The sequence below is a fragment of the Dromiciops gliroides genome, chromosome 3, assembly GCF_019393635.1.
Source record: "Dromiciops gliroides isolate mDroGli1 chromosome 3, mDroGli1.pri, whole genome shotgun sequence".
Classification (NCBI taxonomy): domain Eukaryota; kingdom Metazoa; phylum Chordata; class Mammalia; order Microbiotheria; family Microbiotheriidae; genus Dromiciops; species Dromiciops gliroides.
This window is the reverse complement of record NC_057863.1, coordinates 642,515,305-642,587,393: the sequence shown is the minus strand read 5'-3', so window position 1 is coordinate 642,587,393 and position 72,089 is coordinate 642,515,305. Positions and strand designations below refer to the sequence as shown.

General features: G+C 41.8%; 2 protein-coding genes across 2 annotated transcripts; one reads left to right on the top strand and one right to left on the bottom strand.

Moving 5' to 3' along the window:
• Positions 1-26,297: 26,297 nt before the first annotated feature.
• On the top strand, positions 26,298-31,223 carry PSMC4 (proteasome 26S subunit, ATPase 4). Its single transcript, XM_043993884.1, is given in 16 exon segments — positions 26,298-26,419; positions 26,770-26,977; positions 27,149-27,226; positions 27,228-27,248; positions 27,364-27,387; positions 27,389-27,469; positions 27,472-27,548; positions 27,681-27,739; positions 27,742-27,837; positions 28,155-28,264; positions 28,353-28,446; positions 29,203-29,370; positions 29,489-29,565; positions 29,696-29,864; positions 30,120-30,175; positions 30,981-31,223. Coding segments are annotated over 16 exon segments (1,554 nt in total). The 3' UTR covers positions 31,095-31,223.
• A 1-nt stretch (position 31,224) lies between these two features.
• Positions 31,225-60,919, bottom strand: LOC122748205 (histone-lysine N-methyltransferase PRDM9-like). The gene is made up of 13 exons (XM_043993883.1): positions 60,891-60,919; positions 60,469-60,618; positions 60,230-60,382; positions 60,054-60,135; positions 58,786-58,909; positions 58,337-58,444; positions 46,782-46,798; positions 36,868-37,042; positions 36,373-36,474; positions 35,850-36,121; positions 35,194-35,261; positions 34,352-34,558; positions 31,225-32,770 (listed from the first exon to the last, which is right to left on the bottom strand). Exons 1-13 carry the CDS (start codon positions 60,917-60,919, stop codon positions 31,690-31,692), a joined length of 2,568 nt encoding a protein of 855 aa, XP_043849818.1. The 3' UTR covers positions 31,225-31,689.
• Between the last annotated feature and the right edge of the window lie 11,170 nt (positions 60,920-72,089).

Sequence of the window (72,089 nt, the reverse complement as noted above, 5' to 3'; positions counted from 1 at the left end):
GGGATCCAAATCCTCTGGCTTTGGCTAGCCTGGACTCCTGGTAAACTAGCAACTTGGGGTCTGATTTGACACAGAGTTGTCAACAACCAAACCTGAGGCCCTCTTAGTAACACCTCTTACTTTCCTATTCAGGAACTATGTGCTTCATACCTCTACAGATTGAAAGCCTTCCTCTCCTACTGCAAAACCTGCCAATGGAACTCTTTGTCTGGTGTTAACCAGTTCTCTGCATATAAGCCATTGATAGTATAGCATGAAACACTTTCTCTTGTATATCCTAGGTCCCTTTTTAAAGGTTCAGTTCCACCTCCCTCCATACTGAGAGAAATGATTATTTCTCTCATTTTAATAAGTAATTATTAATCGAGATTAAGATTTTCCCTTTTCTATTTCCTCATTCAGAAATGAAGGACATTGCTAATAGATGAGATTACCCCAATCCTCTTGGTCCATACTTCTTACCCCATCCAACTAGATGACCTGGAGTAGTCTGGCTTGAGATGGGTCTCTTTGTCCATGAGTGATATGACCAGGATCACATACCCAGCCCCTCATTAGAATAGGCCCAGCTTTCATTACAATATTCATTCAATCATCAATTCTTTTTTAAAAGTATTTTATTATTTTCTAGTTCCATGTCAAGATAGTTTTCTACATTTGTTTTCATAGGATTTTTAGTTCCAAATTTTTCTCCCACCCTCCCTTCCTTCCCCATTCTCCAAGATGAAAAACAATCTGATATAGGTTATATATGTACAATCACATTAAACATATTTCTGCATTAGTCATATTGTGAAAGAAGAATCAGAACACAAGGGGAAAACCTCAAAAAAGAAAAAAAACAGCCCCAAAAGTAGAAACAGTATGGTTCAATCTGCATTTATAATCCACAGTTCTTTTTTCTGGATGTGAAGAACATTTTCTATCATGAGTACTTTGAAATTGTTTTGGATCATTGCACTGCTGAGAAGAGCCAAGTCTACCATAGTTGATCATCACACAATGTTGCTGTTACTGTGTACAATGTTCTCTCGATCATTAATTCTTTTTTTATTTTTGCAGGGCAATGGGGGTTAAGTGACTTGCCCAGGGTCACACAGCTAGTAAGTGTTAAGTGTCTGAGGCCAGATTTGAACTCAGGTACTCCTGAATCCAGGGCTGGTGCTTTATCCACTGTGCCACCTAGCCACCCCTGATCATTAATTCTTAACAAATCAAAGTTGATTCCCACCTGTATAGAACACCCACTCTTCTAAGAGTATACAAGTGTCAAGAGGCATCCATGAGGGGTCTTTGGTTTATGAGAGAAAGCCAAATGACCAATCTTTTATTAATTATTCACCAGCCATAATTAATAAAAATGATTAGTTACCCAGAAATGATGTTTCCTGGACTTTTCATGTGTCATAATACCCAGTGTAACAGGGTCACCATAGCACTCAAACAAGTTTAATTTTTCTGCATTTGTTTATAAGTTTTTTATGATGAATAAGGTATCATGAACAGCCAAGAAATATGTATAATCTTTTCTGTTCATATTCAGTAATCACTAGAGCTCTAGAATAATGCATTATTTTGGAAATTCTATTCAGATTCTTAACTTATTTATTATTTATCTTTTTTTTTAGATTTGTATAGGTCCAAAAAGGGAAATTTGAAGTCTTCGACTGTTAGAGTTATGCTGGTCATTTCTTCCCATAACTCGATTAATTTTTCCTTCAAGTACTTATATGTCATATCCTAGATGTGTGTATAAAGTATTGATGTGTCTTCTTCCTGATATTACCTCCCATCTATAGGGGTCTAAATTTTTGTATGTACATGGTTGTCTGCATGCAGTCTCCCCCATCAGAATGTGACCTCCTTGAGGGCAAAAGCAGTGTTTTTGGCTTTCCTTATAGTACCAGCCCTTAGGACAGTCTCTGGCACAAAGTAAGTGCTTAATAAATGTTCAGAGACATAAACTATGCTCCATTCCCTCATTTTAAGTCTATGAGAATATTTTTGTTTCAAATGTATTTCTTGTAAACAGTATATTCTTGTATTTTGCTTTCAAATTTGTCTGGTTACCCTTCTCCATTCTATGGGTAAGTTCATTCCATCTGAATTCACTATTCACAAAGTGAGAGTTAACCATGTGTTTTCCTCCATCATAACTATAAATGATAATTAAGTGTGTTATAATTATACATGATTATATAATCCAACATAACCTCTTATAATTTCTTCTTTCAATAATAATGATCTATAACTAAAGTTGTTTGTTCCTAATCTTTCACTCCCTTCTCTTCACCAAACCCGGACCTGGATCTTTAGTGCTTGAACTTTCTTTCTCTTTAATTTTTAATTTTCCTTTCAACCCTCAAGATTTGAAATTTGTTTTGTTCATATCTATTCCCTCCCCAACTTTCCTCTTCCTCTTACATGGACCTTCATCTGCTTTCCCTGTTGAACTTAATGTATTTCTAAACCAAATTCTCTCTCTATGTGTGTGTTCAACCCTCCTTAGTCTAGTTCACTTAAGGGTTCTAGTTCTTGAGATTATTTCTGTATATCTCCGTGGGTCATAAAGTGTGCATAGTTTGTAATCTTTGAGGCATTATGCTACATTGCTTAGATAAGGGTCATCCCAATTCACAGTTTCACTAATAGTGCATTAATGTGCCTATTTTCCCACAGACCTTCCCATACCTGTCATTCCACCCTCCCTTTTTTTTTTTTTGTTAACTTTGCCTCAGAGTTGACAGAAAAAGAAAAGCAAAAAATGGGCTTTGTATTGACTTTGTTATAGGAAGAGATTTGGCTTTCAGCTGACTGGACAAAGCAATTGTTGTTTAGTTATTTTCAAGAATGTCTGACTCTTTGCGACCCCATTTGGAGTTTTCTTGGCAAAGGATACTGAAGTGGCTTGTCATTTCCTTCTCTAGCTCATTTTATAGATGAGGAAACTGAGGCAAACAAGGTGAAGTGACTTGCCCAGGGTCATACAGTAAGTGTCTGAAGTTGGATTTGAACTTTGGTCTTCCTGTTTTCAGGCTCAGGTGCCAACTACCTGTCCCACATAGCCAAATCTCCTGCTATTTGCAGATCTGAGGAACTTTGTAATTCTCTAGTTTAAGGGAACTGCTTGTCACTGAACAAATAAAATGTTAATTTTTTTGGACAAAATATTAACACCCTGTTAAAGGTGGCTGGGAGCTAAAAGAGTATTTCATTGCTTCAAAGCAGAAGAGGAGCAAGTCCAGTGAGATTGCAATGAGGACAAGGATGGTAGCAACTAGTACGGCAGCTACTTTGTGTGTTGTGGATTATTCCTGAAAGAACGATGACATCAAGGCTTACAGTCCAGAGTTATGAGTTGCCCCAGGGATATGGGTTTCCCCATGGCTTGTGTACCTGCTTGGTAAGTGTCTTTTTTATCATTTAGAATTTTATTTTTTCCAAATTACATGTAAAAACAAATTTTAACATCGGTTATTAAAACTTTGTGTTCCAAATTCTCTTCCTCCGTCCCTCCCTCCACACACCCCCCCCCTTAAGAACTCAGGCAATTCAATATAAGTTATACATGTGTAGTCATGCAAAACATTTCCATATTAGTTAGGTTGTGAAAGAAAACACAAATAAAACTTTAGAAAAAGGAACTAACAAAAATTTTTGCTTCAATCTGCATTCAGATACCATCAGTTTTTTCTCTGTAGATGGACTGCATTTTTCATAAGTCCTTCAGAATTGTCTTGGATCATTGCATCACTGAAAATAACCAATTCATTCAAAGCAGAACATCTGTTATTTTGTATATAGTACATTTCACTTCATATCAGCTCATGTAAGTCTTTCCAGGTTTTTCTGATAGCATCCTGCTCATCATTTCTTACAGCACAATAGTGTCCCATCATAATCTCATCCCACAATTTGTTCAGCCATTCCCCAATTGATGGGCATCTCCCCAATTTAGAATTCAACTTTTTGAGTTAAAAAAAAAATCTCTTTTTGGATACCAACCTGGTAGTGATATTACTAGGACAAAGAGTATTTATTCATGGTTTTATAGCCCTTTGGCTATGGTTCCAAATTGCTCTACAGAATATTTGAATCAGTTTGCAACTTTACCAAGAGTGTATTAATGACTCATTTTCCCCATATCCATTACAACATTTGTCATTTTCCTCTGCTGTCCTATTATTTAATCCAATAGGTATGAGGTAGTAGCCAGAATTGTTTTGACCTGAATCTTGCTAATCAACAGTGAAGTAGAGCATTTTTTTTTCCATATGGCTATAGGTAGCTTTGATTATTTCATCTGAAAACTTCAAGAATTTTGATCATCTATCAATTGGGGAATGGCTCTTATTTTAACAGATTTGACTCAGTTCTCTATGTGTTTGAGAACTGAGGTCTATCAAACAAACTTGCTTCAAATTTATTTTCACAGTTACTATTGCTAACTGTATTTCTCTCTATCCTATTCCCTCCCCATGACATTTACTCTATTTTCTACCTTCTTTCACCCTATCTCTCCTCAAAAATGTTTTGCTTCTGACTTCCCCCTCCCCCAATCTGCCTTCCCTTCTTGCACTCCATTCCTCACCCCATCCCCTTCCCTTCCTACTTTCCTGCAAGGTAAGAGCTAAGTGTCTTAAATATGTGCCAACTCACTTCTGTGTAATGGGTATATTAGAGAGTGGACTGTAATGTTTTGATTATTCCTGCTTTTACTTTCTGTTGAATAACTGTGATGTGTGAAAATTCCTGATTTTGCCTTCTAATGAGTAAAATTTGTGATTATTTTTGCTTTTACCTAAACATTTTATGTTTAGGAGTTAATGGTGTCATAGTGAAGATTTTATGTAAATTGGAAATACACTGGTAGGGGCTCTGGAGTGGCAAACAGTAAGAACACACACACACACACACATACATATACCCCACCACCACCACCGCCATCACCAAGGTTACCCCTAGGATACAGTGAGACAAAATGAGGGTGCAGATGTCATGTCAGACACTATGCCCATAGACTATGCTGCCTTCATGGGTGGTTTCTCCTTTCTTTTTTTTCCCCTCCAGAATTCTAATTACATTTTTAAAAACCCATTTCATTTCTTCCAAACATTATTGGCATCTTTATTGACCATTTTTGTTCTACAGCTCTGCTTGTATTTGTTGGCAAGGAACTCTCTTCTTCTGGATTTAATCTTAATCTATAGTATTTTTTTTTTCATTGCATTGGGTTATTTTCTTCTGTTTACTCACATTTCCAGCCATAGTTCTTGGATTGGGATTTTATACTCGGGGCAGTCCGCTGTTGCATTTCTTTTTTTAATTTAAAATTTATTTATTTACTAATTTTTTTTTTTTTGGTGAGGCAATTGGGGTTAAGTGACTTGCCCAGGGTCACACAGCTAGTAATTGTTAAGTGTCTGAGGCCGGATTTGAATTCAGGTCCTCCTGAATCCAGGGCCGGTGCTCTATCCACTACGCCACCTAGCTGCCCCATTACCCTGTTGCATTTCTTAAATGGCTTGGTTAAATCCCATTTGGTCTTGTCTCTCCTGTAGTTTAGATGCCACAACTGCTGGCATTCTGGATAGGGTGGCTTGGTACTAGGATTTACTTTCTACTTCCATCCCTGGTTTCTATATCAATCCCTTGGTAGTTCACGGTGGGTTTTGACCTTGGCTAGTCTCTGCCTTTTTCTCTTTGCAATAAAAGAGACAGCTAAGTGGTATAGTGGAAAGGGGGCAGCTAGGTGACCCAGTGGATAGAGCATTGGCCCTGAAGTTGGAAGGACCTGAGCTCAAATCTCACCTCAGACACTTACTAGCTTTAGGATTTTCAGCAAGTCACTTAACCCTAATCATCTTAAAACATCTGAGGCCATCTCCAGTCATCCTGATGTATATCTTGTCACTGAACCCAGATGGTCTGGAGGAGAGAGTGAGGTTGGTGACCTTGCACAGCCCTCTCTCACTTAAATCCAATTCACTGCAAGTCAGGACATAACCGTGACATCATGGTCCTCTTTGGAAGGAAGGACAAACAAAAGCAGACAGAGCATGGAACATGGAATCAGATAGACCTGAGTTCAAATCCTGCTTCAGACACTTACTATCTGTGGGACCTTGCGCACATCACTTGGCCCCTCTTTGTCTCTGTTTCCTCATTTGTAAAATGGGGGTAATAACAGTACCTACCTTGCAGGGTTATTGTGAGGATCAAGTGAAATAATATTTGCAAAGTTCTTTGCAAGTCTTAATGTGATATATAAATGTATCATCACCACCACCATCATTGTCCCCAATCAGGAGTTAGTTTTCTCCCCTGCCTTGACACTGACAGGTTCAATTCTGATGTTAGAGGTCACATTGTTCTCAGGTCTCCTACAAGGCTCTCCAGAAACTGAGATGGTCTGGTCTCTTCTGCAGCTCCCAGTCACTCTGTGTAGCACCCCCTGTTGGGTTAGGGTTAGGGTTAGGGATCCCTAACCCTAACCCCCCACTTCTCTTCTGTCAGACAAGGATCATAATCTGGCTTCAGCTCCTCAATTGTAATGCTTGTAATGGGCTGAGATCCCCTGCTCACAGCCCTGGCTCGCCTCTGGCCAACTCTCTCTAGCTGATGCTGGCCTCCCTTCTTGGGGGCCTTCTTCCAGCCTCCACCAGCATCTTTTTGGGTAGTTCTCTTCTTGTTCCCCATCTGTCTTCTTTATCATTTTGTAACATCTCCTTTAGGAGATGTTTTGCTTCTCTCCTGAGACAAGGAAATATCATACGGTTTGGGACTGGGGTGGGTGTAAAAAAATCCCCTCCCCCCCAAAGGAGAATACATATGAAAAGGGGGCAGCAGCACTTCTCCCCAGCTATTGCTGTTGTGGCAACATCATCCGTACCCCTCCCCCCTCAAGCTCACACTTCTAGGAAGACAAAACCTAATAGGAGAAGCAGCAAAGAATAAGATAGTTTTCATTGTAGCTGTTTACTCGAGTGTCTACTGACAGAAAAAAAACAACAAACCACCAGCTACATTTCGGGAGTTAGGTAGAAATTCATGATTCTTATCCCATTTCCCTGCCTTACCTCAGCTGTGTTTGATGGATACTTGTATCTAATCTATTCTTCTGTTCTGTTAAAGGTTACATCTGGGACCTGGGGATGATGGCACATACCTGAAATCCTTGCTGTTGGGCGAAGCTGAGGCAAATGGATTGCTTGAGTTCAAGGATGCTCCATCCTGATATATATATATATATATATATATATATATATATATATATAAAACCTATATCAGATTACCTGCTGTCTAGGGGAGGGGGAAGGGAGGGGAGGGAGGGAGAAAAATCTGAAATTGGAAAGCTTGTATAAACAAAAGATGAGAACTATCTTTACATGTAATGGAAAAAAAAATACTTTATTAATTAAAAAAAAAAAAGAATGCTCCATCCTGGTCAGTAATGGGATCAGACCCATGAGTGGCTGCCATACTTCTATCCAGTCTCTGGAAATTAAAAAAAATTAACACTACATATGACTGATCTAACCTAATGTCTCCTAAACACCTTTGGTGCATCCTGTGTCCCTTTGTGGTTAAAAAGGTTCAGGACAGGGGGAAGCTAGGTGGTGTAGTGGTAAAGCACCGGCCCTGGACTCAGGAGTACCTGAGTTCAAATCTGGCTTCAGACACTTGACACTTACTAGCTGTGACCCTGGGCAAATCACTTAACCCCCATTGCCCCGAAAACAAACCAAAAAAACAAACAAACAAACAAACAAAAAAGGTTCAGGACATCTCTGGGAACTACTTGGGAGAAGGTAACTCCCTAGAATAGACCATTGGGAAAATTCTCTAACTGGGGACACAATCGCAAGCCATTCATGCTTTATAACTACACTTCCAAGTATCTCCCAAGATTCTGTCCTGCTCCTTTCCTCTCCCTATAGCTGGTGCTCTCTCCAGTTCCCATATTCAATGATCATTTCTAGGAAGATGATTCCCATAGCTATTTAGATCCAGCCCTAACCATTCTCCTGAGCTCCAGTCCCACATCACCAAATACAGGAATGCCTTTTGGCCATTTCCAATCGGATGTCCCATAGACAACTCAGACTCAACATGTCCAAAATGGGATTTTTCATGTTTCCCACTACACTTACCCTTTTTCAGAACTTCCCTATTTCTGCTGAGGGTAGGAAAACCTTCTAAATACCCCAGGTTCACAGCCAAGAGGTCTTCCTTGACTCCTCATTCCTATCCACCCCCAACACACACACACACGATATGTTGCCAAATCTTCCTCCACCTTCACATGCACTCCTACACAAACCCTTCTCTTCATTCACACAACGACCTCCCTAGCACAAGCTGTCATCAGCTAGACTATTTATTTGCCTCCCTGCCCCAAGTTTCTCTCTCCCCCTCCAATAAACATATCCTCCACTTGGCTGGCAAAGTGTTTCCCTAAAGCAGAGATTGGACCACGTCACCTCCCTGGTCAGCAAACATTCCTTTAGGACCAAATAGAAATTTCTCTGTTTGGCTTCTGAAGCTCTTTATGACCTGGCCTCTTCCTATATTTTCTTTTTACCTACTTTACTTCCTGTAAACACTCTGTGATCTAGCTATGATGCCGTATTTGCTGTTCCTAGCACATAAACCTCCATCTCCTATCTCCGTGCCTCCTATGCCTAATAGTCACTCCCTCCACCTCTCTGCTTTTTATTTTTCCGAAAAACACAATTCAAATAGCATCTCTTCCAGGAGGTCCTTCCTGGAATCCCTTATGTCACCCCACTGCTACTGCTTTCTCCCTTTGGAATTACCTTTTACTCTACAGGTATCTTGTGTGTACTGAGTTATTTATATATTGAATCCTTAATTAGACTGTGATTTTCTTGAGGGAGGGAACTGTATTTCCCCCCCACACACTTTTTTTATCCTCAACATTTAGCACAATACCTGGAACACAGTAAATGCTTAACAAATGTCTACTGACTTGACTGAGATATAAGTGTCTTGTTCCAGTCCAAAATCCATTTTGTAACATCTTTATCAAAGGCTTAAACAGTTTCTAAAGGAAAACTAAGTCAAAGTTCAGGGTGGAACTCTGATCACTCTGTACCAAACTTGGCACCAAATGTATACGTATCTGAATTGCCTGAATAAGAATAAGAGACCCTTTGGCTAATGCAACTAAGAGTAGCAGCACAGGATAAGTCGAAAATTAAGTTACTGTTAAGTAACTATCATTGAGTTACTTAAAATCCTTCCTCTAAACTCTATACCCCTGTTTAATCTTGACTTTGGAATTTTTCATTTGTTTCATGATTACTATAACATTCTAAGTGGTAAATGTTGTGGCAGTGATGTTGGGGGAAACTCTGCCTTTTGGAAATCTTTCTAAGCAGATGTGCTTCGATTTATATAATCAATAAATGTGTTTCTAATAGACCCAGGCCAAGTGAGCAGCATATTGAGTTGTTTTTTTCCTCTGTCCTAAAGGGCATGGATTAAAAGGAGAGCTTGCAGGGCAGCTAGGTGGCACAGTGGATAGAGCACTGGCCCTGGATTCAGGAGGACCTGAGTTCAAATCCAACCTCAGACATTTGCTAGCTGTGTGACCTTGGGCAAGTCACTTAACCCTCATTGCCCCTCAAAAAAAAACACACAAAAAAAGGAGAGATTGTGCTTCTGAAGCCCAAGGTCCTGTGAAGGGAGAATGCAGGAAAGAATGTCCCTACTCCCCATCTCATTCATCCTCTTTTGAGATCTGGACATCCTACCAAGCTACCTCTTCCATTCAACTTCATGCTGTCTCTGCCTCTGGTGGCAGATCCATCTTGCACCATCCCCAATGGCCGCATCTCTGCTCAGGTGTCTGCACAGCGATCCAGCAACTAAGTCATCTATGATTTTGCTCAACTGCAATGGGCAGTGGTGGCAGCAGTCACCTATCCCATGGATAGTAGAATAGATGTGAAAGGAAGGAATCACAGTCTAGAAGCCCTTCCCTAAGGGCAAGGCCAAAGACCAACCAAAATGGGAAGCGACCACTTTGTTCACTTGAATGCAACATGTTGCCCATCTGATGTTTGTAGAACTCTCTGAACTCATTTTAAGCCACGATCTGGAAATCTTAGGATCCAAGTAGAGCTAAAGAGTTCTCAGAGGCCATCCAGTCCAACCCCGTCATTTTAAAGAAAAGGAAACTGAGACCCAGGGTGGGGATTCGAACCCAGACCCTTGGTTACCTGAATGGCTTCTCTATCTTTGTTATTGTTATTGAATAATTTCAGTCATGTCCTACTCTTCATGACCTTATTTTAGGGTTTTCTTGGCAAAGATGCTGGAGTGGTTTATTGTTTTCTTCTCCAGCTCATTTTATAGTTAGGGAAACCGAGGCACGATGTTGTGACTTTTTTCTCATTAAAGTCTTTTAAAAAAAAAATCCTAAGTATTGGGCAGTTAGGTGGTGCAGTGGATAAAGCACCAGCCCTGGATTCAGGAGGACCTGAGTTCAAATACGGCCTCAGACACTTGACACTTACTAGCTGTGTGACCTTGGGCAAGGCATTTAACCCTCATTGCCCTGGCCCCCCCCCAAAAAAAAATCATAAGTATTTTATTATTTTCCAGTTACATGTAAAGATAGTTTTCAACATTTGTTTTTTACATTTTTAGTTCCAAATTTTTCTTCCTCCCTTCCCTCCCTCCTCTCCAAGACAGAAAGCAATCTGATAGAATTATATGTGTACAATCACATTAAACATATTTCTGCATTAGTCATGCTGTGAAAGAAGAATCAGAACAAAAGGGAAAAACCTCAAAAAAAATGTTAAAATTTTAAAAAGCAGAAATAGTATGGTTTAATCTGAATTCAGATTCCTCAGTTCTCTCTCTGGCTGTGGAGAACATTCTCCGTCATGAGTCCTTTGGAATTGTCTTGGATCATTGTATTGCTGAGAAAAACCAAGTCTATCACAGTCAATCATCATACAATGTTGCTATTACAGTGCTAAATGACTTGCCTGAGGTCACATTGTCAGTAAGTGTCTGAGGCCAGATTTCAACTCTAGTCTTCCTGAATCTAGGACTGGTACTTTATCCACTGTGCCACCTGTACCGTCTTGCCTCCCTCATAATGGAAGTCTCAAATACCCATCTCCTTTATGGAATATCTGTACCTACTATTTAGCTCCAACTGTTCTGTCATCCTTTCTGTTGAGAGGTAGTGTTGGTGGAGGGTCAGCTAGGTGGCAGTGGATAGAGCACTGGCCCTGGATTCAGGAGGACCTGAGTTCAAATCCGACCTCAGACACTTTACACACTTACTAGCTGTGTGACCCTGGGCAAGTCACTTAACCCCAATTGCCTCACAACAACAACAACAACAAAATAAACAAAAAAACAAATGTTGAGAGGTAGTGTTGGTATAGTAGACAGACAATGTGGAGTCACGAAGACATGGGTTCAAATTCTACTGCAGAAACTTACTCTGTGTAGTCACTTCATTTCCCTGCGCCTCAGTTTCCACATCTGTAAAATGAGAGTTTGGGTTTGGATGGCCTTTGAGGTCTCTTCCATTTCGAAATCTACAATCTTTCCTCTTTTCCTTCACACTCTTCACTCTCTAATCTAATGATGGAGATTGGGATTTCTCTCTGACGACTAGATTCCTTTTTCTTTTTTCCTTCCTTTCTCTTTCTCTCACCTTAAGTGGCTTCTTTTATTCTTTCAAAAATATTCTTTTTTGGGGGCAGCTAGGTGGCGCAGTAGATAGAGCACTGGCCCTGGATTCAGGAGGACCTGAGTTCAAATGTAGCCTCAGACATTTGACACTTACTAGCTGTGTGACCTTGGGCAAGTCACTTAACCCTCATTGGCCCACAAAAAAAAAAAAAGAAAGAAAGAAGATGTTTATTGGGCGTCTGAGCTGGGACACGAGCAATTAGGACTTGACCGAGTACCTGCCCCGCTTCGGGGAGGTGGTGGACTGCACCATCAAGACGGACCCCGTCACGGGCAGATCGCGCGGCTTCGGCTTCGCGCTCTTCAAGGACGCCACCAGCGTGGCCAAGGTCCTGGAGCTCAAAGAACACAAGCTGGATGGCAAGTTGATAGACCCCAAGAGGTGCAGTTGTTACAACAGCCTATCTTGCAGGATGACGACATTGAATGGAGAGCGGTCTTCTATTGATCTGAGATGACTATTTTTTTTTTTTTTTGCGGGGCAATGGGGGTTAAGTGACTTGCCCAGGGTCACACAGCTAGTAAGTGTTAAGTGTCTGAGGCCGGATTTGAACTCAGGTCCTCCTGAATCCAGGGCCGGTGCTTTAACCACTGCGCCATCTAGCTGCCCCGAGAGATGACTATTTTGTAAAAAAGACTTTTAGTGTACATGACACAACTGTGTCCAATTGTATGTAGCTGCCGATTTAGTTTTCTTGTTTTTGTTTTGTCCTTTGCCATCTGTGTTATGACAAATGTGGATTTGTGTTTATACAAATTTTATTTGTATAATTTCATGTTAAATGATTCTCAAAAATAAATTACTTATGATTGTTTTTCTGTCAGGTACTAAATAGCTCTGTAAAAATGTAATTTTAAATAAGCAATAATTGAGGCACAGTTTATTTTCTAGGAGTCATGGGCAGTGGGGAAAAACAGTGATCCTTTATAAATAGTGAGCCACAAACTGCCTTAGTTTCCTAATTCCCTTGGCAAGGTCTATGTTAAGGATTTGTGTCCATGTTTAAAATAACCATAGCTGCTACCATGCAGTTTTACAGTGTTTGTCCCCCCACATGCATTCTTGGGATCTTTGTGATGAGAAGTGTTAATTCAGCATGTTGTGAATAGCTGAAATTGTTTTTCTCAGGACATAGATCCCTTGACTTTTATTTTCAAGAAGAGGAGCACCTTTTTATTATACACCATTCAAATAAGGCATTGTTAGTAACTGCTTTTGAGTTGACAGGATGCTTTGAGTCTATTTGTTAAAAAAAAAAAAACCACAACAACCCATCTATTACGATTATTTGACACTTGCATTGAATGTGAGTATTCAAATTGCATATTTCTGTATCCATTAGAACTGGTTCAAAGATTAATATGGGCAAGATTTTCCCTGTAAGAAAATCAATTGTACTCTGAAAGTAGTGCATTATGTCACTGCCACTGCCAAACCATAGATAGCTATTTCCTGTAGGAAAACAGTTTGGAAAACTTTAGTAGATTACACCTTTTGTCATGGAAGTTCTTAGGAAAAGTCATAATAGTCAATCCCCAAAACTCATGTATTGGTTTGTATTCTAAATAAAGGTTATTTTTCCGTTTTTAAATGATATTCATAGTGCATGTGCTCTGAGTAGTGAAGCATTTCCATATTCAGATTAAAGGGGGAGGTGTATGTGGTAACTAGAAACTTAAAGCCTTCTTTATGTGACACATTCTATGTAATTATAGCAGGGCTTCCTAATAGTATACTGCAATTGAATCAGGCCTTCATAGCTCTTAAGCAAAGAACCAAACTAGGCTCCGTATTTAAAAACTGGTTCCAATTCCCACAGATTCCTCTGTAGTTTATGATCTTTGTTAGACCTGTAATATATCAAGTTTGTTCTTTGAGCCTAAACTTTACTTCTAATTTCATGCAATCAAGTTAAGCCTTAGTCTAATACCTGTTGGTTTTGTCCACACTGCTCTTTTTTCCCCTTCTGTCCTCTGGACTTGTCTTCCTTCTCGTTCTCCTAAGGGCTCTCAAGTTTACTTTGCATTCTCCTAGCTTTGATTTTCACCATGTTGGTGTTGCTAAATTGTCCTTCCTTATAAGCAAAGTGACAGAATTAGATTTCACCAGGAATTGTTTCCCTGTTCACTCAGAAACAGGAAGTTGGAGGGAGATGATTTGCTTTTGTGTTGTCAAAAGGCAATAGATGCGGGGCGGCTAGGTGGCTCAGTGGATAAAGCACCAGCCTTGGATTCAGGAGTACCTGAGTTCAAATCCGGCCTTAGACACTTGACTTACTAGCCGTGTGACCCTGGGCAAGTCACTTAACCCCCATTGCCCAGCAAAAAAAAAAAAAAAAGGCAATCGATGCAGTGTGTTTAGGGGAGTGATTCCTGTAAGTAGTTTACAATTTTATGAATAGGTGACAAGTTGACATTGAAATTGTCTTTTCCCTAACTACAAATGAATAAAAGTTTTTTATCCTTTACTCTGCAAAAAAAAAAAAAATTCTTTCTGAAAATATGGTGAAGGGAGAGGCGGTCTTTAAGCTTTATCACTTCCTTCTCTAAGAGGAAGCCAACCCTGCCAACTACCTTGTGCCAACATAAGAATTACTTGACAAAGGTAGAAAAGTAAATATTCTCTCTATACAAATCACTGCAAAATTGCCCATCCTCTACACTCCTTAGACATGAGATCCTCCATGTGCAGTCCTTTATTTTGTGTGTATGTGTGTGAATCACAATCACTTATGGCAAACCCTGTTGTCTATGCCTGTTCACTCAAGGCTACCCCTGAGTGAACTCATTCATCTTTATCATATGGCCTGCAAGACAGAATCTGTCTAATGCTTTGCAGTAGACAGGGCTTGTCGCCTTCCTTGTTAAGGTACATGCTAGGGTGTTGTTAGGAATAAAAAATCCAGCCTCCCCTGGCTTATAATTAGACAACTCCATCCTCTTCCTGTTTTGGAAAACTGGATTAATTGTCCATCTCCAAGTCTTGTAGCAGCTCCCTTGTTCTCATACAATTTTGCATAGATCACTGAAAATAGTGGATTACCAATCCCACTCACCAGTTCTGTGTCTTGGCAAATAGTTCATGCTGGCTTCGTGACCCTGGCTGACCAAAAACACCCTGCAATTATCTAATAATTTGTGTTTTTCCCTTCCCAAATAACTTTTATTCTCAGAGAAAACAGACATGAAAAGGGACATGAAAACAATTATGATCCAGCAAAAGAAACTGAAGAGGTCTGATGGGAAGGAGGAGAGGACCAGGAATAGACTGCAGAGAGCTCAAGAAGGATGAGGCTTGAGAGGAGGAGGTTGGATTGAGCAAAGAAGAGATCGCTGGTGCCTTTGGAGGAGGAAGTTTCTGTGGGATGAGAGTCAGAAGACAGATTGTAAAGGGTTGAGAAGGAAATAATAGAGGGCAGTCAGTAGTATAACAGTCTAAAGGAGTTTAAAAGAGAAAGGAAATAAAATACCATAGCTAGTGGAGGAGGCAGGCTCAAATGAGGGTCTTTGGAGAATAGGGGAGACATGGGAATGTGTGTAGACAACAAAGGAGCCAAAATAATACACACAAGCACACACACAAATATATATTTTTAATTTTACATAAGGTATTTTATTTTTTCCGTTACATGTAAAGATAGTTCTCAACTTTTGTTTCTACAAGCTTTACAATTTCAGATTTTTCTCCCTCCCTCCCCTCCCTCCCCCCTCCCCTAGACAGCAGGTAATCTGATATAGGTTATATCTATATATCTATATACATATGGATATAGATATATATATATATATCTATACACACACACACACACATATATATATACACACATAATAACATTAATCCTATTTCTGCATTAGTCCTGTTATAAGAGAAAAAATCAGAGCAATGATGCAAAACCTCAAAATAGAAAAAAACAACAGCACCCAAAACAAAAGAAATAGTATGGTTCAATCAGCATCTATATTCCACAGTTCTTTTTTTTTTTTTCCTTGGATTTGGAGATCCTCTTCTATCATGGGTCTCCTGGAACTCTTCTGTACCATTGCATTGGTGAGAAGAATATAGTCCATCACAGTAGGTCAACACTCAATGTTGATGATACTGTGTACAATGTTCTTCTGGTTCTGCTCATCTCACTCATCATCAGCTCACGTAAGACCCTCCAGGTTTCTCTGAACTCCTCCTGCTCATCATTTCTTACAGCACAATAGTATTCCATTGTATTCATATACCACAACTTGTCCAGCCATTTCCCAATTGATGGGCACCCCTTCAACTTCCAATTCCTTGCTACCACAAAGAGAGCAGCTATAAATCAAATATTTTTTTTAAGTGAGGCAATTGGGGTTAAGTGACTTGCCCAAGGTCACACAGCTAGTAAGTGTTAAGTGTCTGAGGCCAGATTTTGAACTCAGGTCCTCCTGACTCCAGGGCCGGTGCTCTATCCACTGCGCCACCTAGCTGCCCTTTTTTTCTTTTCTTTTTTTTTTTTAGACAAATTTTTAATCCATTTCCAAGCAATGATGTTCAGTTTTGTTTCTGATTCTTTACAACCTCAAAAAGTGCAGGGAAGTATTTGGAAAAGTTTAACTGCTAAGCATTGAGGAAGTTAACCCCATCTAGATTCACTGCCCTCTGCCAATGCACTCTCTGTCTGGACTGTCTCTCTTATGTGTCTGCATAATGCAAGCAAGTATAAGCTGATGCTCTTTTCTTACTATGTATGGGAAGGGGACAGAAAAACAGGCATTTGCTCGAGGAGGAAAGCAGTCCCTCACTACTTAGGTAGAAATGCGGATAACTGAGAGGCAGAGTGGCCTCTTCAAGAAAGATAGCCCAGGTGGCTCACTTCCCAGCTCATGTGCTTATATGACTATTGTGTAGACTTGGAAGGGGAAGCCAGGACCACTAGAACATTTTGTCAACTATGGGAAGATAGTAAATTACCTATCATTGATGACCAAATGTGAATTGGGGTTTCTCAATGGCTGAGTCACTTCACAAAAAGGAGCCTAGAATTGAGGCAAGAGTTAGTCAAAGAGAGGAGACTCAATTTAAAGATTAGTTTGGGGGCAGCTAGGTAGTGCAGTGGATAAAGCACCAGTCCTGGATTCAGGAGGACCTGAGTTCAGATCTGGCTTCAGACACTTGACACTTACTAGCTGTGTGACCCTAGGCAAGTCACTTAACCCTCATTGCCCTGAAAGAAAAAAAAAAAGATTAGTTTGAGGAAAGGATAGGCTAAGCTGCCCTACTCTGTACTACCATATATAATAGAATAGAATAATATGTTATATAATCAGAAATGGGGGGGCGAGGGGGGGGAAACCTTCAGATTTTTGTCTGCTTTCTACTTTATTTCTATCTGTAGCTTGAAAGGGGAAATTCTTCAGAACTAAGTGAGCAAGCCTGAGTACAGGGAAATAACCTGAATGTCTCTGAAGACATTAGGATCTCTGTTGTCACCAAAAGATCTTAAAGTGGCCTGAAAGTAGCATCTGATTCTACTATCAGAAAAATGGAGAGGGCCAGATTTGGCCCTGCACAGCAGATGACATGTGTATAGACTGTTGTTGTTTTTTGTTTGTGTTTGTTTTTGAAAAGAAGATCAAAGGTATTAGGATCTCCCATTTGGAGTCCCGAGTTACCTCAGGGACATTGCTTACTTACCTGCCTTCCTGTGAAGTCTCTATAAGTTTGTGTCCACTTTCCTCATGGACACTGTGTGCATTGGTGGGAGAGTGTGACCCAGAGTGTACTCATCCACCCAAGGTGTACTCATAGGTTGGTTATTCTTGCTTTTTCCTTCTCAGTTAACAAATGTTTCATGATAAAGAGTTAATGGGGGCAGCTAGGTGACGCAGTGGATAAAGCACTGGCCCTGGATTCAGGAGGATCTGAGTTCAAATCCAGCCTCAGACACTTGACACTTACTAGCTGTGTGACCCTGGGCAAGTCACTTAACCCCCATTGCCTCACTAAAAAAAAATAAAATTAAAAAAAAAAAAGAAGAACATGCCTCAAGGTCATTTTCTTTGGCAGCAGTCAAGCTAGAGACAAAAGAACCCTGGTAGATGATCCTGCTAACGGTTTTATATCTCTTAAGTAATTTGTTACTTATCACTATTTTGCCTTATATCCCTAAATTGCCAAAAATTTTTTTTCCTGCTCCCCCAAATTATGATGATGCCTATTTCCAAAGCCAAAATGAAAGGTTTTGTTTCTGTAAATAGCACCTTAGTTTCTTTTTTGGTGAGGCAATTGGGGTTAAGTGATGTGCCCAGAGTCACACAGCTAGCAATTGTTAAGTGTCTGAGACCGGATTTGAACTCAGGTCCTCCTGAATCCAGGGCCGGTGCTCTATCCACTGTGCTGCCCCACCTTAGTTTCAATAGATAACATATTTCCACATCCTGAAGGGATAAGAAAGATGAGCTTTTGGTCTTATTTCTGCCATCCCACTTAGCCAGTCATTGCCCTAAAATCCCTGGGAATTAGAAAATTGAAGCACTGCTGATAGATTCAGAACCAGACCTTGCTTTAATTTAAAAAAAAAAAAAGTTGCTACCCCGACTCTGTTGGTCTTGCCTCCCCTGATTTGGAGAACCAGAGGGTGGAGCAAAGAACTCCCAAAGAGGACTCTCAGACCCAGTACCTCTTCATTTCCTTTGGACTGGAATCCATCGTGTCCCCACGATGGGTACCTTCTCTCACCCCTCTTAGCTTCTTTTTGTGTGCTATTAGATTGTAAGCTTCCTGAGGGCTAGGACTGCCTTTCTTTTTCCATGTTTTCCCAGCATTTACAATTAGTGCCAAGCATATAAAAGGTCCTAAATAAAAGTTTACTGGCTGATTGACTGACCTATGAACCATTTGGGAGGTGCCACCTCCTAACTCTGTGCTGACCAGGTGGTTGGAGGAGATTGATTTGGGGTCTTGTGCCCTCTCCAACCAGCCAGCTTGGAAGCTGTTCTCACCTGTAAATCTGAAATTATAGGACTCTTACCTCCCTTATATATGGTGGAGACTCAACCAGACCCTCAGAGTAACCACAGTAAGTTTCCTGCTGCCAATTGTGTAGAATTCCTTGTTCCTCCAGAAAGGGGTAGAAGTTTGATTAAAACAGTATTTTGTATCCCAAAATTGCATTGCCATCGAAGAAAAAAATATGAATGCTGTTCTGAGATTTTAAATGGTACAAATCTGCCAGAAAAAATTTCATTCAATTTGACATGAATCTAATATTCAAGTCATCTGTAGAGAGAGACATGTCTAGACTGGTATAGTTTCCCTTTCCCTCTCCCCATGCCATGCCCTTGAATATGTCCCTCCCCCAAGATCAACTGAGGTTAATTTTATAGGACTCTTGCAGAAGAAAAATCACAGTATGTTGAAATAGGGTTTGAAGTTAACACTTCTTGGATCATCCCTCTCAGACATCCTACAGGAATGCTCCTTTTACCTGCCAATTTCAGTATCATACTCTTTTTACTATAGAGAAAGAAGGGGACTGCTCCTCAGGGTGGGAAATGATCCTACTTTGAGACAGCTCAATAGCCCAATCCCTCTATGAAGGGGAAGCTATGTTCTTGTTGTTTGTCCTTCATTCTCGAAGAGGACCATGCCACTGGGGTGATGTCATGACTTGTAGTGAATTGCATTTAAGTAAGGGAAGGCTGGTCAAAATTACAAGCCTCACTTTCTCCTCCAGAGCCATCTGGGTCCAGTGGCAAGATATACATCAGGAGATGGCCCCAGATGTTTAAGGAAATTGGGGTAAAGTGACTTACCCAGGGTCACACAGCTAGTGTCTGAGGCCACATTTGAACTCAGGTCCTCCTGACTTCGTGCCCAGTGTTCTATTAACTGCTCCTAAGGCAACATTTCTTTTTTTTTTTTTATCACTGAAAGAATGTTTATTTTCCACATAAGTGATTTATTATTGGAGAATTTGCTTCTAGTAAACTCATAGATATATAGTGACATATAAGTGTGAATTACTTCAAGTTATAGGTATCAGTATGTATATTATTAATATGCACTATTCCTATTCAAAGATAATATCACTGATGGTGATTCCAATATGTATACTTTAATGTGGCATTACCAGTAAATAGTTTTTTTCCATATTCTCTTACCCTTGAAGATTGATCTTTGATTTATTACTTTAGCCATTGTTTATAGAAATATAGAGTAAAAACCAAGAATAATTTTCATCCAAATCATATCTTGGCAAACTTCTTTTCTGTTACTTAGTTCTGCTATCTGCAGTAATTCGTTGTTCTACAGAAATTGATACTATTTCATCAAAGCTGTATTACAACCAAATGCAACTTCAGACACTTACTAGGCTGTGGGACTGTAACGATTGGAATGACGCCACCTGCTGGAGACTTACTGTAGAAGAGTTCCACCCACGAAGTGAAGGTCTTTGAGGGCAAGACCAGGAGTCTTTTCTTTGGCGTCAGGAAGTGACGCGGGCTAGTGGGAGGAGGAAGGAAGAGACTGGTCTCACGCTCTCTTTCCTGGAGATGCTGGTAGAGAAGGCAGCTAGAAATGCGCTCTCCCTTTAATAGATAGGAATCTAGGCCTTTCTTTCTCTCTTTATCAAATTCTTCTTCTCCTTAATAAATGCCTAAAAGTCTAACTCTTGCTAAAGCTTATAATTTATTGGTGACCACTCATTAGATATTTTAGACAGACTAGCTAGAATTTTAGCCCTTAACAGGACCTTGGGAAAGTCACAACCTCTGTCTTCTTCAGTTTCCTCATATATAAAATTAGGAAAACAATAGTACCTATCTGCCACAGTTCTTTTAAGAATAAAATGAGATAATACATATAAAGTACTTAGCACAGCTTCTGGCACATAGCAGGTGCTAAATAAATTCTAGTTGTTTTTACAACTATACATACCACGATTCATTGGAAGGATTGGGGAGTCCTGTGGAGGTTTACATGGGAATGTGGGAATTTACTTTATAACCATTTCTGAATGACCAAAAAAAAAAGCAGTTTAGTGGAGCTGAAAAGGGTAGAATAAGAGGAATCAAATAATTATTATTTCATAGATTATATAGAAATTGCTTTGTTTTCCCTGTGTCAGAATAACTAGTTCAAATATTTGTTTTAAATATACTGTTTCTGGGGGGCAGCTAGGTGGCACAGTGGATAAAGCACTAGCTCTGGATTCAGGAGGACTTGAGTTCAAATTTGGCCTCAGACACTTGACACTTACTAGCTGTGTTATCCTGGGCAAGTCACTTAACCCTCATTGACCCCCTCCCTCCCCCCAAAAGCCGAGAGTCAATAAACATGCTGTTTCTGAGCTAAGGCACTATTTTTTTTTTTTTTTGCAGGGCAATGGGGGTTAAGTGACTTGCCCGGGGTCACACAGCTAGTGTCAAGTGTCTGAGGCCAGATTTGAACTCAGGTACTCCTGAATCCAGGGCCGGTGCTTTATCCACTGTGCCACCTAGCTGCCCCCCTAAGGCACTATTCTTTATAATTTTTTTTTTTTTAGTGAGGCAATTGGGGTTAAGTGACTTGCCCAGGGTCACACAGCTAGTAAGTGTTAAGTGTCTGAGGCTGGATTTGAACTCAGGTCCTCCTGACTCCAGGGCCGGTGCTCTATCCACTGCGCCACCTAGCTGCCCCCTAAGGCACTATTCTTAACCATGCAAGAGACACTTGGTACAAAGTCTGGGCTCTACTCTTGACCCATTTCCCTAAGAAGGGTCTTTCATTGTTGGCTTTCTGCACACTTTCAAACAGGGAAAAGTTGGGAAGGGATTTTTAGACGAGAAAAGTATTTATTTCTTACTATTTCCATAAAAACTGAAAAGGAGATTTTTTAAAACCCCAATATATTCCTCCTTCTACAGTATTATGATTTGGTTACTGGAAGAGGGAAGGTAATTTCACATCATTCAGTGAAGGTGATCTACAGCTAGGGGGTGCAGTGGATAGAGAGTACTGGACCTAGAGCCAAGACATGAGTTCAAATCCAGCCTCATTTACTATTTGTGAAAATGCATAAGGTGCTTAACCCATAAAGCACCTGGCAAACCATAAAAATTTAAAACTATTAAAGCTTTTGGGGACAGCTAGGTTGCACAGTGGATAGGGCACCAACCCTGGATTCAGGAGGACCTGAGTTCAAATCCAGCCTCAGACACTTAACTCTTACTAGCTGTGTGACCCTGGGCAAGTCACTTAACCCTCACTGCCCCTCAAAAAATAAAAAAGAAAACCTTCCTCTCTAGCCTTTGAGGGTGTCCATTCATTGGGAAAAGTGACTCAGAGAATGCAGATGTAAATGGGAAGGGATGCAACCTCTAAGAGGCTAAAATTTCAGGCCTTTCTGACAACAGTCACTGGCAAGTTTTATAGTCTGTATTTTTTAACTTTTGATTTCATTAAAGGCACTCTGACCTATAATGTGAGTGTGTAATCTTTAGAAGTGTCTTGAGGGGGCGGCTAGGTGGCGCAGTGGATAAAGCACCGGCCCTGGATTCAGGAATACCTGAGTTCAAATCCGGCCTCAGACACTTGACACTTACTAGCTGTGTGACCCTGGGCAAGTCACTTAACCCCCATTGCCCCGCAAAAAAAAAAAAAAAAAAAAAACCAAAAAAAAAAAAAAAAAGAAGTGTCTTGAAGTTGGCAAGGAGATTAGAATTTCTATGAGAACAGGGTAACGGAGTATGAGTCATTTTGGTAATGACAATTTGTGTACCCATACCACAGACCTGGAGTTCCTACCATACAAATACGAGAAGCTTATTAAATGGATCTAGGGCAAATTTTCATTTGATTTCCAATGAATAAAGTTACAAAACTATAACCCTTGGAGAAGCACTTCCCAGTCATACTTACTCCAGAAGTTTAGTTTCCTTTTTTCTTTTACTCCAGAAGTTTTCATTCCACTTCTAATAACTTATCTCTGTGAATCAGAATTCTCAGTTTTTTCCTCCATCAAATCCAAAGCAAGAAACAAAATGGCAGCTGAGCATGAGTCCCCTTCTCAAATGCAAAGGCGAATGAGACTACTAGCTGAAAAGCAAAAGAATCAAGGGTCTATGTGATTTATGTGACTGTGTTCTGATAACATTTGGCAATTTTATGATAAAATTCTCATTTGTGATAAATAATTTATGATAAAAATTCTCATTATGTACCAAATAGTTTTCTTTCCGAAAAACTCATTTCCTATGTGTACATGCATGGCAAACACTAGAAGTTATCCTTTTTCTTACTGAGTGAGGGTTACTAAATGCCAAGGGATAAGACCACCACAACCCCACACACACACAAAAAAAGAAAAAAAGTTGGAATCCTTTGCCCTAGACAGACTACCTACTCTAGTAGGGCTAAAGCGCCACCTGTAGTCCCAAACAGTAATGGCACTCTGAGTGCCTGTTCCAGCCCCATCTCTGAGAGGCACATGGTCCATGTCCGCCCTGCTACCACTTGCCTTTGTGTACTTGGTGCCAATTTAAGTAGAGGTGCCTCTGTGGACAGGAAAAATGCTTTATCCTTTTTTTTTTTTTGGTGAGGCAATTGGGGTTAAGTGACTTGCCCAGGGTCACACAGCTAGTAAGTGTTAAGTGTCTGAGGCCAGATTATGAACTCAGGTCCTCCTGACTCCAGGGCCAGTGCTCTATCCACTGCAACACCTAGCTGCCCCTCTATACTTATTAACCAAACAAACATTTAAGACATAAAAGATATAAAGGGGATGTACCATGCTTCAGGTAATTTTTTTTAAAGCAGGATTTGCAATCATGATTTTGGAGAAGGCAACAGTAAAAATGGAAAACAGAAAGGCAGACAAACAGGAGAGAAGTGAGTCCACAGGAAGATGGCCATGATTGTGAGAGAACTGGAGGCAACAGGCTATAACAATTAGGTTGTGTAATTTAAAATTCTGAGTTCTAATCTGTCCCCCCAAGTTTTTGGGGGAAAACTGACTAAAATCACTGATAAAGGAGTTTAGGGTTTTTTAAGGGTTTATGAAAGATAGTAAAAGAAAGACTGAGTACAGATTTCTTATAGCCTGAAATCCTCACCTTCCTAAACTCCCCTGTGAAGTTCTCTGCCACCACTCTGATGTCTTACAGCCAAAGAGGCAGGAGCCCAACCCCAGCATCCACTTCCTGCTTCATCTTCCCCCTCCCAGAAATGGGAGGTTCTTCAAGCTGATTGGCTAGTGTCATTCAACTTCATTAAGTACCCTTAAGTACCAGCCAGATGTGCTTAACTAGAAGTCATCCAGTAATCCATTCAGCAGTCAGTCGACATATCCAATTCAATCAATTTAAATTAATCTCCAGGTGGGCTCCTGAGTATCTGCTAAATCTCATCTATCAAATTCCATTATCTTGACACAAGATGAAGGGACTGTTTAGCCCAGAGAAGAAATGCTACAGAAGAGCAAAGCTTAAGAATCTGATTGCTGCCCAAAGACATCCCCCAAAAGAGAAAAAGATGTATTTGTACAAAAATATTTCTAGCAGCTCTTTATGTGGTGACTAAGAATGGAAAGCAAAGGAATGCCCTCCATGGGGAATGGCTAAACAAACTGTGGTATATGATGGTGATGGGATATTATTGTGCTATAAGAAATGACAAGTGGGATGACTTCAGAAAGGCCTGGAAAGACATGTATGAAATGATGTATTGTGAAGTGAACAGAACCAAGAGAAGATTGTACACAGAGACAGCAATATTGTTTGATGAAGAACTGTGAATGACTTGACTCTTCTCAACAATACAATGATCCAAGACAATTCCAAAGGACTATTGATGAAACATACGATCCACCTCCAAAGAAAGACCTGATATTGATTGAACACAGACTGAAGCATGCTATTTTTCACTTTCTTTCATTTTTTTCCTTTTAATCAAGTTTCCTTGTCCAAAATGACAAATATAGTAATGTTTTACATGTATAACCCATATCTGATTGTTTGCTTCCTCAGGGAGGGGGGAGAGGAGGGAGGGAAAGGATAAAAATTGGAACCCAAAACTATAAATAAAAATGTTTCTCATTTAAAAACAAACAAACATTGAAACAAACAAAAAAAGAATCTGCTGTCCTGTGGAAAAGGATCGTGGCCGTTCTGCCTCACCCCCAAAGACCAGGACTAGAAGAAATGAACATGTAATACTGCATAAGGAGTGCTCCCCTCTACTGGGGAATAACTTTATTCAAATGGTGGATGATCACTCCTCTGAGACATCAGAGATGGGATCCCTGATCAAGTAGGGGGTTGACAGAAGGCGCCCTCTGAGGCGTCCCTCCTTTTAGAAATATGAAGAAATCAGTTTGCCCGAAAGTCCTTGGTCTGAAGTGAATGACAGTGTCTTGCGATGGATTACGTTCTTATAAAAGGTCCAACCGGTTTGAAACAAAACTACCACCTAAACCTTGTACTTCTATTGTGATCTCGGAATTTTGTCTTTGTGGACCCTACAAAAGCTTGAACCAGAGAGACTTTCAAAAGGAGAACGGCCACACTCTAAGCAGAGATCCTTAAGTTTATGTGTGACAGGTTTGTGCTAAAAAATGCAGAATGCTAATTTGTGGGGTGGGGTGGGGTGGTGGCAGGCAGCAGCTAGATGGCACTACGGACAGAGTGCTGGGCTTGGGTGTCAGGAAGACTTGGGTTCACATCCAGCCCGCCCATTCCTTCTCCCTCCCCAGGTGGCCCCTAGACCCAGCCCTGTGCGCCTGCGGGGCTGACCGCTCAGTGACATCGACACCAGCTTTTCTCTTGCCTCCAAAGGCGGGGTCTCTGTTTCATCCCCAGCTAATCCGGGGTGCTGGCAGGGGATGAGGAATGCGGGAAGAGGGTACGGAGGACCCCGCGATGAGGTGAAGGAAGAGGTGTTGAGACACTAGGGATTGAGAGGCGTGGGAGGGGCTACATTCATCCCCACGGAATCTCCTCCCTCCAAAAGACCAGGAGTAGGGAGCGTCTAGTAGGGGAAGGGGGAGCTCGGAGGAATCCACCAGCACCAGTGAAGTGGAAATCCACTGGGGTAGCGGCGATCAGAACCACTCACCCAGCACCGGTAAGGGTGGAGGGCTCCAGGGTGGGGGGGGGGGGGTAGAGTCAAGGGGTGGGAGGGAGAAAGAGGGAGCACGCCAAGCACTGGGCAGTCACGGGAGGTCTGCGGCCAAGACCTGGCTTGGGGACCAAATCAAGGGGTGGGGTGGGGTGAAGAACGCTTTGTCCCAGTACAGTTATCAACTTTTTTAAAAGGCTGGGGCGGGGGGGGGGGGGCGGCTAGGTGCGCAGTGATAAAGCACCGACCCCTGAGTGCAAATCGGGCCTCAGACACTTGACACTTACTAGCTGTGTGACCCTGGGCAAGTCACTAAACCCTCACTGCCCCTGCTCCAAAAAAAAAAGGCTCAGGTGGAGGGGCACACACTGCTCTGAGGGAGAGGATGCCAGAGGTCAGCCCCTTACACATAGTAAGTGACAGAGGCGGGATTGGAACCCAGGGCCCGGGCTCCTCGAGAGCTCGCTGAATGAGGGCGGGGATGAGCACGAAGGCGAGGCGAGGAATAATGGCCGGCACTGACCCTCATGTGGCAGGGGAGGAAACCGAGGCTGAGAAACGTTACGGGCTTTGCCTTGGGTCGCCCCGCTACAAAGAGCCGAGGTTGGTTTTCGAACCTAAGTCTACGGGACGCCGGCCCAAGGTTCTCCTCCCGGCTCTAGGCCACTGAAACACCCGGCCAAGCCGACTCCACAGTGCCTTCGGAGGCCCCGAGTCGCGCATGCGCCATCCTACCGTTTTTTTTTCCCCCCCCTCCCCCCCTCTCCCCCGCCGAGTGGCTGGAGCTTCTCCATAGCTCCTTTTCATTTTCCGGTGACTCTAGAGGAATCTGCGGGTGGGGCGAGAAGGGGACTAAAGGTCATGGGGAAGGACTCTACTGCCCCAAGCTTTGTTGGGGAGGCTGAGGCGCGCGAACGGGAGTGACGGACGAACCCGGAGCGGGGATGGGGTAGGAGCGGGGAGAGCGAAGGAACGCCTTCCGGTTCAGAGGTGGAAGCCCATCAGGAGCCGATGGCTGGACTACACTTCCCACAGGCCCTTGCGGATGGGGTTTGGACTTCTGGTGACGAAGCAGCGGCGGAAGTAATGACTGAGGCAGTTCCGGCAGAGACGTCCCCGCCTGCCATGGAGGAGATTGGCATTCTAGTGGAGAAGGCACAGGTCTGGGAGGAAGGGGGGGGGGGGGGGGAGAGGGGGTTGGCGGCCCCAGCGGGAGGAAAACTGGGGTGAGGGTGGGAGTGGCGGCAGCGTCTGGGCCGGGGGTGCGGGGCACGGAGAGAAGCGGGCCCGGGACCCAGGTGACCGCCCTCGTTCCTCTTCCCCGGCCCCTAGGATAGGCTGCCGGCTCTGTCCATCTCTCGGCCCCCAGACGGCCTATCCTTCCTGGGCCCCGAGCCCGAGGACCTGGAGGGACCTGTACAGCCGCTACAATGTGAGCGCGGGGGACTCCCCGGGGCTGGGGGAGAGTCGGCAGGGTCGGCTCCCGGGCCCGGCGCGGCAGGCTGGGCGCTCAGATACCGCCGCCGCGCCTTCGTGATTCCCTACAGAAACTACAGCAAGAGCTGGAGTTCCCTGGAGGTGCAGGAGGAGTACATCAAGGATGAGCAGAAGAACCTGTAGGAGGAGTTTCTTTGCACGCTCAGGGAGGAGGTGGAAGGCGCTTCAAGAGCATCCCCCTGGTCCATCCGGGCAGTTTCCTGGAGGCCGTGGATCAGAACACAGCCATCGTGGGCCTCCACCACCGGTAAATTGGGGAGCCAGGGTGGGCGCCCCGCATGCAGGCCCTTTGGGTGGTGCCCCAGCAGTGGGAGCCTCCCTGCTGGGAACACCAAGATGGGGCCTCATTTCCCCCTCCTGCCTCCTTCTCTTTCCAGGGTTCTAATTACTATGTCCGGATCCTTAGCACCATTGACAGGGAGCTGTTGACCCCAATGCTTCAGTGGCCCTCCACAAACACAGCAAGCTCTGTGGAAGGTTTCCTTCCCCCAGAAGCAGATAGCTGCATATGATGCTGACATCAGGTGAGGAGAGCAGCTCCCTTTCTCCTGCTCAATCTCTGACTCAGCCTGCCACCTTAGGGCAAGGGTCATGGATCTAGAATCGAAGGAGACCTAAGGCCTTTTAGTTCACCCTCCCTTCTCTTACAGAGGAGGAAACTGTAACTTAGAAAGGTTTAAATAATTTGTCCGGGTTACCCAGGTAAGCACTGAGATTTGAACCCAAGTTCAAACCCAACCCAAGCTTGAGTTGGTTCTGTTTCCCTTGTACTGTGAAAGACCCTGAGAGAACAGAGTCCTGACTACACAATGTCAGGTATTCAGGTCATGTTTCCCTCCAGACCAGAAGCCTGATGTCATGTATGCTGATATTGGTGGCATGGACATTCAGAAGCAGGAGGTGAGGGAGGCTGTAGAACTCCCACTGACCCACTTTGAGCTCTATAAGCAGGTGAGGAGAACGAATAGAAATGGGGGGAAGGTGAAACATTTGGAACCTTGGCATGGACTCCTTAACTCTCTCTTCTCTGGGGTTTCAGATTGGAATTGACCCACCACGAGGGGTTCTCATGTACGGGCCCCCAGGCTGTGGAAAGACTATGTTGGCCAAGGCTGTAGCCCATCACACAACAGGTGAGAAACCCTCGCTCACAAAAGTCTAATTCTTGTATCTGATTTCATCCCATTGATTTACTGTCTTCTCATTTTGACAAACATTTATCAGGTATTTTTACTGTGTATTGGAGGTGGGGAGGTGGGTGGTATAGAAGAGGGGGAAATCAGTTCCTGCCTTAAAGGAGTTTTTACTGAGTCCTCTCTACTACCTGTTATCCTTTTTTCCATTCTTCCTTTAGCCAGATTCCAATTCAACAGTTTTGGTTCTAAGGTACTTAGAGAAAATACTGTGTTGAAGTTGAAAATTGAAAAATACTTTGTTCTTGTATGATAGCCTTATAAATTATATGTCCCATAGGTTTTTCTTTCCTACTCTTATTCTTATAGGGCACCTGGGTGGCACAGTGCATAGAGTGCCAGGCTTAGAACTTTGAACTCAGAAAGGCATGAGTTCAAATCTAGCCCCAGATATTTTACTAGCTGTGTAACCCATGGCAAGTCACTTCTGCCTGTCTCACTTTCCTCAATTGTAAAATAGGAATAATAACCCCTACCCAAGAGTTGCTGTGAGGATCACATTATGTTATTTGTAAAGCACTTAGCACAATGCCTAGAACAAAGTAAGTTCTTCATAAATGCTTATTCCCCTGCCCCCTATTCAGAAGCTACGACTAGACTTGTTCCCTCCTCTCCAAGGTAGGGAAACACAGGGGAGGATGGGAGTTCCAGGCTTCTGGGAGGAAAAGGTGTGATTTCATCCCCTCTTACCCCCAGCTGCATTTATCAGGGTCGTGGGTTCAGAATTTGTGCAGAAGTACCTAGGTGAGGGGCCTCGAATGGTGCGGGATGTTTTCCGCTTGGCCAAAGAGAACGCACCAGCCATCATTTTCATTGATGAGATTGATGCCATTGCCACCAAGCGATTTGATGCCCAAACTGGGGGTGAGTAAATCTGTTATTGGAGCTTGGGAGGGAAGATGGGTTCTGAAGTTGTACTAGGAGCTAGAACTCCAGTTCCGGAATGAGGGCTTCTGGATTGACTGCGGGACTTTCTTTCCAGCTGACCGGGAGGTTCAGAGAATCCTGCTTGAGCTTTTGAATCAGATGGATGGATTTGACCAGAATGTCAATGTCAAGGTTGGAGAATTGGGTGGGAAACAGGAAGAGTACTGGGGCGGGCAAAAAAAGGTGGTTGGGAGGCCCTGTAAAATTTTTGGGAAGGGAGGGATCTGAAAGATCAGGGGCAAGATGTTTTCTTCAATACCAGGTGATCATGGCCACAAACCGGGCAGATACTCTGGATCCTGCCTTACTCCGGCCTGGTCGGCTTGACCGTAAGATTGAATTTCCATTGCCTGACCGTCGACAGAAAAGATTAATTTTTTCTACGATCACCAGCAAGATGAACCTCTCAGAGGAAGTCGATCTGGAAGATTGTATCCTGTTCTGAGCACAGAGCTGGGGAGGAAGTTATTCCTTTTACCTGTGCACCTATCTTTCTATCTGCAACCCCCCCCCCCCCCCGCCCCTGCCGCATTCCCAGTGGTAAAGTCACTAGTCTTTACCACTGTGCCCTAGAGTCTACATGGAGAAAATGGAGATGAAGGGCAGTCCCTGGTTTCCTAACGAGAGGCCAATTGCCCACCTCTTTATTCTTCAGGAAACCATTTCCTTAACTCTTCCTCCCTTAGATGTAGCCCGCCCAGATAAGATTTCTGGAGCTGATATTAATTCTATCTGTCAGGAGGTGAGTGACTTTTCTCCCCCTAAGAATTCTTATTCTGCTTTAACAGACAGGTATAAATCACACCTACCCCTAGTTTTTCCCATTTTCTCCCTCATCTCATTAATTTAAAAATCATTTGTTAATCGCTATGCTTTGTACAGAGTTGGAAACAAAAATAAGAAAAGATGAGAAGGGAATAAGCATTTATATTTTTGTTGCTCAGTTTTTCAGTCATGTCCAACTCTTTGTGATCCCATTTGGAGTTTTCTTGGCAAAGATATTGGCATGCTATGCCATTGCCTTCTCCAAAGCATTTATATGACAGGCAGATAATCTCTAATCCTCACAACAACCCTACAAGGTAGTTGCTATTATTTTTTTGTTTGTTTGTTTGGGGTTTTTTTTTTAGGCAATGGGGGTTAAGTGACTTGCCCACGGTCACACAGCTAGTAAGTGTCAAGTGTCCGAGGCCGGATTTGAACTCAGGTACTCCTGAGTCCAGGGTCGGTGCTTTAACCACTGCGCCATCTAGCTGCCCCCCGTAGTTGCTATTATTAACCACATTTTTACAGTTGAAACTGAGGCAAACAAGTTCAGTGACTTGTCCAAACTCATGCAACTATTAAATGTGTTAGGATGTATTTGAATTCATCTTCCTGATTCCAAGCCCAGAGCTCTCTGCATTGTGGCACCTCTTAGCTATCTGTCATCATGGCCTCTCCAGGTCTGATGGTGCAAAGAAAGAAGGCATTTCCATGCATGTCTGAGGTGTGGGTGTGGTTTGAGGACAAAACATGTATTAACTGCAGGTTCCCTGTTTTTCCAGGGTGGTATGTTAGCTGTTCGTGAGAATCGATACATTGTCCTGGCCAAAGACTTTGAGAAGGCATACAAAACAGTCATTAAGAAGGATGAGCAAGAACATGAATTCTACAAGTAACCACTAATGAAGTACAGGGGCTTCTCCCATTTTACCCTCCCCAGGTTTTGCTTTAGTTCCCAGGGGCCAGTCCCCTTTCTCCATGTACGGAATTGTTTTCTTCAATAAATGTATGAGATTGAATCCACACTTGGGCCCAGTCTCACTGAGGTATTATGTATAGGCTAAGAGCTCTCTTTGTCTTTTCCTTTGTTCCTATCTTCCCCCTCCAAGCCACCCCCTCCATCCTTTTGTAGTGATAAGGCACAAAGACTTGACAAGTTTATTGGAATAAAACACTTAACAGAAACATAGAAGCATAATCTCTCCAAACTAAACCTCAGAGTGGTCCCTAACTATTCAAATCCATCTGCTGAGAGCCTTGTGCCTGTTTAGTTAATCTTTGCCCCATACTGAGAAGAGTGTTTGGGCAGTGGTTGGGCTGGCTTTTTGAACATTGTCTCAAGGGTCCCATTTCTTCCCTGTGTGTGTCACCTAGTACACAGGCTATGTTTACTAACAGTGTATGCTTATATTTGATCAGATTTGGCAAATTAGCAAACTGTTGCCCATGATCTTTGACATGTGTAAGGTGTTCATCTACATTTGCTGAGGTCTAACTTATGTAGTGCTTCTCTCCTGAGTGTGTCCGCCTGTGTGTGATGAGGTGTGACTTGTGTGTAAATCCTCGCCTGCACTCCTCACACACATAAGGCTTCTCTCCTGAGTGTGTCCGCCTGTGTGTGATGAGGTGTGACTTCTGTGTAAATCCTCGCCTGCACTCCTCACACACATAAGGCTTCTCTCCTGAGTGTGTCCGCCTGTGTGTGATGAGGTATGACTTGTGTGTAAATCCTCGCCTGCACTCCTCACACACATAAGGCTTCTCTCCTGAGTGTGTCCGCCTGTGTGTGATGAGGTGTGACTTCTGTGTAAATCCTCGCCTGCACTCCTCACACACATAAGGCTTCTCTCCTGAGTGTGTCCGCCTGTGTGTGATGAGGGTTGACTTGTGTGTAAATCCTCGCCTGCACTCCTCACACACATAAGGCTTCTCTCCTGAGTGTGTCCGCCTGTGTGTGATGAGGGTTGACTTGTGTGTAAATCCTCGCCTGCACTCCTCACACACATAAGGCTTCTCTCCTGAGTGTGTCCGCCTGTGTGTGATGAGGGTTGACTTGTGTGTAAATCCTCGCCTGCACTCCTCACACACATAAGGCTTCTCTCCTGAGTGTGTCCACCTGTGTGTGATGAGGTGTGACTTGGAGGTAAATCCTTGCTTCCATTCACCATACTTGTATGGCCCAAACCCTTTTTTATCTTCTTCCTGCAATGCCAATGTGGTCTGTTTAGTGCTCTCCCCCTGGATCCTGCTGAGATCCCATTCCCCAGAGCTGCTTTCCTTCTCCCTTACTTGTTGGCTCTGAGGCAGGCTGAGTATTTTCACCAGATCCACTTGTTTGGTCTTCCCCCACAAGGAGCTAGGGTGCTCTTTTTGTGACGTTTCTGCTTTGTCACTTACACAGCTGTAACCAGGGGAAAGCAGCTTGTCTAGATGGAGATCTTCCAGGCCATAATTATTTTCTGTCCCTGAATCCAGGAATACTTGAGGGGGATGTTTGAGCAGCATGTGTTGACTGAGGAAGGCATGAGTGGAGAAGCCCAGAGGGCAGGAAGGACAAAGATGGATTCCTGGGCTTCCCCCTAAAGAAGGAAGAAAATTTTGAGCCAGAGCCTTTCCTCACTCCCTAATGGCAGTTTGCTGAACCTCCCATTCTCCCTGTCCCCCCTCCCCCCATATCCTGTATCCCTTACCATTCTCACTTGCCTCTGGCAAATGTCTTGATAAACATGCTTTGCATCTGAAATCCCTGAGTCACCCATTGCATTCACTGAGGAACCACTTGGGCCTTTGACAGCTCTTACCCTTGGGTGATCAGTGTACCCTCACCTAGATTTCCTAGAATAGAGTTCACTTAAGCTACCATAACAGGACTTGGTCTGGATAAAGATGACATCCTCTGGGAAGTTAAGACAAGGCACAGCCTGAATTCTTTTTTTGAGAGAAACCTCTGCTCCATGGGACCCAGCCAATAGTCTTTAACTTCATCCAAAGGCACCTGTTAGGCACTGTTTCTTTAGTGTTGGTGGTGACCCTTATTGGGCAATGAATGGGATACTCTACAAAAAGGGCCTGGAATACAGAAGTTCAAAGAGCACTGAAGCAGTGCCAATTGCAATATAATTCCATCAGGCTACATGTGATGTTCAGTAGGAGCTTTCTGAACTGAAGTGCCGAGTCAATACTTTGAAGTCCTCGGAGTCAAAAGACTTGCATTTGAGTCCTGGCTCTCTCTGTGGCCCTGGAAACATCAACTAGCTTCTTTGAGCCTCAGTTTCCCCAACAGTAAAATTAGGCTGGCAAAAACGCTTTGTAAATTGCAACATCCTATTCCAGTTATTCCTATGATACTTCTACTAGCATTCTACTCTGCTGTCTGCCTCCTCATGGCTTCTCAAAGATTATACCAGCAGAGTACAAGCCTCGACTTGTTGGGTGCCACCAAGCTAGGTTCCAATGGGTTCATAACCAGATTGGCTGCAAAATGAGTCTTGCCTACTAAAGTCACAGTGAGGTAACAGTCCGCAGCAATGGAGGAAGTACACACTGAAATCAGCACTCTGAAACACTGAAATATCAGTATGACTTCAAACTGCATGGCCACAGCCTTGATTTGGGGCTGGGGGGGGGGGGGAAGGGTGCAGTTTCATCAGTTAGGAGTCAGCAGCTCAAAAGTTATCAGGTTTGGGGGCAGCTAGGTGGCACAGTGGATAGAGCACCAGCCCTGGAGTCAGGAGGACCTGAGTTCAAATTTGGCCTGAGACACTTAACACTTACTAGCTGTGTGACCCTGGGCAAGTCACTTAACCCCAATTGCCTCACCAAAAAAACAAAACAAAAACCTTTCAGTGTCTTCAGTCAACTAAGACATAAATTACAGACAAGTTGCCAGTGTGCACTGGAGAAAGGAGTTTATACATTGGGAGTTTCCTACAGAGATGAAATTACAGATCTAGCTTCCATACCCCACCCCCCACCTCCACCTCCAAAAATCACATTGGCATGCAAATTGTTGCTAATCAACAGGATCTGAATTAATTACATCTTATTCTGTTACGGGAAAGGAATCTAAAACTGTATTACCTCTAGTTTAATATAACTCATGCTTTATCAACTGTGCCCAAGGTCCTGTGCAGACAGGATACACAAATTAGGCCCCAGTTGCTCACCTGTCAAAGCTGTGAGCTGCCTTTTCCACTTGCTCCCCCACTTGATGCCCAGTTCTTGACCATACTCATCCCCGTACCAAACAAGGAGTTCACAGCCAGGCCTAATGATCCGGCAGATTCTGTAGAAGATTTGTCTGTGGTACTGGAATGCCACCAGGTTCTGTTCCTCCTCATCTCGGGCACAGTTTACATACCTGAGGTTGGCATGTGGGGAAAGGGAAACACTGGTTTAAAACACAACCTCGGGGCAGCTAGGTGGCACAGTGGATAGAGTACCAGCCCTGGAGTCAGGAGTACCTGAGTTCAAATCCAGCCTCAGACACTTAACACTAGCTGTGTGACCCTGGGCAAGTCACTTAACCCCAATTGCCTCACTTAAGGAAAAAAAAAAACTCTGAAAACACAACCTCATGCCACCCCCATGACAAATCCTAATTCTTCCAGACATTTGGTACCCTCTATAAAGGTGTCACTCCACTGGACCTTTGCTCACACATGCCCCATACATTCATGCCACCAAAGTATTCTCTCTTTATACTTGACTGTGACTTTCTGATTACATGAGGCAGAGAGGGCAGGAAGGGGGAAGGTGGTAAGGACTGTCTCAAAGAAGCCCCAGATTAGATGCACTCAGTACTTTTTAACTGGAGAGGATTTTTTTCCCCCAGACCCAAGATAAGTAAAGAGGTTGTTGGGTAAAGAAAGAAAAGGCCTGGAGGTGGCAAATCAAAGTTGGAAAAGTGGATGGGATAGAGATCAGTTTGTCAGGGAGCCAAATAACCTCCCTGGAAGCCAACCTATTTACATTTTGGAATCCAGCTGTTCTTACCTCATCCAGTTAGAGCAAGACTCCTCTTTCCCATCCACATACTCATAACAGTTTCTCCCCTTGGTGATCTGGAATTCAGGGAATAACATTAAATCCATGTGTTTTCGTATACAGACCGCCACCCCTTTACTCTATACATCTCTTCAGGTCAGACTGACTTGGTTTACACTTTGATAGCTTAAGTGTGCTGACATGGTGCTTGGTCTTTTGCATGTACCTGTCATGCCTTGTCCTAACAGGATAGAGGGGGAGGAATCCCCAGTGAGTGAAAGCCACATGTCTTCCATCAAATCGAGGGCTCTCTGAGGGCAGGCACTGGTCATCTCCTTTCTATGTATCTTGTCCCAACCAGTACCCAGGACAGGGCCTTGACCACCCAGGTGGGCTATAATTGGCATTATCAACCTGAGTTGCATTCATATAGTAAGCAGTGCCCTACAAGAATATGGATCGGGGCAGCTAGGTGGCGCAGTGGATAGAGCACCGGCCCTGGAGTCAGGAGGACCTGAGTTCAAATCCGGTCTCAGACACTTAACACTTACTAGCTGTGTGACCCTGGGCAAGTCACTTAACCCCAATTGCCTCACTAAAAAAAAAAAAAAAGAATATGGACCTAGGTTGAGGGGAAGAAGAAAAGAACCAGAATTCGATCTTACCATCCATGAGTATCCACTGTTGGCAGCCTCATCATCCTCTGTTATTTGCCCTTCATAGGGCCCAAAGTGCAGACCCACGGGTAGATCTGAGGCCTCATTCCACACACCAAGTCCTGCACCAGGGATCCCTGAAAGCCCAATTCTTAACCCAGGGGGCAGGGTGATGGCTGAGCAGTAAGGATGTCCCTTGACCATGGCACTATCTTGGACAAACTTTGGGGGGCCATGAACAGCACAGGTCTCCAGGAAGAATGTCTGACACTCCTCACAGACTGCGGGAAACAAGCAATAGAGACTAGAATTAGGAACAGCTGAAACTAGGCATTGGTTTGGAAGCCCACAATTGTCTGGGGAGGGAAGGATGACTGTGAAGTACAGGATACCAAATGGCGTCATTAGTGAATGTTTATCCTGATCCTGAGAAGTCTGGCATGGGGCTAATTGGGGGTCACTGAGAAGGGTTGGTATTCTGGCGCTAGGAAAAGGTTTGTGTTTGAAGGAGGGAAAGGGGAGGGCTACTCACAGAGAAAGTCATCGTCCCGAGGGTCCCAGATTTCTTGGTACGCTTGATACTTTCGTTCCCGCAAATTATAGATATGGACTTCAACCTCCTTTCTTCTGCACTCTGGAATGGGGTCAGTGACAGTAATAGTGGGAAGGGAGTAAGGGCAAAGAAATAGTCTCTGTCGGGTAAGAAAACATACCCCTCTCCTAAATTCCCCACAGGGATCTCCTACTTTCAGCTCTAAGAAGGGCAGGGCAAGAATGGTGCTTGATTGTCTGTAGCTATTTCATGATCCAGTGTCAAGCACAGGCTACAATCCTTTTCCCTTCAAAAAAGGACAACCACTTATCTTTGACCACCTATTATTTGGCTACAGACATCCTCCCTGAACTCAACCTCCATCCCAGATGCGCCCTGCACCCATCACAAACATACCAGATCCCAACTAAGACAGAACTAGGGAATTTAGAAAAATATATCAGAGGGCTTAGTTCCCTAATTTCTCCCTCTTACCCAATTTTCCCTCAGTCAGCTGGTTAGTGGTATAGATTCCATCCGTCTGATCTATCTGCTTCTTGACTGCTTCTGAGGTGGTCAGGTTATTCATGACTACTATCTTCAACTCCTCAGATAAATCCATCATTTCTTCCACTTTGGGGTCAGCTGGTTCCTTGGCCATTTCCTTATTCTGAGGGAGAGACATATTGTTCATCTCACTCTCTCCACTCTTTAGTGTTTGTTATTCCACACTATTCTCCTTTAAGAACACTGAGGAGGAGCATAGTGGTGAGGGGAGTGAGCTGGAGGAGAGGCGATATGTGAGTACTCACCTTTGAGAGGAAATAGAGAACATCGGGTGGTAGGTGCTTCAGTAGAAAAAGAAGGAATCGGGTATTTGTGGAAATTATGATGGGAAGGGAAGTTGTGGAGGCGTAGCCAGGTAAATAAGGATTCAAGGGTAAGAGTAGGAAGTAGGACAAGAAGAGAGAAATTAATCTGATTCTGGAGAAAGAGATAAAGGGAACAACAGAAACTCTGATCATAGAGGGGAGGGAGAGGGGAAAGTGCAGGCTAGAGACAGAATAGGTAGTCCTCAGAAATACATTAGGCAAAATAGAGTAGAATCACTGTTGTCAATCTATTTCCTTCCTAATTCCACTGAAACTTCTCCTCAGGAAGATTTTCCTAATTTTAGTTAGAGCTGGCAGATATCTGTAAGATCATATAGTCCAACCTCCTGGTTTTTAAAGATGAGAATGTGTATGAGAAAGGTAAAATGACATGCTCATTAAAGAGTAGTGCTGGAATTAAAATTCAAGTGCTCTGACTGTGAATCCAGTGTTTTGCTTTGTTTTGTTTACTACATGATTCTCTTTACCTACTGATTCTCTTCTCTATTCTGCAGTTTATTGAGATTGTGTTTAAATGTAAAGTAACTTTTATGTCTGTCCTCTCTTCAAGAAACTTGGAATTCTCTGAAGATTGAAGACATTGTTTTACTAGCAGACCAGGAGTCATCCAACCAAAGGCAGGGACCCATCTCTCCTTTCAGCCTGGGCACTCCTTTACAGGCAAGAACCACAGTATTTCCTTTCTCTACTCCAACACCTTCCCCCATCCCCCATCCCCCACCAACCTACCCTCCCCTTATCCTCCTACTTTCCTACAGGGTAAGATAGTTTATTATAGCCAACTGAGTGTGTATGTTATTACCTCTTTGAGCCAATTCTGATGACAGTAAGGTTCATTCACTCCACAGCACCTCCCCCATCTTCCCCTCTACTGTATAAACTTTTTCTTGTTTCTTTTATGTGAGATAATTTACCCCATTCCACATATCCCTTTCCCTTTCTCCCAGTGAATTCCTCTCACCACTTAATTTTATTTTTTAAAGATATCATCCCTTCATATTCAACTCACACCTGTGCCTTCTGTCTAAATATACTCCATCAAGATGCCTTGATAATGAGAAAGTTCTTGTGAGTTACAAGTATCATCTTCCCATATAGGAATGTAAACAGTTTAACCTATTAATATCCATTCTTATTTCTTTTTCCTGTTTACCTTTTTATGCTTCTCTAGGGTCTTGTATTTGAAAGTCAAATTTTCTATTTAGCTCAGGTCTTTTCATCAAGAATGCCTGAAAGGGGGAAGCTAGGTGGCGCAGTGGATAAAGCACCGGTCCTGGATTCAGGAGTACCTGAGTTCAAATCTGGCCTCAGACACTTGACACTTACTAGCTGTGTGATCCTGGGCAAGTCACTTAACCCCCATTTTGCCACAAAACCCCCCAAAAAAAACAAAAAAACCCAAACCCCAAAAAACAAAAAAAAGAATGCCTGAAAGTCCTCTCTTTTGTTGAATTCCTATCTTTCCCCCAAAGGATTATACTCAGTTTTGCTGGATAGGTGATTCTTGGTTTTGGTCCCAGTTCCAAGCCCTCTGATTCTTTAATGTAGAAGCTGCTAGATCTTGTGTTATCCTGATAGTGGCTCCACAATACTTGAATTGTTTCTTTCTGGCTGCTTGCGATATTTTCTCGTTGACTTGAGAGCTCTGGAATTTGGCTATAATATTCTTGGAAGTTTTCATTTTGGGATCTCTTTCAGAAGGTGATCAGTGAATTTTTATAATTTCTATCTTACATTCTGGTTCTAGAATATCAGGGCAATTTTCCCTGACAACTTCTTGGAAGATTATCTCTCCTGGATCTATTTTCCAAGTCAGTTGTGTTTCCAATGAGATAGTTCACATTACCTTCTATTTTCCCATTCTTTTGGATTTGCTTTATTGTTTCTTGATTTCTCATAAAGTCATTAGCTTCCATTTGCTCAATCCTAATATTTTTCTTTTTATGGGGCAATGAGGGTTAAGTGACTTGCCCAGGATCACACAGCTAGTAAGTGTCAAGTGTCTGAGGCTAGATTTGAACTCCAGTCCTCCTGAATCCAGGGCCGGTGCTTTATTCACTTCACCACCTAGCTGCCCCATGCTCAATCCTAATTTTTAAGGAATTATTTTTTTTTATTCATTTGGATTTTCTTTATTGTGTCTTGATTTCTCATAAAGTCATTTGCTTCTATTTGCTTGATCCTAATTTTTAAACAATGATTTTCTTCAGAGAGCTTTTGTACCTCCTTTTCCATTTGGCCAATTTGACTTTTCAAGTTGCTGACTTTTTTTCAATGACCCTCTTTTATGACTCTCATTTCTTTTTCCATTTTTTCCTCTACCTCTCTTACTTTATTGTCAAAGTCCTTTTTGAGTGCTTTTATGGCCTGAGACCAATTTATATTTTTCTTGGAAGCTTTGGATGTAGTAGCCCTGATGTTGCTATCCTCTTCTGAGGGTTTACCTAAATCTTCCTTGTCACTAAAGAAACTTTCTATGGTCCTCATCTTTCTCTGTCTGCTCATCTTGACAGTCTTTTACTTAACTTTTAACTCCTTAAAGTGGGGCACTACTTCCAGGATGTATTGTCCCAAGGTTCAGGGGGCCTAAGGTGGTGTTTAAGGAGGGGAAGGTTCTTCACTTGCCTGGCCTGTTCTCTGGTCCTTAGCTAACCTCAGGCCAACTTGCTAATTAACCAGGCAGCAAAACTTTGTGTGCTGTGGTTGTTAGCTCTAATGAGCCTGCTCCCCTCTCCTACCTGGGCCACTGACACTCGAGCCTACTTCCTGGTTCCCAGCAGGGGTGAAACACCCAAGTTCTGCCTCAGCACCAGTAGAGACCCCTATAATCTCCCCCCAGTCAACTGCTCAGCCCTCTCACCAGACTGTGAGCTTAGTTCCAGATGACACTGGTGCTGCAGCTGATTCAGAGGCTCCGGGGGTCTCTTTCTCTGTTGAGGCCTGCCTGGGACTGGATCCGTGTCAGCGTGACCTTGGAGTTGGGCTCCACTCCTGCCCTAGCACAGCAGCCCCCTCCTACTGACCTTCCAAGCCATCTTTGGCTGGAAAATAATCTCAACCCGTTCTTTTCTGGGTTCGGCTGCTCCAGGAATTGTACTATGGCATCATTTGGAGGTTTTCTGGAGCAATCGTGTTGTGAGTTCCAAGAGCTTACTGCCTTTCCTCTGCCATCTTGGCTCCATCCCAGAAATATGGGAATTATTTTCTTCAAAGAGCTTTTTTTCCTCCTTTTCCATTTGGCCAATTTGGCTTTTCAAGGCATTCTTTTCCTCATTGGCTTTTTGTACCTCTTTTACCATTTGGCCCAGTCTGGTTTTTGTTTTTGTTTTTTTGCAGGGCAATGAGGGTTAAGTGACTTGCCCAGGGTCACACAGCTAGTAAGTGTCAAGTGTCCGAGGCCAGATTTGAACTCAGGTCCTCCTGAATTAAGGGTTGGTGCTTTATTCACTGTGCCACCTAGCTGCCCCACCCCACTCTGTTTTTTAAGGTGTTATTTTCTTCAGTATTTTTTTTGTGTCTCCTTTACCAAGTTGTTGACTTTTTTCCTATAATTTTCTTGCATCACTCTCATTTCTCTTTCCATTTTTTCCTCTACCTCTCTTACTTTATTTTCAAAGTCCTTTTTGAGCCCTTCTATGGCCTGAGACGAATTAATATTTTTCTTGAAAACTTTGGATGTAGGAGCTTTGACTTTGTTATATTCTTCTGAGGGTGTATTTTGATCTTCTTTGTCACCATAGAAACTTTTTAGGGTCAGCATTTTTTTCTGTTTGCTCATTTTCCCAGCCTAATTCTTGACTTTTTTAAAATTTTTTATAAAGAGCACACTGTCTTTATGTATTTATTTATTTATTTTTAGTGAGGCAATTGGGGTTAAGTGACTTGCCCAGGGTCACACAGCTAGTAAGTGTTAAGTGTCAGAGGCCAGATTTGAACTCAGGTACTCCCGACTCCAGGGCCAGTGCTCTATCTACTGCGCCACCTAGCTGCCCCTATTTCTTGACTTTTAACTCTTTGTTAAAGTAGGGCATTGCTTCCAGGGTGGAAGGTGCACTGTCCCAAACTTCAGGTAACCCTAACCCTAACCCTAGGTTAGGGGGTTTGAGCATCTGTTCTCTGAGATACCTCTAGGAATTTGTAAGTCCCTTAGTTCTTTCAAGCTAGAATGACTTAAGGAGAAGTATGTCAACCACTTTCCTGGCCTGTGCTCCAGTCTGCAAGCAACCACAGGCCCACTTCTCTGCCCTGAAACCATGAACAGAATTCTGCTCCAATGTGTCTGAAAGCTCTTGTCTGCTTGTACTCCTCTCCCACCTGGAACTGCCACCCAGGACTGTAACCTGGATCTGAGTATGGGCAAAACAACAGAGTCCTGCCTCAGTGCTAGCAAAGAGATGCCTATAATCTCCTTCTAGGCTATTTTTCGACCCCCTTACTGTCTGTGGGCTGAGTTCCAGAAGCAGTTGCTGCCACCACTGATTCAGAGGCTCCCAAGGCCTGCTACTGGTTAGCTGGGATTGGGTCTGCCCTGTGGTTGGGTCTGCACTGGTGCGGCCTGTGCTGGGTTGTGCTCCACTCTCAGCCTAGTACAACAGACCTCTCCTGCTGACCTTCTAAGTTGTCTTTGGCTAGAAAATTATTTCACCCTGTCCTTTTGTGGGTTCTGATGGTCCAGGAATTGTCTTACAGCATTATTTGAAGATATTTGGAGGGGTCTTGGGGAAAGTTCAGGAAAGTCACTGCCTTTCCTCAGTCATCGTGGCTCCACTTCTGGTCACACCTACACTTATGGAAAGTCACTTGGGTAGACATATGGAAGATGGAGTGGAAGAGACAAGGATACCAAGTGGGAGGTTGCAGCAATAATCCAGGAGAGAGGTGATGAAGGCCAGAACTAAGGTACTAGCTGTTTGAGTAGAGAGAAGGAGTCAGTTAAAAAAGATGCAATAGAGTTAGAAAAAGCAAGATGTGGAAAATGCTTGGATATATAGTATAAGGGAGAGTGAAGAATGAAGGGTGACATCAAAGTTATGAACCTGGGAGACTAGAAAAAAGTATTTTGATAGAAAGAGGGAATTTTGGTAGAAGGCTGGGTTTAGAGAGAAAGATGATGAACAAATGCAAATTCAATACAAGATATTCTTCTAGTTTGGGATCTGTTGAATTTGAGATGTCTCTGGGACATTCAGTTTGTATTTTTTCTCCAAGTCTTTTTTTAAATATTTATTTATTTAAAATTTTTTCCAATCTTAATAGTATTTTATTTTTTCCAATTACATATAAAGATAGTTTTCAACATTTGTTTTGATAAGATTTTGAGTTTCAAAATTTTCTCCCTCCCTCCCTTTCCTCCTCCCCCATCAATAGAGAAAGCAGGGGCAGCTAGGTGGTGCAGTGGATAGAGCACCGGCCCTGGAGTCAGGAGTACCTGAGTTCAAATCCGGCCTCAGACACTTGACACTTACTAGCTGTGTGACCCTGGGCAAGTCACTTAACCCCAATTGCCTAACTAAAATTAAAAAAAAAAAGAGATAGAAAGCAATCTGATATAGATTATAAATGTATGTACAAACACATTAAACACATTTCTGCATTAGTCATATTGTAAAAGAAGAATCAGAACAAAAGGGAAAAACCTCAAAAAAGAAAAATCTGCATTCAGATTCTACAGTTCTTTTTTCTGGATGTGGAGAGCATTTTCCATCATGAGTCCTTTGGAATTATCTTAGATCATTGTATTGCTGAGAAGAGCTAAGTCTATCACAGCTGATCATTGCACAATGTTGATGTTACTGTGTACAATGTTCTCCTGGTTCTGCTTACTTCACTCAGCATCAATTCATGTAAGTCTTTCCAAGTTTTTCTGAAATCTGCCTGCTCATCACCTAGTAGGGGTATAACTGGGTCAAAGGGTATGCACAGTCCTATAGCCCTTTGGGCATAGTTCCAAATTGCTCTCCAGAATGGCTGGATCAGTTCACAACTCCACCAACAATGTGCTAATGTTCCAATTTTCCCACAGCTTCTCCAACATTTATTATTTTCCTTTTTTGTCATATTAGCCAATCTGATAGGTGTGTGATGGTACTTCAGAGTTGTTTTAATTTGCATTTCTCTAATCAGACACCCAGACTGACAATTTAGGTGTCATCCTCACTTCTTCACTGTCTATCATTACCTCCCCCATCCAAATCTATTCCCAAGGAATGCCAATTTTACCTTCATAATGTTTCTTCCATATGCCCCCTTCTTCTGACAATGCGACCACCCTGATATTGGCCCTTATCACCTAAGGAGATAAGCAGTATAGCTTGCTTGGGTAGGGACAGCAGAGTGGCAAGAACATTCTATACTGGAATAAAGCTCAGTCAGAGAACTGAGTAACAGAAGGAACTGGAGCAGTACAGTTGTGCGTATGTGGTTTTGGAAGTCCACTAAGCCAGAGAAAAAGAGACCAAAATCCAGCTGGGGCCAGTTCTATGCCCCTAGATGTCTCTTCAGGAAGAGCCTGAAGCTGAGTGAATTGCTAATGTGGGAGGAGACTGAAGCAAGCTTTGAGATCCTCCTCCCAGGAAACCAGAATGATAGGGAAAAGAATCAGAAAGTAAGCAATAGGGGATTATAAAGTGGGGGAAAGACTGAAATTACCAAAGATCTCAGAAGGAAAAAAACTCAGTTAAAGACCTTGAGCATAAACAGATAAATTGACAGGGAAAATATTAATAACAGAAGAGAATTTGGTCTCTAGATCAGGTAAAAGATTCTAGTATCTTTGGATAAATACTGGAACAGAACATAAAATAAATCAACACTTAATGAGGTAGATCCCGTGGATGTCCAAAAGAGCACAGAACGATATGTGCCAGGCCACAGGTGGATGTCTCGGAACCATGAGATGTGGTATGGTAACCTTTCCATAACATTTTCAGGTGTCATGAACACATTACTAAATTTGGCTTTGATCCAGACACATGGTGGTATAATGATTGGAATGATGCCACCTGCTGGAGACTTACTGTAGAAAAGCTTCACGATGAGGAGAGGGCCTCTGAGGGCAGGACCATGCGGCTTTCTTTGGTGTCAGGAAGTGACATTGGCTTGTGAAAGGAAGGGTGAAGCTGGTGCGCTGGCTCACTTTCTTTCCTGAGTACTCTGGTGGAGAAGGCAGCTAGAAATGCACTCTCCCTTTAATAGATAGATGAATCTAGGCCTTTCTCTCTCTCTCTCTCTTTTTTTTTTTGGTGAGGCAATTGGGGTTAAGTGACTTGCCCAGGGTTTTGTGAGTTCCAAGAGCTTACTGCCTTTCCTCTGCCATCTTGGCTCCACCCCAGAAATATGGGAATTATTTTCTTCAAAGAGCTTTTTTACCTCCTTTTCCATTTGGCCAATTTGGCTTTTCAAGGCATTCTTTTCCTCATTGGCTTTTTGTACCTCTTTTACCATTTGGCCCAGTCTGGTTTTTGTTTTTGTTTTTTTGCAGGGCAATGAGGGTTAAGTGACTTGCCCAGGGTCACACAACTAGTAAGTGTTAAGTGTCTAAGGCCGGATTTGAACTCAGGTACTCCTGACTCCAGGGCCGGTGCTCTATCCACTGCGCCATCTAGCTGCCCCTTAGGCCTTTCTCTTTTTACCAAATTCTTATTCTCCTTAATAAATGCTTAAAAATCCAACTCTTGCTAAAGCTTACAATTTATTGGTGACCACTCATTAGATATTTTAGACAGTATAGCTAGAATTTTAGCCCTTACAGTGGTAAGAAGTGTTATATAAAGGAGGGGAATGTAATGGAATGTATTAATTTGATCATTGACAATGCTATGCTAAGGATTAGTAAAAACCCAGCAGTTCAACAGCTAAAGAAGTGAGTCCAGCTTTCCAGACCAGAGACCACAGCAGAGTCCAGTTCTCCTGATGACATCTTACCACTCCAAGAAGACAAGAGCTCAGAGACTTTAAAAGAACAATTTTGTTTTGTTGTTTTTTTCCTTCTGTTATTATATACACCATCTGTAACATGTACTCTCTGCAGAGGCCCTCCCTCTGCAAGGCAAATGTCAAAGTGCTGGTTTATGAGGGAACCGCCCCTTTGGACAAAACTTTTCTCTCTCCCTTTTCTATATTGATATTAACATATTGTTTGCTAGCATAGGGTATTATATTCTGTTATTTTTGGCTGTTTCATCGGCAAACCCATAGTGTTTTCCAAAGAAACAAAGGGGGGAATGTGGTAAAAATTATTTGTGGTATAGGCAGATTTTGAAGGGCCTCCCCTTTTGGGGGAGAAAAGATTGAACGCTCCCTGAAGGGAGGTTAGAGGGCACTTCTGAAATGCTAGCTCTCAAGTCACTTCTGGAATGCAAGTTCTCCCTCTCGGTCTGGGGACTGCTGTCCTGGTGGTGCGCAAGCAACCTTAGACTGGTGGGCTGTTCAGGTGGTTGGTAAGTTAATTATGGAAAACCCTAATAGGCTAAGTTTAGAGTTAAGAGCATTTCTCTGTATCTCTATTTTCCTATTTCCTTATCTTTGATTTTTTATTAGTTTCACCTTTGTTGTTTAATTAATTCCCAAGTAATAAAATCTGATCCTTTTGTGAACTAAAGCTTAGAGGTTCCTTTCTTATTGGCCTGGGAGAAATATCTAAAAGGGCAGTTCAGAGTGGAGGGAGAACCTAAAAGGTCCCTCATATTTCCAGAACCCCAATATTAAGGCGAGTCACCCAAATAACACTCTGTATATCAAATTTTGGCCCTCACACATAGTAGGATGTTCCTTAATATTTTATGAGAAATAAGAATCATGAAAAATAACTGGCAGAATAGGAAAACTTGAATCCATGTTGGCATATCTTACCAAAGAAACAAAAGAGAATAACTGAGTGAGAATATGAATACGTAGAAGAGAAGGATAATCTGGAAGAGAAGCAAACAGCAATAACATTAAAAGAAAACACCTGAGACTGACCATAAATTAAAGAAAAGCTAGACATTCAATTAAAAAAAAAGTGTTCAAAACATTTCTAGAAAGAAAACCAGGGGCAGCTAGGTGGCACAGTGGATAAAGCACTGGCCCTGGATTCAGGAAGACCTGAATTCAAATCCGGCCTCAGACACTTGACACTAGCTGTGTGACCCTGGGTAAGTCACTTAACCCTCATTACCCCACACACAAAAAAAAAAAAGAAGAAAGAAAGAAAGACCTGAAGAATTATTTGCTTTTCAAATACTTCAGGCAACAGATATACAAGAAAAGTAAACCAATATAGCAACTGAGGACAATAGCCACAATAAAATAACAAAAGACCATTATTCTTTCTGTGGTGTTTAAAATCTAAATGTGGGTTCTAATCTGCCCCATTCCCAGTTCTGGGGTGGAAGCTGGCTAAAATCACTGATAAATTCAGCAAGAGTTTAGGCTTTTAAGGATTTATTAAAGTGGATTAGAAGTTAGTGAAGAGAGAGTCAGTATAGCCAGAGAGAAACCCTTGCTTTTCCTAGAAGTCCACGTGAAGTCCCTTACCATGCCAAAGTCCTGGACTGAAAGGCGGGGGGGGGGGGGGGGTTGTCACCCTCCTGTTCTCCATCTCTCCTGCCACCAAGCCAGTTCCAGACAAAAAAAAAAAAAGATCCAGCAAGCCAGCCTCACCTTCCTACTTCCTGTCCCCCTCCTCAAAAGGGGAGGTCCTTCAAGCTAATTGGTTGAGAGTGGTCTCTTGCTGATGTCAGTAGTATACTACCTCTGAGAACAACACCCTACTCAGGGTCAGGCCAAGTGTGGTCTCGATTTAATCATTCTTAAGTAGGTACTCGGTCAGTTTATCAGTCTCACCCAATTCAAACAATTCTAAATCAATCTTCAGGTGGGGGCCCTGGGCATCTGCCAAATCCCATTATTTTATCACATTTCTAAATTTACATAATGGAGACAAGAATGAAAGCAGATGTGAAATAAAAGTGATGGTGAAGAAACAGGCTTGAAATATGGACATGATATACCTCATAATTTTATGCCTACAAGTGAATCAAGGTTTTATTTTTTAATTTAATTTTATTTTTTTGGCGGGGCAATGAGGGTTAAGTGACTTGCCTAGGGTCACACAGCTAGTAAGTGTCAAGTGTCTGAGGCCAGATTTGAACTCAGGTTCTCCTGAATCTAGGGCCAGTGTTTTATCTACTGTGCCATCTAGCTGCCCCTGAATCAATGTTTTATTAATGGTACTAAATTACAGAATGGCAGGGTATATAAAAGTGGGGAGAGGAGAAAAATGATAGCTGATAGAAATGGAGGGTTTGGAATCTGATATTCCAAAAGGCAAAGGAATGAGGATTGTCCATTATCACCATTACCATTTAATATTGTACTAGAAATGCTAACTATAGCAATTAGAGAAAAAAAAAATTAAAGGGAAAAACATAGGCAACAAGGAAACAAAATTATCACTTTTTGCAGATAATATGATAGTATACTTAGAGAAGCCTAAAGAGTCAACTAAAAAAATTAAAATGAGCAACTTCAGCAAAATTGCAGGATATAAAATAAATTCACACAATTTCCAGAATTTCTATATATTACCAACAAAACCCAGTAGGATAAGCTAGAAAGAGAAATTTTATTTAAAGTAACTATAGATAGGATAAAATACTTGGGAATCTACTTGCCAAGAAATGCAAGAACTATATGAACACAATTACAAAAAACAAAACAAACTTGACATAAATAAATATAGATCTAAATAATTGGAGAAATATTCATTGTTTATAGGTAGGCCAAGCTAATGGGATTAAAAAATATAATAGTATCTATATTAATCTACTTATTCAGTGCCATACAGATCCAACTACCAAAGAATTACCTTATAGATCTAGAAAAAATAGTAACAAAATTCATCTGGAGGAACAAAAGGTTATTAAGACTATTAAGAGATAAATGGAAAAAAAAATGGGAGGGGGGCCTTGCAGTTCCAGATCTCAAACTATACTACAAATATACAATAGTGTTGACAGTGTTCTATTATATTATTTGGGAAATTTATTATTATACTGTTTAAATTCAACTTTACATGGCTAGAGATTGTTTGAACCCAAAATATCTCCTTGACCTCAGTAACATTCCTGGAATGCTAGAGATGGCTACAGTGAATTTTGGGTTCCCCTACATCCCCAGACTGCCCTGATCTGCAAAACGAGTAATCTCATTTAGATTGTTAAATTTATTGGCCTACAGTTAGGCAAAATAGTTCCTAATTATTGCTTTAATTTCCATTTCATTGGTGGTAAAATCACCCTTTTCATTTTTGATACTGGTAATTTGGTTTTCTTCTTTCTTTTTTTTAATCAAATTAACCAATGGTTTATCTATTTTATTGGTTTTTTCATAAAACCAGCTCTTAATTTTATTAATTCTATAGTTTTCTTGCTTTCAATTTTATTAATTTCTCCTTTAATTTTCAGGATTTCTAATTTAGTATTTAATTGGGGATTTCTAACTTGTTCTTTTTCTAGCTTTTTAAGTTTTATGCCCAATTCATTGATCTCCTCTTTCTCTTTTTTATTCATGTAAGCAGTTAGAGCTATAAAATTTCCCCTAAGCACTGCTTTGGCTGTATCCCATAGATTTTCTCACCAATCCAATGATACAAGAAAGTTCCAAAGGACTCATGATGGAAAAGGCTCTCCAAATCCAGAAAAAAAAAAAAAAGGAACTGTGGAATATGGATGCTGATTGGGCCATACTATTTCTTTTGTTTTTGGTGCTGTTGGTTTTCTGTTTTGAAGTTTTTCCTTTTTGCTCAGATTCTTTTCATATAACATGACTAATGCAGAAATATGTTTAATGTTATTATGTATATATAACCTATATCAGATTTCCTGCTGTCTAGGGGAGGGGGAGAGGGAGGGTAGGGAGGGAGAAAAATTTGAAATTGGAAATCTTGTATAAACAAATGTTGAAAACTATTTCTATATGTAACTGGAAAATAATAAAATACTTTTATTAAAAATAATGGGAGGGGACATCTAGGTGGCACAGTGGATAAAGCACTGGCCTTGGATTTAGGAAGACCTGAGTTTGAATCTGGCCTCAGACACTTGACACTACTAGCTGTGTGACCCTGGGAAAGTCACTTAATCCCCATTGGCCTGCACCTAAATAAATAAATAAATAGATGATAGATAGATAGATAGATAGATAGATAAGCAAACAAATAAATAAACAAATAAACAAACAAATGAATGAATGAATGAATGATTAAATAAATAAATAATGGGGGGAAAATGAGTAATCTCCTTGACTTGATCACTCAATGGCTTCGTAAGCAGCTGTTTAAAAATGGTTAAAATTGGGGCAGCTAGGTGGTGCAGTGGATAAAGCACCAGCCTTGGATTCAGGAGGACCTGAGTTCAAATCCAGCCTCAGACACTTGACACTTACTAGCTCTGTGGGCCTAGACAAGTCACTTAACCCTTATTGACCCACCAAAAAAAAACAATGTTTATGTTATTGTTAGGCTTCTAATTTTTCTTGTATCGTGATTTTGGGGAAATCGTTGTATAAGAAATGCTATTAATTTAAAAAGTGATACCCAAAGGGTAATACATTTGCATCTTTAGAAAATTAACTTCATTTTTTGAGTCTACATGCTATTTGAATTAACTGTTAAACAATGTGATCACAAAGTTTAAAACTGTTAAATATTTAATTGGGTACATTTTGCTTTAAAATGGATAATATCTTACTGTTTAGAGGAAAAAGTGTCACAGACCTCTTAAGTTGTCCTTATCTGTGAGGTTCCTTGGGACTTTATATTTGATCATAAGATCTTATTGACCTGTGAGAGAAGCTGCTGACAATAGGTTCCAAAGTTCTAAAGAACTTACAAGTTTGCTTATAGTATAGAGTGAGTTTCATCTGATAGATTATTTGATCATTGCTTATAAAAATTATGAAATTGTACCTATTAATAAATAATATGTATTGAAGTTACATCTTTGTGCCAGCTTAGTAACAACAGATCTTAGATTCAAAGATTTAATACAGACATCTGTTAATCTGGAGGCTTACAGAAACCAGTATTTTTCTGGGTTTTGAATGATCAATGTATGTACGAAATTCCAGAATGTGATTAGTCTTAGTTCCTAATGATTTCTTTTTAAAAAGTATTTTATTATTTTCCAGTTACATATGAGGATAGTCTTCAACATTTGTTTTCACAGGATTTTTAGTTCCAAATTTTTTTCTCCCATCCTCCCCTCCCTCACTCCTCCCCAAGACGGAAAGAAGTCTGATATAGGTTGTATATGTACCATCATATTAAACATTTCTACATCCTAATGATTTATATGTGCTTATTGTTAATTGTTATTGCAACATGAAAAAAGTAGTAGTAACCTAGCCATAATCTGGGAGTAGTGAAATTTTCTATTTGAGGTAAAATCTTTGGGGGCTATAATTTGATATTGTTCTGAGTTTTGATTTCAGGTATGACTGTCTGAATTGTCATTAAGCCAACAGTGCACCATTCAAGGGAAAGATCATATGCTCCTCAAAGAGAATGAAATCTGAGAACTACTACAGGTGGATGTCTGTGTCTGGAAAAGTTGAGGGGATGACTTTGCATAGGCAAAGGTAAGCTCCTCTTGACTCAGTTTCCTCATTGTACTATTTCCTTTCTGAGAGAAAAGACTCTATTTGGAGTCTTCTCAGAGCCCTAAAGTCAGAGAGTGAGTCTGATTTCTGGCCCTACAGCTTTGTTGCCCAAACCTCCCAGCAGGGGGCCACTTGGCACATGAGGCTCCTGGGCCTTAGGCCCAAGCAGGGCCTGAAAAGGGGCCTGGGTTTTGTGGGAGTTGGGCTGGGCTGGGAGTTCACCTTGAAGCACTCAAGGTGATCCCCAAGTGACTCGGAGCTCAACCCCTGACTTGAGTTTTGTTTTGTTTTGAAAGGTTATATTTCCACAAGCACTATTTAGTGGGGAATGGGGACATTCTTACTCCAGCATAGGATTGACAGGACCTAAGGCCGCAATCTCATTGGTTGATAAATGGAGCAATCTGATTGGTCAAACCCCAAATCAGGTTTTCTTTCTTGAAGAGTTATCTACATTAACACAGTATTGTTCTAAGGAAGAGCCAACACTCTTGCCCAGAATAGGTTAAGGCCTGGTATTGTAGTTTGTAAAATCTGATTGATCGACTGGTTCCACCAGACTAGTTTCTAGCACTGTGATTGGTCCACTTGGTACAATCTGATTGGTTGTTATTGTTATACCCTATGTTGATAGGGGGAAAGTATGTAAATGAGGAATAGTAAAATGCCTTAATGGGATTGGTCGGAGGGGACCCCTTGAGGGGTATAAATAGAGGTGAGGAACCTCACTTCAGTGCACTCTCTAGCACATTCATCTTTATAAAGATGAATAAAGAAGCCTTCACCCACCAACTGCTGCCAACACTCAAGCTCCCAACACTAAGGCTGCCAACACTTGAGCTGCTAATACTCAAGTTGCAACACTAGAGCTGTGCAACTCTATTTGAGTGGTTAGCCATGTTTCTAACACTCTCTGAACAGGAAATGTTCCCACCTGGCTAATTCTGAACCTGGCTACAATACCTGTGAATAATGTGGAACTTTGCATGCATGATTGGCTGTTAACTAGGAGTCTTACCTGTAATCAAACAAAGCTAAAGGAGTTTTTCTCCTGTTATGCTTATGTTAGGTCAGCCTGTGTCCTTGAAGGGATGGTCTTGATATTAATATAACTATGCTTCTCTTTTTTCTTTCAATGCAAATTTCTATAATTAGGGCAAATGAATTGTAGAAGTTTTTGTCACTGCAGTACTAAATCAATTCATTAATAGATTGATAGCAAAATACCTCTGAGTTACCATTAGAGGATGAAAGCATGAAAAAATCTTACTGTTTTAATTTGAATCTGTGGTCAACTCCATATCCCAAGCAAATAGAATTCTTGGGCTTGCTATCCCCTTGCTAATAGTTATATATTCATGAATAATATTAGGTCCTTAAATATATCATTCTTTCAGGATGACATGAGGATAGTATATAGCCCCCAAAAGGGAGAATAGGATAAAGATGTAAAAGTTTTAAATTTTACTGGAGTAGTAAACTTAAATTTGAGAAAACAACAAGATTAGACTGTTGTTTCTATGAACTAAGATACACACACACATATACATACATATGTGTGTACAATGTATATTGTTGTTGCTTTTTGTCCTTCATTCTTTTTTTTTTTTTTTAGGCAATGGGGGTTAAGTGACTTGCCCATGGTCACACAGCTAGTAAGTATCAAGTGTCTGAGGCCAGATTTGAACTCAGGTACTCCTGAATCCAGGGCCGGTGCTTTAACCACTGTGCCATCTAGCTGCCCCTAAATTATTATTAATGCTTTTTTTTTTTGGTAGGGCTATGGGGGTTAAGTGACTTTCCCAGGGTCACACAACTAGTAAGTGTCAAGTGTCTGAGGCCAGATTTGAACTCAGGTACTCCTGAATCCAGGGCCAGTGCTTTATCCACTGTCACATCTAGCTGCCCTTGTCCTTCATTCTTGAAGAGAACCATGACATCAGGGTGATGTTATGAGTTGTAATGAATTGGATTTGAACTCAGGTCCTCCTGACTCCAGAGCCAGTGCTTTATCCACTGTGTATATATGTGTATATATGTGTGTATGTGTGTATATTCCTAAATGTTTCTAATGGGATATACAGGCCTTGAGTGTGTTTCAGTAATAAGTTCTCACAATTGGATTAAAGATTTTACATATAAAATTACATTAATAACTATAACTGTAAAGCAATTAAAATTATTTTTTTCCTATTTTGAAGTTTCTGATAATATTAAGAGACAGAAGGACTCATATTACAAGTCATGTCCTCATGGATCTTTTTAAAGATTCTTCATTCAACCTGTAGATAGCATTGTTGATATTAGATATGGGGTTCAGGGAAAGATAGAAAGAGGAAGTGGTATATATAAACTGAAATTCTTTGAACTTTAAGGTTAATTATGAGTTTTTAATTATAATTTACAATAATTATATATTATATATTAATTACAATTATAATTTAATTATAGCTCTGTTGTAAATAGAATTAGTAACAAGGTTTGAGCTGGTTTTCACCACGTGAACTTGTTACTGGAAAATCAAATTTAGGAGACTGTACTAAATTGTGTTAAGTCCTTGTTACTGGTAGATTTTAGTAACATTAAATAGGGAATCTCTGCAAGTGACTTGAAAGCAGAGAAGTGGATCTACTAGGAGGAGTGCCCTCAAGAACTGCCCTGTGAACAAGGCTTATTCCAGAATTTCCAAGGGAAGATGTTTCCAATAACCAGACAACTACATGATATGGTTGGGACTCACAATGAAATGTGCTGATTACATGGACTTTGGGAGTGGGTTACCAGGAAAAAGGAGACTTTATGTTATTGATGATCATTATTGTATTATTTTGGCTATTTAGTTTCATGGGCTTATGTTTTCCTGCAAGAGAGGTATGCCCATATTCCTTTTATTTATTGTTCAGAGATCAGCACCATTCCTCCTGCAACATGTGATCAACTGAAAACCTGTCTTCTGTTTTTAGTAATAAGCTCATCTTACCAAAACTTGATTTACAGAATACTAATGTTAACTTGAGCTTCCTAAAGTGATTTAATTGTCAGCTACCCTAGCTAAATGGTGATAAATCTCCCTTCTCAATCAATCCATCATGAGCCCTCAATATATATAGTTTAATCTGTAACCTGACTTATTTTACCTATAGAGTCTATTTAACAAGGTTCATCCCTTTAGAGAATGTATGAAATTATAACTTGGCTAAGCTAAGCTTATTCCACTTTTATGACATTGAAGGAAACATGGGATTATGGTTTTGGTTTTTTTGGTGAGGCAATTGGGGTTAAGTGACTTGCCCAGGGTCACACAGCTAGTGTCAAGTGTCTGAGGCTGGATTTGAACTCAGGTCCTCCTGAATCCAGGGCTGGTGCTTTATCCACTGCGCCACCTAGCTGTCCCAGGGATTATGATTTTTTGGGGGATACTCATGGCCACAGTATACTTGTTTCCTAGTGTAAGTTTAAGTTCCCACACTTATAGTCCTTGCTACTTACTCAAATTGATCCCTCTGATTATGAGATATTGCAAAAAGTTTGTCACCAATCTGGCTTAAAGGAATTCTGTGAAGTTCTTGATGAGATAGGTAGTGAGGAAGATACCACTGGGTTGGGTTATTTTAATCAACTCCCTTTGAAATCATAACCCAGCTTTCTGCATCTATAATTATGCTTTTGCTTATATGAAAATGTTGTTGAGCTTTAAGCCTAAAAAAGGGATTATTTATCATTTATTAATATTGTTTGAACCTAACTTTATGTGACTAGAGATTGTTTGAGCTAAGAACGTAGCCCTGGCCTCAGTAACTCTCCAGGAATGCCAGAAATGGCAACAAGGAATTTTGGGTTCCCTCAGGTGCTAGATCCACTCCAAACAGTCTTGTTTTGGGTCCCCTCAGTCAGGTATTATTTTTAATCCACCCATGCTAGTGTTTTCCCTTTGTGTTTTGACTTTACCCAAATTTTATTGAGTGTTTACATTTACTGATATCCATCTAAATCTATCTTCCTTTCAATTTGCCCTCTTGGAAAAATTGCTTAACTGTGATCAGATACCCTTGTCTAAATCCTATATAATATAATGTAAACCTTCCAGAGCCTGGAGGAGAGGGAGGCACACCTCCTTTCTCTTTCACTCTCCTCTACCAAACAACCTAATACATTTCTTTCCAAATCTATTTCAGATTTTGGAGTTTGTTCTTACAGATAACACTGCTTATTATGTCTGATATATATGTACATATATATATATATACATATATATATACACACATATATGTACACATATATATACATATATATACATATATCACATATATATAGTGAAATGGGGAATGGTCTCCTCTCAATAAGGATATAATAGTCACCATTCAAATTATACTCCTCTGGACCTGTTTGAGGAAAAAGGTCTCAGTTCCCCTCCAGCAAATGAGATTACATGGTTCAAGAAGCCCTGAGCTGGTCTCCATTAGGTCCTCTCCTGAGCTGTGTCCATATAAGGGAAGATTGAAGAAATGTCCATGTGTCACCTCCCCCATTGGCTAAGAACCCAAAGAACAATTATGGAAATTAGGGTTAGGAATACTCTGTTCAGGTCAGCTAGTTTTTGTGTGTAGATTGTAACCCTTGAGTATTCAGACCAGTGATGAAAAAGGGGAGGGCCCATGCGCATTACAGACTAGGGGTTAAAACGGAGCCCCCGGGTTGCCCATTCTCAAGAGAATGACAATAAATGAGCCTGCTGCTGCTGAGTTCCAGAGAATTATTGAGCAGGAGTTGTTTTACACACATACACACACACAATCATAGTTATACTTAATTTTAACATAAATATAAGGAGGAATTTGATCCCTCTCCTCACCCCTACCTCCAGCTCAACTGACTAGCCACAGATGATATGGTGTTAATATGTTAAAAAGGTGGTAATACTCTATTATTCTTTTATGCAGTGGGAATCTATATAAGTGAGTGGGAAGGGGTAATGACTTTGGCTGGGCTAAAAATTTGGTTGCCCCAAGGGTTCTTAAAAAGATTGAGTTGTTAACTCAGTAGTCTAACAGTTGGAGTCAGCAATAGAAGATCCCAGATTCCTGAGAGGGAGTTACTCTTTGGAGGTAGAAAGGAAAATTTTCTCTTCTGTATTCTGGTCCCTCCTTCCTCTCTCTCAGTCATGGTGCTTTGAAGTAGAGCTACTGGTCCAGTAAGAGATACCCCACCCATCCAACAGAGTTCAAGAGTTAGTTCCTCAGCTTGAGAGCAAGAAGTACAGTTGAAATGCATCCATCAGGGAATAGACAGTTTGTAGACATCTCCAAACAGACAGGGACATAGAGATACAGTGTGAGAGAAATATTTACACTTCAATAAAAGTCAAACAGGATTTAATTTCTTGTTTACACATTAACATAACTGACCATTTGTGACCAAGTCCAACCCCACCCCCACATAAGAAAGAAGGTATTTATGGGTCCCTCAAACCCAGGGTACCTTGTACAACTACTGCTTTCGCTGTTATGTTAATTCAAGTTTTTCTCAGAGAGATGTCCCTACCACAAGATTCTGGGAGAAACTCACCCTTAGGTGTGTCTTCTGTTTTACTCTTGATGAAAACTGCAGGGTTTTCACTAAAGAGGGAATGAGAAATAAAAGAAACTTTTCATTTGTAGCCATTATCAGACCCTAGAAAGATTCACGAGGTCTCTGAGAAAAATAAAGCTACATGGCTAACATATTAACCTTGAAGAAAATTTAGTCCATTGGTTCACAAAGTGTAGTCTGCAAACTGGACTCAAAGCACCATGTAGTATTAATGTTTACAGATATGACCACATTTATACTTTCTTCTCTGGCATCAAAGAACAATTTTCTCATTATATTTAACTAAAAGAATATATAACTTCATTAAACCTTATCTGCATCTTTCTCCTCAAGAACTCATTCTGGACAGGCTTTATTCCAATATTCCAATGAATTTTTTATTTCTATTAATGTGGCTATTTTCTCCAAGAATGTATATCACCACACATCCCTGACTGCCCATCTTGTGATTTTCTAATTCAAGTTCTCCCATGAGTGTCTTGCAGGGTGTCTTGCCCGGTATTCTGGGATCCTTCCACACTATCTCTTGACAGGTTTCTACCAGTAGTAATTAATAGTAACTGACCTTAGTTTAGAACTTTAGAGTTTGGAAAGTGCTTTATGTACAACATCTCATTTTATCCTTCCAACAAACTTAGGAGGTCATTAGAACAGGTGTGATTGTCTCCATATTAGAAAGAAGACAAATTCAGAGAGAATGAAGTGACTTGCCCATGGTCCCACTTCTAAAAGATGGAAGAGGTAGAATTTGAACTCAGGTCTCTTATGACTCCAAATCTCATACACTTTCTGTTATGCCATTACCTCTTAGACTCAAATAGGTGGGGTAAGTGTTCCCTGGCCCCAGAAAAATTTGGGAAATAAGGATCTACTCTATTTCATTGTCTCTAGATAGCTTAGACCATTCTTTTATATTTAGGAAGGCCAGTTCTTTGCCCTAACAAAGATTCCTGGACCAATTCAGCCAAAGAAGGGGAAGTTATTATGGATTATTAAACGCTCTCTGCTGTTACCATGTGATGTCTGTTGTGTCAGGAATATGTGAGAAAGTCTGGGGAGTAAGGCAGAAAACTGTTGATAAAAACTCTATAGAAATCCTGAGCAAAGGGAAGGAAGGAAGAACAGATTGAAGACTAAAAAGGTAGTCCTCCCTAAGTATATAACAATATTTATAGCTGTTCTTAGGTTATAGATATATAGCTCTTAGGTTGTATATATATATATGTGTGTGTGTGTGTGTGTGTGTGTGTATGTAATCACATATAACATATTTCCATATTAGAAAAACACCATGTTTTGAGAAACTTTGTATCTAAAGACAAGCCCACCCAATACATAGTTTATTTTTGTTATAAATATATATATGTATTTTAAATTATTTTTATTTTATGCTTAGGATCCATTTGTATGTTAATAAAGTTATAACAAATCCAAAAAAATTTAAAAGGTGGTTCTCAGAAATGCAGCGAAACAGCAAAAGGATATACCCTTTTCCTTGGAGATTCCCTTCCCCATCCTCACCCCCAACAACTGGGAAGGAAACCTGTGGTTTTAAATTTTTAATTAACCACAAGTTAATTTATTTTATTTAATTAGTTATTTGGTTGACCAATTTTCTTCTTAAAGATTTAGTCCAATACAAACTGTGAAATCAGACCTTAAAAGATTTCTGGAAGAATTGCAGTTTAACAATGTTTCCTTAATCAATCCTTAATTTAGTCAAAGGATTTGGGAAGAGCACTATATCTCATGGCTCCTAAGAGCAGGATGAAGAAGGAAAGTTAGTTTTTTCATTTATTTCCAGTCACCTCTCCATAGACCCCACCATATCTTGTCCTTACCTAGCTTCTTAGGTATCCATTCTTCATCTGAATCTCCAGATTCCTCTACTTTGGCTCTCCTATTTGGCCTGCCACGGCACATGAAAGTTGGGCGAGGGGCAGTGAGACCTGAAAAAAAGTAATTTTCATCTATAAGAAAAACAATGGAACATTGAAGGGTGGGAAGATGAGTTCCAGCAAGCCCATGACTGCAAAAATATGGCCTGAGCTTGGCAAACAAGAGAATGCCAAAAAATGCCCAAAAAACCAAACCCCCAAACCAAACCCAACAACAATCATGAAGATACAGGTCCAATGCAAAAGGAGATAACTTCATAAAAAATAAAAGTATGTTACAAATTGTGGAAGCTGGGAAAGTGTGGGTAGGAAGGTGGGTATGGGTTGAGCATTTGAGAGCTGGTTAACACCCTTCTCTCTTTTTGTCCCTCTTATCCAGCTTCTTCTATTACCTATTTTAATCATTGCCTCATAGTTCTCCTTTACATTCTTAAATCGGACTTTCTCCCATTCTCTCAGCTCCTCCCACTGCTTCTTGGAGAAGTACATGGATATATCCTTGAAAGTGTCTTCTCCCTAGGGAAGAGAAAACACCAGGTGTCAGCAAGTACCACTGGCCATCTAAGGGCATTTAGTGAGAAGCTGCTATCTTCTAGCTAAAGGATCAGACTCTCTTCTCTCCTCCCATTTCTCAGATTAGACCAGTGATCACAGAAATTGCAAATTTCAGCTATTTACTATGTAAAATACTGTCCTGGGCATACGATTCAATCCAACAAATATTTGTTACCTACTTTGTGTATGGTATTGCACTCTATGCTGGGGATACAAAGACAAAAAAAAGAAAAATAGTTCATTCCCTTAAGGTATTTGTAATCTACTGGCAGGGATTCAACATGTAAGCAGATACAAATAATACAAGGTAATTTAAGGAAACAAAAAACACTAACAATTAGAAGGAAAGCAGGACGGTTTCCTATGGTAGGTGGTGGCACGGAATTTGACCTTAATGGAAGTTAAGTGTTCTAAAAGGCTGAGGTGAGGAAGAAAGGCATTTGGGGCAGGTGCAAGGAGGTAGTAGATGGAGAACTGAGGGAGGAGGCTTATTTGGATGAGATGTAGAATGCCTGACAAGGAGTAATGTGAAATCAATGTGAAACGAGTCAGATTGTGAAGGGCTTTAAATATCAAGCTGCACTTTAGGAAGATATGTTGGCCGAGATGGGTGAGGGGCACTGACTGGGGTGAAAAGAGGAATGATACTGGACAGAGCCATTGGGGGACGGGTTAGTACAGACAGACCTTGGCACCTGACTGCAGCTGGGGAAGAGGTGACCAGAGAGGGAGGAGGGAGGGGGAGGGGAGGAGGAGGGGGGAAGGGGGAGGAGAGAGGGGAAAGAGGAAGAGAGGAAGGAGGGAGATGGGGAAGGTGGAGAGCGAGGGGGGGAGGGGAAGAGGAGGGGGAAAGGAGGAAGAGAAGGGGGAGGAAGGAGGGGGAAGAGGAGGAGAGGAAGGAGGAGGGGGAGGGGGAAGAAGGAGGAAGGAGGAGGAGGGAGGGGAGCCAAAGCTGCGGTCTCTTCCATCCCTAGTGATCAAGTTGGGGCTGGGGGGAGAGGAAGAAGGGGCTGTCCCGCCTTGTTCTTCCTTGCTTGGCCCCGAGTGGCTCTAAGGGGTCTGTCCCCTCGACCTGTGCTCCTCCCGCAGTGGTCAGTCACTTCACCTGACATGGTGACCTCCCCTTCTCTCCTTCCTCTTCTTCGGGGCTCCCGTCTGAGGAACTGTCCCCGCTCATCCTGTGGGGGCTGGGGGAGGATGGGGGGGGGTTCTGACGAGGAGGGGGGGCCGCCCAGGTGTCAAGGAGGAGGGAGCTGAGGGAAGAAAGGGGCCTCTGAGAACCAAGCCCCTGAGGAGAGGGAGAGCCCAGGGCCTGTCCGCGCGGGGGCTCCTGCGCCGAGGCTGGCACTCTCGGGGGAGAGCCAAGGCCCAGCAGCCCCCAGCCGGGATTTCTCCTCGAAAGCCGTGGCTCCAGCTGCCACCTCCCTCAGACAGCTGCAGCAGGTGACAACAGAGAGAGCAAACGGAGACTGGCTGGGGGGTGGAGGGTGGGCACACCCTCCCGCCCAAACCCAGCCGACCAATCCTCGCAGGGGGAGGCTAGAGCTGGCCAATCAGCGCTGGGGAGGGCAGAGAGACGCTTCGATGAGAGAGCTTCGATGAGCCTCCTGCCACAAACCTCAGGAGGGTATCGGGCCACTGTCTTCCCGCCCAAACCGAGCCAACCAATCCTCGAGGGAGACAATCGAGAGCTGACCAATCAGCACTGCGTAGGACTGAGAGACTGGATAGCTTCAGAGAGTCTCCGCCCACTAGCCTCTGGCGAGAGGCAGGGCCACAGTCCTCCCGCCAAAGCCCAGCCAGACAATCCTAGCAGGGAATGGGGGTGGGGTGGCCCCAGCCCCCTCCTCCCAAAAGCACTCTATCAGACTTTGAGACTAAACTTCCTTACCCTCCCCTTAAGGGACTCCTCCCCTCCCGGCTTCCAGCCCACATTACTGACCTCTCACTCCACCAACGTGACTCCCACATCCCACACCTCTGATTCCCCCCCCCCATGGAATACCCTACATTCATGACTCCCCCAAATTCGCACTCCATCCCAGCTAGCCTGTACCCCACATTGCTGACCTCCTCCCTGACTCTCATCCCTAATCCCCACACCTCATTCATTCATTTATGTATTTTATATATTTATTTATTTGTCGGGGCAATGAGGGTTAAGCGACTTGACCAGGGTCACACAGCTAGTAGGTGTCAAGTGTCTGAGGCTGGATTTGAAATCATGTCCTCCTGAATCCAGGGCTGGGACTTTATCCACTGCTCCACCTAGCTGTCCCCATTCATTCATTCATTCATGTATTTATAAAGTTAGATTGATTCTTCTCTTTCTTTTTTTTCTAGGAATGAGTATTGTGTATTATCACTATTTTTTTTTTTGGCGGGGCAATGAGGGTTAAGTGACTTGCCCAGGGTCACACAGCTAGTAGGTGTCAAGTGTCTGAGGTCAAATTTGAACTCAGGTCCTCCTGAATCCAGGGCCAGTGCTTTATCCACTGCACCACCTAGCTGCCCCTACACCTCAGATACCTCACATCTGTATCCCTCATGTACATCTGTGACCTCCTACCCTCCCCAGCTAACCTGCACCCCATATTGCTGATTCCCCCCACACACTACAGACCTTTCCAACCCTCACAACCCACCTCCCAGACCTGCCCAAACCAACCTATCTTGTACACTCCTCACATTCCTGACCTCACACACTAAAGAACCCCTCACATACCCGAAAGCTTCACAAAGACTACAGAAGCCCCCCAACTTATCCCTAATTCCCCCCAACACACACTACAGAGATCCTCCCATTTCACAGACCTGAGTCCTAAAATCTTCATATCTCTGAGCCTTACAGTATACTGTTAAATCCTGTACCTTTATCAGCCCTCTATGACCCTAAACACACTACAGCCCCCCCTATTCCTCACATACCAGAATTACTCACACACTGCAAGTATGTAGGTCAGAGGGCACATGCAATACCTTGACTTGGATGGTGAAAAGGATGTGTAGACATGTGTGGAGAAGCTCATTCCTTGGCCAACTAATATCATCCCTCCTACTATTCCTATTGGCTTAGGTTAGGAGAAAGGGGACTGCATGTACTGGAGGGGGGTCCTTTGCCAGGCTTTTCTGCACCTTAGTCTAAGAAAAACCGAAAAGTCAAACAATATGTGTCAAACATCTATTGTATGCAAGAAGGCACTGCTCTTGGATCTGGGAATATAATTGTAAGGTATTGCTCCTTTTTAAAAATATTTTATTATTTTCCAGTTACATATAAGGATAGTCTTCAACATTTGTTTTCATAGGATTTTTAGTTCCAAATTTTTCTCCCATCCTCCCTTCCCTCCCTCTTCCCTAAGATAGAAAGCAATCTAATATAGGTTATATATGTGCAATCACATGAAACATTTCTGCATTAGTCATATTGTGAAAGAGGAGTCAGCACAAGGGGAAAACCTGAAAAAAGAAGGGAAAAAACCCACACAGCCCAAAAGTAGAAACAGCATGGTTTAATCTGCATTCATAATCCACAGTTCTTTTTTCTGGATGTTGAGAACATTTTCTATAATGAAGTTCTTTGAAATTGTTTTGAACCGTTGCATTGCTAAAAAGAGCAAAGTCTATTACCATTGTTCATCACACAATGTAGCTGTTACTGTGTACAATGTTCTCCTGGTTCTGCTCCTCTCAGTCAGCATCAGTTCATGTAAGTTCTTCCAGGTTTCTCTGAACTCCTTCTGCTCATCATTACTTTTCACATTGTTTTTTTGTTTGTTTTGGTGAGGCAATTGGGGTTAAGTGACTTACCCAGGGTCACACAGCTAGTAAGTGTCAAGTGTCTGAGGCTGGATTTGAACTCACGTCCTCCTGACTCCAGGGCCAGTGCTCTATCCACTTTGCCACCTAGCTGCCCCCACATTGATTTTTTAAAACACTGTATTCTAAATTTTCTTCCTCACTCTGTCCTCATCCCTCCCTATGAAATCCAGTAATTTAATATAAGTCATACATGTGTAGTTATGCAAACATCTTCTCATTAGTCAGGTTGAGAAAGAAAATAGACAAAATAACTTTAGAAAGAGGAGCTAACAAAATTATACTTCAATCTGTATTCAAATACCATCAGTTCTTTCTCTGTTGATGGTTTGCATTTTTCATAAGTCCTGCTCATCATTTCTTTCATAGTTACTACTGATAATTGTATTACCTCTTATCTATCTTATTCCCTCCCCTTGATGTTTACTCTATTATCTTTTCTTTTCTTTTGGTGAGGCAATTGGGGTTAAGTTGTCAAGTATCTGAGGCTAGATTTGAACTGAGGTCTTTCTGACTCCAGGGCTGGTGCTCTATCCATCTATTTTCTATCTTCCTTCACTCTATCCCTCCTCAAAAGTGTTTTGCTTTTTACTAACCCCTCCTCCAATCTGCCCTTCCTTCCTTCACCTCTCCCCGCCTATCTCCTTCCCCTCCCACTTTCCCTCAGGGCACAATATATTACTGTACCCCCTTGAGTGTGTATGTTATTCCCTCTTTGAGCCAATTCTGATGAGAGTAAGGTTCACTCACTCCCCCACTCCTTCCCCATCTTCCCCTCCACCCCATAAACTTTTTCTTGTTTCTTTTATGTGAGCTACTTTCCCCCAGTCCACCTCTCCCTTTCCCTTTTCTTCCAGTGCATTCCCCTTACCCCTCAACTTTATTTTGAAGATGTCATCATGGGTCAGCTAGGTGACACAGTGGACAAAGCACCAGCCCTGGACCAAGGAGGCCCCAAGCCCATATCCGGCCCCAGACATAAGCCACCCCACCCTGCCTGCCCCACAAAAAACAAGGATAAACCAAAAATAAATGCTTTACAGATATCATCCCTTCGTATTCAATTCACACCTGTGCCCTCTGTCTATATTCCTTTCAGCTTCCCTAATACTGAGAAAGATCTTATGAGTTAGAAGTATTATCTTCCCATGTAGGAATGTAGGCAGTTCGCTGGGCAGGTGATTTTTGACTGTAGTCTCAGTTCCTTTGCCCTTTGGAATATCATATTCCATGCCCTCCAGTCCTTTAATGTAGAGGCTGCTAGATCTTGTGGTGAAAATTGTGGTAAAAAATTATTGGAGTTTTAGCTGACTCATTTGGGAGAGGCCATACCTGGCCCACCCTGAAGTTACATATGCTACTAAGGTCAGAAGGAGAACTTTCCATAGGCATTTTTGAATGACCTCCCCTTTTGGGAGAGGAAGATTGAACGCTCCCTGAGGGGAGGCTGAGGTGCTTCTGGAATGCTAGCTCTCTCTCTTGCTTCTGCCTTTCTGGTGGCGTGAGCAACTGTAGACATCCCAAGTGTGGTGAGTGAACACAAATTCCTTTACATTAGCTTAATTGGAAACAATCTGGGGATTGCATAGACTTAGTTCAGAGTTAAGAGAATTTATCTGTATTTTCTTTTTTCTACTTCCTTATCTTTGATTTTTATTAATTTCACCTTTGTTGTTTAATTAATTCCTAAGAAATAAAATCTGATCCTTTTGTGGAAAAGAAGTGGTAAGGCTCATTTCTTATTGGCCTGGGAGAAATATCTAAAAGGGCAGTTCAAAGGGGAGGGAGCTTTGAACCTAAAGGTCCCTCGTTATTTCCGGGACCCCAATATTTCATCAAGTCACCCAATTAATGCACCGTATATTAAATTTCGGCCCTCACATTGTGTTATCCTTACTGTAGCTCCACAGTATTTGAATCCCTTTTTTTCTAGCTGCTTGCAATATTTTCTCCTTGACCTGGGAGTTCTGGAATTTGGCTATAATATTCCTGGAAGTTTTCCTTTTGGGCTCTCTTTTAGGAGGTGATGGGTGAATTCTTTCAATTTCTATTTTACCTTCTGCTTCTAGAATATCAGGGCAATTTTCCCTGATAATTTCTTGGAAGATGATGTCTAAACTCTTATTTTGTTCATAGTTTTCAGGTAGTCCAATGATTTTCAAATCATCTCTCCTGGATCTATTTTCCAGGTCAGCTGTTTTTCCAAGGAGATATTTCATACTGCCCTCCATTTTTTTTTATTCAATTGGATTTGCTTTACTGTGTCTTGGTTTCTCATAAACTCGCTAGCTTCCATTTGTTCAATCCTAATTCTTAGACAATTATTTTCATCAGAGAGCTTTTCCATTTAGCTTTTCAAGCTGTTGACTTTTTTCTCATGACTCTCCTGCATCACTCTCATTTCTCTTTCCATTCTTTCCTTCATCTCTCTAAATCTTCCTTCTATCTCTCCTACTTTCTCTTCAAAGTCCCTTTTGAGAGCTTCCAGGGCCTGAGACCAATTCATATTTTTCTTGGAAGCTTTGGATGTTGGAGCTTTGACTTCATTATTATCTTCTTCTGAGGGTGTATTCTGCTCTACTTTGCCCCTAAAAAAGCTTTCTATAGTCCACTGCTTTCTTTGCCTACTCATCTCAACCCGGAAGCAAATGTCTGATGGAAATCTGATTCTCTATGGTCGGAAGCTTAACATGCTTGTGCCCCTCCCACACTGGGCTACCACCACTCTATTTGGCCCACTGGTTCAGAACCAGGGTGCTTCACCCCAAATCCAGCAGAGACCACAACCACTTCACCCTGGCCAACCGCCAAACCCCCTCACCAATCCTCGAGGTGAGCCTCTGAAGAAGCCGCTGGTGCCAAAGACTGAGACACTGGAGGCACAGTCTGTTCCTGGCTGGGTCCAGATGTGAACTGAGCTCTTCTCTTAGCCTGATTAGCAGGTGATCCCAGTTGCCATCGGCCATCTTTGGCTGGAAAATAGTCTCACTCTGTTCTTATGTGAGTTAGGCTGCTCTGGGGGGTTTTTAATGGCCTATTGCTCCTTTTCTTTCCTTCTTCCTTCCTTCCTTCCTTCCTTCCTTCCTTCCTTCCTTCCTTCCTTCCTTCCTTCCTTCCTTTCTTTCTTTCTTTCTTTCTTTCTTTCTTTCTTTTTTGTTCCTTTTCTAATGTGGACTTCTTATCTACTGAAAAGGGAAGAAAAAGAAAATGTGTTTGAGAAAAGCAGCCTTGAGACAATTCCAAATGCCAGAGAGAAAAGAACTCCTCAGATAAATGTACTAAAAGGATCTATTTGTATTTGTTTTTGTTTTACAAAGGAAACCAATTATATTTTTAAAAATAAATGTTTTATTTATTTTTAACATTCATTTTTAAAAATTGAGTTGTGTTTGGGACAAACTGCCTCAATTTACCCAAATAACTTGAGGAGACCACCAAGTCAAGCAGAAACAGGTTTATTACATCCTTGCAAGGATGGGCAAACTCAATCCTGAGATCAAGCCACAATAATTAATATGTGCCTTGAGTTTTTATAGTAATTTTGAGGAGGAAAGTCCCCATGTGTACTAGGGTGATGAGCTCACAATCTAACATCCAATCCTGTCTCACCCAGGGTGCATGCTTAGCTCATGATCCATGTATGGAGACGTGTCCAAGAACAAAGGGGGAAAGGGGAGGGGGGTAACAAGTCTGAGGAATGTCAAAGAAAGAGGGAGGCAGAAATTACTCCCTTATCTGACTACAATTAATCCACGACAGGGACTGGGATTCTGACATGTGAGAGGGGAGTAAGCAGACTAGTCAGCGACACGATTTTTATTACAGGCTATAAACTAAGGTGTAGCTGGCATGTGGGAACTAAGCAGAAGTAAAGTAAATAATACTAATTGGTAGAACTGACAAGTAATAAAATTACTGGGGGACTGGATATCTTCCAGACCCCATCCCCAGAGTTTACAGAACTGACCCAAGTCCATTATCTCATCAATAAAACTTAAAGGAGACAGTGAGAATTTAACAAGCAATTAACTTTTAGGCAAAGCAAGAGACTAACTATACTGGGGGTGGTGGTGGAGCTGAGTATCTTTCAGACTCCATCCTCAGAGTTTAATCTGACTCAAATCCATAATTATCCCACACAAGTTGCAAATTTTCTCTCCTTCCTGCTCTTCCTTTGCCAACTGAGAAGGCAAGAAATGTGATTGTTATACATGTACAATCACACAAAAAATTTCTGTATTAGACGTGTTATAAAAAGAGAGGGAGGGTGGGAGGGAGGTAGGAAAAATAAAGTGAAAATAGTATGCTTCAATCTGCACTCCATCATTTCTCTATCTGGAGGTGGATAGCATTTTTCATCATGAGTCCTTTGGAATTGTCTTGGGGCATTACATTGTTCAGAATAGCTAAGTCATTCACAGCTGATCATGGAACCCTATTGCTATTACTGTGTACAAAGATCTCGTGGTTCTACTTACTTCACTTTGCACCAGTTCATATAAGTCTTCCCGGATTTTTCCGAAATCATCCCCCTTATCTTTTCTTATGGTACAGTAGTATTCCATCACTATCATAGACCACACCTTGTTCAGCCATTTCCCAGTCAATGGGCATTCTCTCAATTTTCAATTCTTTGCCACTACAAAAAAAAAGATTTGCTATAAATATTTTTATACATATATTTGAAAGCATTGGCAAGAGTACTGGTATAAACATTTATTAAACATCTACTATATGCCAAGCATTGGGCTAATAAGTACTGGGGACACAAAGTAAGGCCTAATAATAATACATAATAATCATAATTAATAGTCATAATAAATGTCTAACCCTCAAGGAGCTCACAGACTAATGAGGAGAAAACACAAGAACAACTCTACATAAGTAAGATATTCTTAACCTGGAAATTAAGGAGATAATCAATATAGGAGAAAATAAGGTCTTTAATCAGGGCAGAGGAACTATAGCTCATGGTATCACAAAGCAAGAAGCTAGGAATACCAAAAGATAGGAACTGAGGACAGGGTTTTTATGGGGTAATAGAACAAAAGGGAAACAAAAGACTACAGAAACTACTTAACTACTTAATGTAAATGAACCTTTAACAAAAGAAACTATAGGACTGCTCCTGGGTTAAGTATAGAAGCTACTTAACTCTAAATAGAAACCACTTAATGTATGTGGACCGTTTTGCATAATAACATAAAGTCCAGGGAGTAAGGTGGGGAATCATTGGGAGGGGATAGTTTGCTTGGGGGAAGGTGGGGGAGGTCCATAAGTAGATCAAGAGTCTGGAATTGACAAAGGCCAGTCAGCCCCAGGCAATTCACCAGCCTGGGTAGGAGATTGGATGGGGATCAGTCAGTTCCCAGTAAATTTTTAGTTATCAATATATATATAGGATAAATTGGATATAATTTTAGAGGGAAGGCATGACTCTTAAGAATCAGGAAAGGCTTCTTATAGAAGGTAGGATTTTAGGTGGGTCCTGAAGGAAACTGTTAACCTGGAAATTAAGGAAACAATCGATATAGGAAAAATAAGGTCTTTAATCAGGGCAGAGGAACTATAGTTCATGGTATCACAAAGCTCATAAGCTAGGAATACCCAAAGATGGGAACAGAGGACAGGGTTTTTATTGGGTAACAGAACAGAAAGGAACCAAAAGATTGCTCCAGAGTCATGTACAACTACTTAATGTAAATGAACCTTTAAGAAAGAAACAATACAATCCCTGAGTTAAGTATCGACACTACTAACTCAAAATAGAAACTACTTAAAGTAGATGGACCCTTTTTACATAATAACCTAAAGTAAGGCAGGGAGTAAGGCAGGGTTCATTTTGCTTGGGGGAAGGTCCATAAGTCAATCAAGAGTCTGGAATTGACAAAGATTGCTTAGCCACAGGCAATTCATTTGTCTGGGAAAGGGGAGTGGGAGGGGATCAGTCAGTTCTCAGTAAATTTGTAGTTCTCAAAACCAAGGTATAGAAGTAAGGAGGGAGAGAATTCCAGGCATGGAACTAAAAGTATCCGCACTGGAGAGATGGAGTGTTGTATGGGAAGACAACCAGTTTGAAATGTCCAGTAGGTAGATGGAGATGCATGGAGAAAGGTTAGGACTAGATAAATATTTGTATTCAAATATTTGTAAAGTGCTTTATAAACCTTAAAGTGCCACATAAATGCTATTAGTTTTGTCATGGGGTGCAGAGCACCCCAGAAATTCTCCAGGGCACATCAAGGAATCTTCTCCTTGAGAAACTAAACCAGAGGACAGATATGCCTAGAGAGATAAGCGGAACCAAATCAGACTGAGCTAGCTTTGGGCCCTCCACCCTTCATTCTGGTCTCCCTTACCCCTGGGGAGATAAATTTGGGTGTGGCTGCGGCGTCCTGAAGAGAGATCCATGGCCACCCCTCACCCAATTCCTCCAGTCACTGCCAGTGGGGGATGGTCCTCCCTCACTAAAGGAACTTTCCACAGGCAGATGGTCACACCCCCATCAATCCTCTATAAAAGTACCTGCCATTCTCCGGCTCGAGGAGATTGGTACCTCTGAGCCATGTGCTTTGTGCCTATCTCCCCATGAGAAGTCCAAGGATTTCTTTCATGGTTTCCCTTCCCTCCCCCTTACCTTCCCTTGCCCCTAAATAAACTATCACCTTATTTTAACTACTTTTGTGTGCAAGAAGGTGTAATTCTTTAAAGAGGAATTCCTAAGAACCCCAACCCCAACCCCTATCCCAACCCCGTACCCTATTTTCCCCCATTACAGTTCGATTATTATAAGTGATATAGGAGGCAAAAAGGGGTTAATAGAAAAACCTAAGATCCAAGCTCTAATTCAGATATTAGCTCCAAAAGGGAGTTCGATCCTAGTAAATGGATAACTTACAAGTTAAAATGCTAGGTTCTCATACCCACAGTGATCAGTACTCATAAAAACGGGTCAGGTCAAATAACAATAAAGGAAATGACAAGGCTATAGAAATTCTAAAGAAAAATGATTAGATTTTGAAACTAGCCATGGGAATCAGAAAGACATGTGCAGAAAAGGCCAAATTTGTCCCCAGATTCACCTTATGATGTGTAAACCCCCAAAACACACTTCTACTGAAAAAGGTACCCACCTTGGGCATTGGTTTAGGAGGATAACACCCCTAGGTGGAGAATATTATAATGAGAAGGACAGGCCCTCCCTTGTACCTCCCCAAGGTAGTGATTATTATAATGAGACTGATAATCAATTTATCCATACTATAAATATAACTGTCTTTCCTTTCCTTATTGGAGAGTTACCTTTCCAATATTCTGGTTCTCTCCCTGTGGTCACCCACAGTTTTGCAATAAAACTTGGGAAACTGAGTCACTGAGTCTTGTAATTCTTTTGGGACAATCAATTTGACCCTAATTCCAGCCCACATCATAAGTAGATGTGAGAGTTATCTGCATGGAGGTGAGAGGTGAATCCATGGGAGCTGCTAAGATCACCAAGTGATGAGCAAAGAGGGAGAAGAGAAAAGGGTATAGGAAAGAGTGCCTTGTGGGACACCCACAGGGTGCTTGTGACCTTGGGGAAGATCTAGGAAGATCTAGAAGAAGCAATGCATTCCTCCCACTCCCTACTCCTTCCAAAAGCTAATTTGAATATGACTGTTTCCAGTCATTGCTGGGGAAATCCAAAACAAAGAACCATTCTAAGCCTATGGGACTATTGCAAAATAATTATAATTCTTACACATGATAGAAATGGGGGCAGCTAGGTGGCACAGTGGATAGAGCACTGGCCCTGGATTCAGGAGGAACGGAGTTCAAATCCAGCCTCAGACACTTGACACTTACTAGCTGTGTGACCCTGGGCAAGTCACTTAACCCCAATTGCCTCACCAAAAAAGAAAAACAAACAAACACATGATGGAAATGTAGGTGTAGGGGTTTCTCATCATCAGTAAAGGTGAGTAACTTCACCCTCGTACCTCATTGCTTTGAAACAGGAGAATGATGAGAAGCTAGATGAGAAGATCCGGGAGTCAGTGACCAAAGAAACCAAGGGCAAGAGAGATTAGCTAATTTGACAAGAAGAAAGGGGATGCTCTACCACTTGGGAACCCACTAGATATTGTTATTAACACGTCCCTAGTTTAGTAACAACTGGGTTGCAAACCTCCAATTCTTTCTACTGATGCCTAGTATCTTCCTTCCCAGTTTAAAGTCAGATGATTATTTGTTTTATACTTCTCCTCTCTTCTTTTTTGCAGCTATATTTCTTTTCTTTTTTTTTTTTTAAGTGAGGCAATTGGGGTTAAGTGACTTGCCCAGGGTCACACAGCTAGTAAGTGTTAAGTGTCTGAGGCCGGATTTGAACTCAGGTCCTCCTGAATCCAGTGCCGGTGCTCTTATCCAGTGCAGCTATATTTCTTGAGGAAGCTGTCTATAATCAAAGCCGTCCTTCTTTCTCACTCTCTTCTTAACTCTTTGTGGTCTGACTTCTAACCTCATCATTCAACCCAAGCTATTGCTCTCTTCATTGCCAAATCCAATGACCTTAAAAAAAATTCTCATCCTCTGGACCTCTCTTCAGCTTTTGGAATCCCTTAGGGCATTTTCCGGTGGGTCCAGTGAACCATGGGAGAGGTCAACGATTGGTTCTTCAAAAGGGGTATTCTACCTGGGACTGAAGATTGACTCTATAGAGGAGTCGATCTCATTGATGGCTAATCTCATTACTAGATGAGAGGGTGCACTATGAAAATTCTCAAGCTATATGGAGACAATGGATAGTCTATTTGCTTTCATTGATGTTGTCTGGCTGACACAGAATAATGTGGGATGGAATTAGGGTGATCAAATTGATCGTGAGTAGTCCCAAAAGAATTACAAGACTCAGTGACTCATTTTCCCAAGTTTTATTGCAATACTGTGAGTGACCACAGGGAGGGCACCATGGAGGTATCTCTTGAATCGGGAAAGAAAATATATTTATAGTATGGATAAACTGATTATCAGTCTCATTATAATAATCTCCACCTTAGGGAGGTGGGGGGGAGGGGGTACGGGGGCGTGGGGGGGGTGTCTTATCCTAATTTGGAGTTCCTGGGGTCCCAAACCAACCCCTGAGGCGGGTACCTTTTTCTGTGGTGGTGTGTTTTGGGGGTTTACATGTCATAAGGTGAATCTGGGGACAAACTTGGCCTTTTCTGAGCATGTTACCTCAACTTGCCAAAGTCAGATTGTCCCTGTGTTTTCCATTCTCAGGCCCAGTTTCTGGATATTAACATTTATCAGTTAGGATTTCTATAGCCTGTCTCTATGTCTTTGT

Bases quoted from the DNA above. Each gene is read 5' to 3' on its own strand.
- LOC122748205 (XM_043993883.1), bottom strand. From the start codon at position 60,919: ATGTGGGAGTCACGTTGGTGGAGTGAGAG. The intron at 60,619-60,890 runs GTCAGTAATGTG...GTCTCCCTCGAG, and splicing joins TCACGTTGGTGGAGTGAGAG to GATTGGTTGGCTCGGTTTGG. The intron at 58,445-58,785 runs GTAATAGAAGAA...ACTTTTTTTCAG, and splicing joins TGAGGCAATGATTAAAATAG to GTCTCACTGCCCCTCGCCCA.